At 43.8% G+C, this 69,974-nt stretch overlaps 4 protein-coding genes across 4 annotated transcripts; 2 read left to right on the forward strand and 2 right to left on the reverse strand.

Annotated features, from left to right (window-relative positions):
• The first annotated feature begins 9,315 nt into the window (after window positions 1-9,315).
• On the forward strand, window positions 9,316-10,504 carry PPP1R35 (protein phosphatase 1 regulatory subunit 35). Its single transcript, XM_054589306.1, has 4 exons — window positions 9,316-9,643; window positions 9,725-9,977; window positions 10,058-10,194; window positions 10,299-10,504. The coding sequence occupies exons 1-4, from the start codon at window positions 9,413-9,415 to the stop codon at window positions 10,470-10,472; spliced, it is 795 nt and encodes a 264-aa protein (XP_054445281.1). The 5' UTR covers window positions 9,316-9,412; the 3' UTR covers window positions 10,473-10,504.
• An 832-nt stretch (window positions 10,505-11,336) lies between these two features.
• On the reverse strand, window positions 11,337-16,455 carry MEPCE (methylphosphate capping enzyme). Its single transcript, XM_054589803.1, has 4 exons — window positions 13,669-16,455; window positions 12,363-12,581; window positions 12,049-12,175; window positions 11,337-11,932 (listed from the first exon to the last, which is right to left on the reverse strand). Exons 1-4 carry the CDS (start codon window positions 15,322-15,324, stop codon window positions 11,880-11,882), a joined length of 2,055 nt encoding a protein of 684 aa, XP_054445778.1. The 5' UTR covers window positions 15,325-16,455; the 3' UTR covers window positions 11,337-11,879.
• A 5,017-nt stretch (window positions 16,456-21,472) lies between these two features.
• Window positions 21,473-38,653, forward strand: ZCWPW1 (zinc finger CW-type and PWWP domain containing 1). The gene is made up of 16 exons (XM_054589307.1): window positions 21,473-21,583; window positions 22,347-22,600; window positions 23,053-23,131; window positions 24,019-24,109; window positions 24,370-24,527; window positions 24,742-24,864; window positions 30,788-30,904; window positions 31,623-31,743; window positions 32,363-32,438; window positions 33,061-33,165; window positions 34,085-34,168; window positions 34,798-34,879; window positions 35,290-35,378; window positions 37,139-37,199; window positions 37,658-37,792; window positions 38,346-38,653. The coding sequence occupies exons 1-16, from the start codon at window positions 21,559-21,561 to the stop codon at window positions 38,651-38,653; spliced, it is 1,908 nt and encodes a 635-aa protein (XP_054445282.1). The 5' UTR covers window positions 21,473-21,558.
• An 804-nt stretch (window positions 38,654-39,457) lies between these two features.
• On the reverse strand, window positions 39,458-58,350 carry LOC129083463 (paired immunoglobulin-like type 2 receptor alpha). The gene is made up of 7 exons (XM_054589308.1): window positions 58,261-58,350; window positions 56,792-57,181; window positions 45,024-45,221; window positions 41,477-41,507; window positions 40,313-40,362; window positions 40,042-40,073; window positions 39,458-39,872 (listed from the first exon to the last, which is right to left on the reverse strand). The coding sequence occupies exons 1-7, from the start codon at window positions 58,313-58,315 to the stop codon at window positions 39,750-39,752; spliced, it is 879 nt and encodes a 292-aa protein (XP_054445283.1). The 5' UTR covers window positions 58,316-58,350; the 3' UTR covers window positions 39,458-39,749.
• Window positions 58,351-69,974: the final 11,624 nt, after the last annotated feature.

Raw genomic sequence — 69,974 nt, forward strand, 5'->3', positions numbered from 1 at the left:
TCGCCAGTTACCAGCTGTAGTTCTCAAAATATGGGTCAGCATCATCTACATCACCTGGGAGCTTATTAGAAATGCAATTCCTCAGGTAATACCTACTGAATCTGAGGTGGAGCCCAGCGTTCTGTGTTTAATAAGCCCTTCAGGAGAGTCTGACACATGCTGGAGTTTGAGAACCACAGTTTTAGACCTCATTGAAAAAACATGTGGCTAACAGGATCTATAGCAACATACTGTAACTGGTGGGATTTAACAAAGTTATGTACATGAAGGACTTACTGCAGTGTTTGGATCTTCAGAGCAGGTGCTCAGTAGGTGTCTGTGGGATGAATGAAGGAATCCAAAACAAGTAATGGAATAGAGTGGTGGTTTTAATTCACTCAACAAATATTTACTGTGTGCTATGTCCTGCCTGGTTTTTTGTTTAAAATCCTCACCCAAGGGTATTTTTTCATTGCTTTTAGAGAAAAAGGAAGGGGCGGGTGGGGGAGAGAGAGAGGACATGCACATCAAACCCACAACCTGGGTATGTGCCCCGACTGGGAATCAAACCTGCAACACTGCAGTCTAGGGGAAGATGCTCCAACCAACCAAGCCACATCTGACAGGGCCTGCCTGAGGTGGTTTTAGTGGTGATTCATCACAGCCCTCTACGTTGCCAGTTCCCAATGGAGGGGGTATGCTGGTGGTCACAGTGTTGGGTGAGAAGTGCTCCCATTGAGGGATATTCATATGGGCTGGGGCAGCCCAAAGGTGGAAAGAAGGAAATACTGTTGCTTTAGATGTTTTCACACATGTGTTATCTTTTTTTTTTCTTTCTTTCTTAAATGTAGATTGATTTTACGTATTATCTTTTAAATCTATGAAAAAAGCACTAGAGTGTGGTCCTATTTCCTATATCTACTTGCTCTGTGACTTTGGGTAAATCACTTGGCCTCTTTGTATGTAGATATATTTCCTCATCTGCAGAATGGGACTAAGGCCATATGGGGTTTTGTTTCAAGCAGCTAGAACAAGGCCTAGCATATAGTATGTCCTGAAAGTTGTTAAATCCTTCCAGCAATTCTGTGATGTAGGCATTACATCCGTTTTTTGTTTGTTTGTTTTTTAAGTCTAGAAAGAGAGAAACATGTTAGAGATGTAGGCCAAGATTAGTTACTGTAATCTGGTTCAAATTGTACCGTGCTGAGCTCCCTGGCAGCCAGGCCACAGGATGAAATGTGATGGTTACTAGGAGAGTTGCTTAACTTACACGACAAAAGGAGATGACCCGGCTCCTTGGGGGACCCTAAGCAGGGCTACCCCTAGGCTGGCCTTCTCCGTGTGCCCGCTCTTCACTCCAGCTCCCAGCTTGTGGGTGTGGTGTTTGGCCTGTAGGAAGCAGAGTTGCTTCAGTGAAGGTGCACCTGAGTCACAAACCTGCTCAGATTCAATGGGAGGGAACATAGGCCCCACCTCTTAAAAGAAATATAAAAGAACTTTTGGTTAATTTTTAAAAATTACCAATTAATCAAATCCCAAACTATCGGAACTAAGGATAGTGTTTATAATCTGAAAAGAGTACTTTTCTCTCATTTGACAAAACCTTTTATTCTCTCTTTCTGTGGCAGACCTTGTGCTAGGCTCTGGGAACACAGTGTCCCCTTGCCGGCGCAGAAATGGCAGAGGTGCTGTGGGGAGAGGAAGGGTGGAGCACCACACAGAGGCAGACGCCTGGGCTCTGGCCCTGGCTCTGTACCTATCAGCTGGTGGCCCTGGGTCAGTTTTCTCATAAGTTTTAAGGTTCACTTTGCATTGAATACCCAGGTTCTAAGACAGGGTTCAGCCTGTGTCTGGGCACCTCTTGGGGCAGCCTGAGGAAGATGAGGAGAGTTTGGGCAAGACATAGGCTGAGATAAAGGGTTTGGGGGGCTGGCTCATGCCTTGGAAAAGGGTGGGTGGGGGTTTGTAGAGGTTGGAGACCACTACTCCAGTAGTTTTAGGGGGGAAGAGTCCTGTGGTCACACCCGAGCTACCCAGAGTCTCAGCAGCAGTGGACACCAGTAGGCTCTGGGCCAAGTTCCCTTCTTTGCCATCTTGGAACCCTCTTGCAGGCTCAGGACCAAGGTAGGACCTCAGAGCTTTGGTTCCCTCTCAGGTCTCCTTTTTAACCCTGACCCTGGTCCCTCATCAGGTTTCTTCCCAGCTGCTCAAGCTGGTTACTACTGTGAACCATAGCCCCAGCCTCTCGGTGTCCCTTAATAATGTCCCAGCCCCAAATATTTTGTCTCTGCCACCATGACCCCAGCTCTCCTCTTTGCCTAGAGAACCTCTCACCGCCACCTGGAACCTTTTTCTCTCTGTTTCCCATATATCCCAGCAGCTGCAGCCTTCTTTCTCCTCTCCTTCCCCTCCTCCCACACTGTATTTTCCTGCTGGCTGTTGGCATTTGGTGGATGGCCCTGGTGTTACTGCAAAGAGTCGAGTCCAAGGCACCCAAATCCTTCTCTTCCACTTGCCGCCCCCAGGCTGTGGACAGGCCTCACTGTCGGACTAGAAGTTTCCATGGAGTCACCCTTCACCGCAGAGATCCCGCCAACAACAGGACATCCTCCTGTGTGTCCACTCTCATAAAGTAACGGACTTCCTCCTTCCCATTTTTTGAGATCTTAGGCATTGACTCTCTGCCAGGCAGAGATCTGTCAGGACCTATATCCCAGGGTAAGGTCAGCAGCTTGCCACATGTTCCTCTGTGTAGTTAAATTCCCCTCATCTATGGCCCAGTCTTCCTGGCTTATGGCCTTATCTTTAATGGCTCGAACCTTACCCACTCTGTTCATGGCCTCGATCCCCTTTCTTACAGTTCCAGTGGTTTCTGACCAGCTTCTTCCCAGCCTCTTTTAGGCTCAAACCAACTGTCATCAACCTTCTATTCCCTGGGTTGTCATCAAGAACACCCTCTTGTCAGCAAGCTCAGGTCCTCAGTCCAATATTCCTCCTTTTGCCAAGCCTGGCTCCATTGAATTTTCTATACCCAACCCTGAAAATCTGTTTCTTTCTTTTCTTAGCTTCATCCAGTTTCCCCTTCTTTATTCTCCTCTTATCCACCTAGACTGTGGACAAATTCTGACCCTGTTCCCTACCCTCAACTCTCCTTCATCCCAGAATCTGGTCTCATCCCATACCCCTGGAGACTCACACTAAGACTCTCATCTTGGCCCTCCTGTTCTTTCCTGCTGCTGGAGGGGCAGTATTGGTATATTGGCCTGGAGCAGACCTGTGCATTCCTCTCTGACTCTCAGTTTGTTCCTTCTGCATTGAGAGAAAGGAGTGGTGGGCTAAGGCTCAAACTTCTGCTTCTTGGGTTACCATATGAACTCCCAGGATTATGTAGGATGAGGGAAAGTATGCTGTGTGTGGCTGGAGGGTGGGTCAAAGCCATTGAAGTGCAAGGTCAGCCACTCCCCTCCTCCCGTAATCCCTGCGTGACAGGGACAGAATGTGGAAGTGTCTCTGGGTTGATCCATAGGCAGCAGCCACTTTTGGAGTGGGAGACAGGAAGTGAGGGATCTCTGCAGGGCAACTTAGGTACATGCCCTGATCAGAAATCGAATCTGCAACCTTTTGGTGTAATGGAATGACCCTCCAACCGAGCCATCTGGCCAGGGCAGATATGCTTTTTAATTTAAGGTAAAATATGCCATGAGCTCATATAGATACTTCCTAATTAAATCAAGACTGGGGAGTTCGTATAAATCATTGATTTTAGATCTACATCTTTTTTCCTGTTGATAAATTGGTGGTGGTAGAGGGTTGTTGCCTCATTTATTTGACTTGTCTTGACCCTATTGGAGGGTGCCTTCCTGGATGGAGCCTTTGCTCTTCTCCTGTCCCCTCAGCCCTGACAGGTCTTCCCAGCTGCCCTCTGCAGCAGTCCCAGCCACACTGTGGGCCACTGCATTGGAGGCATCCCACTGCAACTCAATGGCATGGTTCCTGGAAGGACCCCTGACCCTGCCCTGCCTCCTGTCCCACCTAGCCCACCCAGAGCGCCTGGCTCAGCAGAAGCTTGGGGATAACCCTGAATGACCCCTTCCAGGACACACACTTGCCTTCTCCAAACCAGGATTCAGGTCTGGAATGCCCCTCCCAGAAGACTACAGGGAACACACTACCTGGTGAGGTCTAACCCATAAAGACAGAACCTAAGAGCCTAAAGTGTGACCTCTTCCTGAGGGTCTTCACTGTGCCTCTTTCCCTCTTCCTTCAGCATTCCCTTTCTCTCCTCACCCCCTTCTTCCCTGGATGCAGATGATGCAGAGGTGGGACCTCTCCAGCCTGGAGAGTGAAGGGAAGTGCTGGCTGATGAAGGTGGGCAGAGAGTACCTCACAGCAATCTCAGGTACTGGTAACTTTTCTGTTTTCCCCCTCCTTTGCTTAGAATAGAGGGAGTTCAGTTCCTGAATTATATTTACAATTTCTCTTCTCACTGCCTTCTTCTGGGTTCCTCCTTCCCACCTTTTAGTGTCCTTAGTCAGGGCATGGTTTAGTGGGGCATGTAATTGGAATCCATCTTTGCAGAAAAGAGTATGACTAGAACATGCTGCCTCAAGAAGGCTAAAGTTAAGAATAGAGAAGTCTTCTTCACTTATCAGTAACTTCTTAAAGGAGGAATTTTTATTTTCTTTAAGAGGAAAAGCAATTCTAGGCTCTCAGCCTGGTCCAGCCAAAAAAAATCCTGAAAAGAGTGGGGGCAGGACTGAGACCCCTCATTCCCTAACATTAGTATTGTTTCTTTAAAGTCATTGGGTTAACTTTTCACTTCCTGAAGAACTATGACATAAGCTGTCAAACAGAATGGTTTGTTTTTATCTCTATTTCTGGGCCTAAAAGGAGGTAGTGGCTAGATTTTAAGACTGGGGAATTAGGCTTATGGAATTCGTGGCTAGGGTTCCTGTATAGCCTTTGTAGCCATCAGCACAGTCAAGGCCTAGGGGGGCAGTTTCAAGTTTCAGCTCCAAGGTTTCCTGTGTGAAAAAGCTACCTCAGCTTCTTTAAAACAAACAAACCAACCAACCAACCTATAAATTAAAAAGCTTTTTATCATAGAAAGGTCCACATATATGAGGTCTGTCTTGTCTGGAAAAGTCCAACTGTTGTTAATATAATGAGAACAATTTGCATGACATCAGTGTAATCCGGCAGCCAAGGAGAGTGGACTGGAATGCACATGCATGAACAATGACAACTTCACTGTACTAGTCAGTGGGGGTGGTAGATGCTGTTGAGTGAGCATGTGTACTGTGTGGCTGTCGCATTCAAAATGACTGAGCAAGTAGAGCAATGAATCTTCATCAATTTTGTGTTAAGCTTGAACATTTCTCCTTGGAAACTATTCAGATGATTCAGAAGGCCACAGATATGGGCAACTGGTGATGGCAGCTTCATCACGACAATGTGCCCACTCATGCATCATATCTTGTGCAGAGTTTTTTGGTGACACATCAAATCACCGGGCGACTCAGTGCCCCTACAGTCCAGATTTGGCACCCTGTGACCTCTGGCTTTTCCCAAAACTAAAATTACCTTTGAAAGGAAAGAGATTTCAGACCATCAGTGGGATTCAGGAAAATACAATGGGGCAGGTGATGGCAGTTAGGAGAAACTGTGTGAAGTCCCAAGGTGCCTACTTTGAAGGGGACTGAGGCGTCATTGTCTTATGTACAATGTTTCTTGTATCTTCTTCAATAATGTCTCTATTTTTCATAGTACACGGCTGGATACTTTCTGGATAGACCTCATATATGCAAAAATAATGAAAATGTTATAATAAATCCCATGTACCTATTACCCAACTTCAATAATAATCCTCATTTGGCTAATCTGGTTTACTCTATACACTCACACTTATGCATTGCCCTTCTTCCCAACCTCAACCTCAATTAATTTTTTTAATTAAAAATTTTGAGATCATTGTAGAATTCACAAGGACTTACAAAAATTATACAAAAAGATCACTTACACACTTTCCCATTTTCCCCAGTGGTAATGCTTGTAATAGACTGAATGTTTGTGTCCTCCCAAAATTCATAGGTTGAAACCTAATCCCCAATGTGTTGGCATTTAGAGGTAGGGGCCCTTTGGAAAATGGTTGGGTAAATAGTGCCATTATAAAAAGAGACCCCCTATGGGGGAGGCAGGAAGAAATAAATGCCACTGCCTTCCTCAGTGAAGAGAGAGACCAACATGAGAGCTCTCTTGCCCCCTTCTACCATGTGAGGACATAGTCCTCCATGAACCAGGAAGTAGGTTCTCCCCAGACATTGAAGACTGCTGATGCCTTGATCTTGGGTTTCCCAGTTTTGTACTCATAAGTTCTGTACAAAATGTTATAACCTGTATAGGGTCTTGCATTCATGACAGTAAAGGAAATGAACAATTTCAACACCAAAGGATCCCTAGTGTTGCCTTTTTTATGACTACACTCACATCCCTCCTGCCACCTCTTCAACTTAGTCCCTAATATTTGGCAACCACTAAATCTGTCCTCCATTTCTAAGCTTCTGTCACTTCTAAAATGTTATGTAAATGAAACCACACAGCATGTAATCTTTGGTGACTGACTGCCCCCTCCCCCAGGTTTAATAACCTGGCAATTCATCCATCTTGTTGTTTGTTCCTTTTGATTACTAAGTAATATTCTATGATATAGAAGCATCATAGTTTAACTCTACCTGTTGAAGGACATTGGAGTTATTTCCACTTTTTGGTTATTATGAATAAAGATGCTATAAACATTTCTGTATAGGTTTTGAAATGCCTGTATGGAATTAGCTACCACAATCTAGGGACCCTGAGTATTTATTGAGTCCATCGTTGTTTCTAAGGGCTTTTCAGTGGACAGAACTAGAATGTGCATTTTTTAAAAAATCCTCATTTGAGGATATGTTTACTGATTTTTAGAGACAAAGGGAGAGTGAGAGAGAAACATCGATGTGAGAGAGAAACATCAATCAGTTGCCTCCAGTATGCACCCTGACTTGGGATTGGATCTGGAACATAGGTACATGTCCTCATCAGAAATCGAATCTGCAACCTTTTGGTGTAATGGAATGACCCTCCAACCGAGCCATCTGGCCAGGGCAGATATACTTTTTAATTTAAGGTAAAATATGCCATAAGCTCATATAGATACTTCCTAATTAAATCAAGACTATGGGGAGTTTGTATAAATCATTGATTTTAGATCTACATCTTTTTTCCTGTTGATAAAATCAACATAATTATTTTTCCCCCAGTTTTTTATTGTGGCAAAGTATGCATAACATAAAATTTATCATCTTAACCATCTTTAAGTGTACAGTTGTTATTAAATATATTTATAATGTGCAACTGTCACCACCATCCATCTCCATAACTCTTTTTATCTTGTAAAACTGAAACTCTATACCAGGGATTTTCAACCAGTGTGCCACAAGAATATTTAAAACATGTAATACCTGAATATTTAGTCAGAGGACCGGACGTTTTTTCCCTTAGACCGTCAAATAAAATGACAACAGCCAAGACAATGATAGCTGTCCAGTGTGAATAAATAAAAAATGCCTATTTTTGTCAGATTGGCAAAAATATAGTTGGGTGTGCCGCAGAATTTTAGTAATTAGTTTAAGTTTGTCACGAGGTGAAAAAAGTTAGAATCGGTGCTTTATACCCATTAACTTCCCATTTCTCCCTCCTCCTCCCCAGCTCTTGGTAACCAACCATTCTACTATATGTCTTCATGATTTTAAAGTAAAATACCTTCCTTATATCAGTGAGATCACAGTGTTGTTGTTTTTTTTTTTGACACTAAATGATATTCTATACTAGTTTCAGGTGTATAGCATAGTGATCAGACAACTATACAATTAACGAAATGATCTCACCGTAATTATGTTTTAGCCTACACATTTCATCTATTCCCAACAATATGTCTACTGAATACAATTTTAAGACTCTATGGCAGTTTTTTAAATGGCAGCTGATTTTGTCCTTAGGGTAGATCTTTGCATGTAGTTAAATTGGTGTGTTTTCAAGTCATTCAGAAGAGTTCCCTTCTCTGCATTTAGGTAACCAACTAGATATACATTTAGGTTCACTTGTTTCATTTCACTTTCAATGTTTAGGGACCGATTTTTTAAAATTAAGTTTTATCACACAATCATGTAAAACAGGTTTCTCCAGTCAAATGCACAAAACAGAGTATATTCAAAGTCTTGCCTCTTTTCCCTTCATTCTATTTTTTCCAAGTTACATAACCACTGAAAATTTTAAATGTTACACTTCCATTTAAAAAAAAAAGTACTTATTTACATTTGTACCTCCCCACTCCGTTTTACAAATGAAGAGTGGAGAGAATGAGCTTACTTTCTTGTTACTGACTTTGCCTCGTTTCACCACTGAGATCCTTGAAAACTTTTTAGTAAAATGAGGGCAACGCTATCCATTCTATCTGATCTTCCACAGCGTTTCTAGGGAAGACAAAGGATGTGAAAACTCTCAAATTAAAAAGTGGTACAAAAACATGCCTGCTGTATAATTAACCCATTTTTGGTAGAGCCTCGAGTCCTGAACCCAAATACAAACAGGCTCACAGAATTGAGAGGACCTGCCCAAGGAACATAGGGAATTAGTGAGAACCCCAGTCTTCTGGCTTGGAGTCCCGGGGTTGAATAAATCCACGAAGCCCTTCTTTTTAAAAAACTGTACGCAACACACAAATATCTATTTTTATAGAGACGAGTAGTTTAGGACACCCACGAAAAAGAAAATATCAAAAAGCCTCAAGGCTGAATGAGGCAGTTAACGCTCAGCAACCATGATCGCCCAGAATCCCATGGGTGAGCAGGAGGGTTCAGGAAGCTGGGGTCAGCGAGCCCTGCGCTCACCCAAACTGGGGAGTTCGGGTCCGAGCTCGGAGGCCACGGAAAACCTGGAGATGCTGTGAAAGCACGGAGCAGGGAGATCCAATGCAGTGAAGCTGGACAAATAAGTTAAAGCTGTCCCATTTGGAATCCCAACAGGGAGGACTGACACACTCAGGACTCCAGCAAAAGCCAGGTGAAGATTTTGACGGGAAAGGACACCATGTTGTAGATTTCAAAGGAGAAATGGTGCTGATGAGGATCCGTAGGGCTTCCAAAGGATTTAGCCCTAATATCCCGGCCTAGGGGTGGAGCCGAAGTTGCGGGAAGAAGCCTGCTGGGAAACGGGGAGGAGCAACGGAAATGACGCTTAGGAGCGCCACTAAGGCGGGATGGGGCTCCTCTCCTGCCCTTTTGGGCAGGGGCTAACGGTTTCCGGTAGCGTGTCTGGGAGGAGCTGGGGAAAGGGGGTGGTGAGCGCATGCCCTGTGACCCTGGGCCCCTAGCGACCGCTTTCTTGCGGCCAGTCCAAGATGATGAGCTGTGGGGAGTCAGGGATGAAATCGGTGAAAGGGGAAGAGGTTGTCGCAGCCCCGGGACCACCTCCAAAACCCCGCGCCCCAGAGCCCGGAGCCCCACTGCCCGAGCCCGGCTTGGACCTCAGCCTGAGCCCGCGGTCCGAGAGTCCGGAGCAGCCGAACTGCAGCCCGAGGCGGGGGAAGTGGCAGGCAAACCAGCGGGGAGGGGCCTGCAAGGGGCGGCAGGTGAGCTGGCGTTAGGGCCTGGCCGGCATCCCGCCAACGACCCTGCACCCTTTTCTTCACTGCCTTCCTCTCTGCTGGCAGGTCCGCTTCCGCTTAGCGCCACCCTCCCCAGTCCAGTCGGAGCCGCTGCCGGTCACCGCTGCACAGAGCGAGAAGCCCGTGGCGTCGCAGGACCTGGGTGCGCCCGCGCAGCATAGCAGCCTGGCTTTGAGCCTTGAGCTGCAGGCTGCGCGGGCCGCAGCCGCGGGCCAGTTCGATGCCGGAAAGGCCGTGGAGGAACAGCTGAGAAAGTCCTTCCAGACTCGCTGTGTCATGGAGGAGAGCGTAGCCGAGGGTGAGGGGGACAGACGGCCGGCCAGGCGCGGGAGTGGGGGTGAGAGGTGCGGCTCACCTCCGCTCCCCCTGCGGTCTCAGGGCTGAACGTGCCGCGCTCGAAGCGGCTTTTCCGGGACCTGGTGAGCCTGCAGGTGCCCGAGGAACAGGTTCTGAATGCTGCGCTGAGGGAGAAATTGGCGCTCCTGCCAATCCATGCTCGAGCCCCACCCCCAAAGGTGAGGGATTTGGTCTTGAATCCCCTTCCGTGTTTCCTCCCATTTTCTGCCGCGGGTTCTCCTCTCCCCGAGTGTAACCTTGCTTTGGACTCCAATCCCAACAGGAGCCACCTGGGCCAGGGCCAGACATGACTATGCTGTGCGACCCAGAAACATTATTTTATGAATCTCCACATCTGACCCTGGACAGTCTGCCCTCTCTCCGACTTCAACTCCGACCGCGCCCTTCAGAGGATACCTTCCTCATGTATCAGACACTGAGGCGATGGGAAGTGTAGACCTGGAGACTCACAGAATTGCTAGTTCATAAGTTTCAGAATAAAGTAGTTTTGCTAACAAATGGAACTTTTCTTGGACAGCTTAAGGTGGGGTCAAGCTGCAGGTTGGAAGCTGCCTGGAAGTTTTTTTGCCTCCCCCCACCCCTTTTTTTTTTGGTTAAGCTCAGTAATGACACGTATAAAACACTGGTCATTCAGATACCCTCCCTGTTATCTTCCTGACTTTAGTCACACCTACCACCTTTGTTTCTGGTAACACTATGCCTGTTTCTTTGTGCCACTTATTTCTGATCACTTTAACATATGGGTCTCAGCCCACGTTTCCTGACTTGGGGAAACCTTGTAAGTAGCTACCTTGTAAGACAGCTGCTAGCACCTAAATTACCCCTTTTACCTTCAAGAACTTTGCCCATCTTTACACATGACCAGAGTACACGTTATTGAATGTCCAAAGCTCCAGGGACACTCAACAAACTGCTTAAGAGCTACATGTTAAGTGGCCTATTAGTCTGGTTCCACAACACTAAAAAAGGAGGGTGCGAGTAGGCAGGTCCAAGAGCAGGGAGATGGTCTGATCCAAAGTGCCATTTTCTAGCTCCACTGTTACCTTCCAAAGTTAGCCTTCTGCCAAAACTTCCACAAAAAAGTTGTCAATGGGTTTTCATTGAGGTGTGTGTGGGAAACTTCAAATTTCACATCAAAATTTGCATTATACCCCTTTTTCTTGACTAGAGTTCTATACAGTTGTGTGTAGACCTGGCAATCCACAATCTTCCCAACCATTGAAAAACCTTGAAACTAGTTTGGGCAGAGAGGAAGCACAAGTGGGTACTGGGAGGCACCACCCCTTCCCAGCAGCTAAAAAGTGCCAGACAGGTCTGGGGGCCACTGCCCTAAACAAGTTTATTGTGCTGTTCTTACATTCCAAACCCAACCCTCTCTCCCAATGGGGGACAGCAGAGGGATATTCACAGTACCTGCGTGCCTCCCCACCAAGCTTCCCCCTTAGGCCTCAATCCATCTATCCGTAGTCCACTGAAACGTAGCTAGGGATAAGGGCTGAGGAGAATGAGAATCTCTCCTTGGAAGAACAGGAGGAAGAGGCTAGAGAACTTGGTAACTCCCACCTCCTGTGCCCTAGGAGAACAGAGGTCAGCAAACAGTCCATGCCATCCAGCCCCGTGGGCTGGGGGAAAGGAAGATGTGGGTAACTCCAGCACAGCTGGGCTTGCTGCCTAGGTACCAGAGGTATAGGGAGGAGGCTTGGGGCAGCAACATAGAATAAGCTTTCTGTGCAGATCCAAGAAAAGAAACTTTGGAGCCAGAAAGGAGAGACTGTGGGATACTTTTTTTCTCCCAGGTCCTTAGGAGCAGCAGGCAGCTTCTTGACACTCTTCAGGGGGCCACTTAGTGGCTGGGGGAACGGGCCTTGTGGAACAGATACACAGGACGCTGGAAGCCTGAGAGGAGAGTGCAATCAGGAGGGTTTGGCAGGACCTCAGGACTCCACAGGGTCTGTACCCTCCCTGCCAGGACCAGTCTCCCACCCTCCCCAAACAAAGTAAATCAGCCTTACCTTTGAAGGTGTTGTGGGGTGTGGCCACAAGCTCATAGCTGGAGAAGCCCACCTCTGGGGATGTCAGGTAGGAATTGAACTGCTCTGGCTTCAACTGGATTCGATAGTAGTTCTTGTAAGTTGTTTCCTAGGGAGAAGAGCAGGGGACGATTTCAGCTTGCTGCCTTCTCCCTTGATGGAGAATGATGCCCACCATGGGGAGAGGTGGGGTGTGTGTCTTTGCACCTTGTTCACAAAAATTCTGATTCCTTGAGAACTTTCTTGCTTTAACTAAAGAAAGGATACCCCCAATTTCCACTGAAACCCCAACTCACTGTGAGAGTCTTTCTTTTGCTGTAGGATGACCAGGGTTGGGGTTCCAGGACCAGGATACCTCCAGGGCGTAGGTGCCGGTAGATCCGGCGAAACATGCGCTTCAGTCCCTCATCTCCCCAGTTCAGATGCACCCACTTGGTGAGGCTGAGGCAAAGCACCACATCATACTCAGGTTTCTGGGCCTCCACCAGCTCATCTCGATCCAGCACATAGTTACCCTGACGGCAAGAATTGTGGATGAAGGTCAAGAGATGCATTAAAAGCAACGCCCCCCACCCCAAATTCATCCTGTAGCCTCACTTTAATCTTTAGATACAATCATCTGTGATACCCTTAGTCTCATTTTCTTGCTTGCTATTGGTAAACCAAACAAAAAGGAGCTTGGGTAGTTTAAAACTGAGCAAAGTATTCATGAGCTCTCCAAAGTTGGGGTGAAACTGCAGGCAAAGAATGCTGGAGTTCCTCCAAGACCCTGTCCATTGAGCTGAGTTGATTCAACCTTATGCAAAGGGACCTAATTGCTGGTTCCTTCTCAGGAGTCAGGGCTGGGAAGGTTTTGGGCTTATTTCTTCCTGAGAAGTGAAGAGCCCATCGCTTCAGAAACCTTTTCCAGATAAGCTCATTACCACCCTCTGGAAAGTCCATTTTTACAACACTAATGCAGGAGGCCAAACTGGAGTGTTTTATGAGGAGCTATGTGCAGTCAGAGGAGACTGCAGATGTTATCCTCCTCTCCTGCAAAGGACTCTGACTCTTCTCCATCCCACTATGTAGGGTCAATGTGGGGATGATCCAAGGCCAAATAACTTGGGTTCCTGACCACTGACACTCTTCAACCAACTCTGTATCTTAGGCAAAGTCCCTCTCAAAGGACAGAAACTGTAAATATTAGCCAAGACCCTAATTCTCTCCCTACCCCAAGACATTCCATGCCTGATACCAATCCCTCACAAACCTTCAGTCAGCTAGAGGACAAGTTTCCATCTGGACCAAATCCCCTAGAAAGTATCAGCAGTAGCCCCCAAAGAAAGGTGGACTGGTCTAGATTACAGCCCAGGCAGGGAGCAGGGCAAAGTGAGATCCCATTTTGGGTTTAGCAGTTATGAGAAAGAAGCCCCCTTTTCCACATTATAGGAGGGAAGAGACAACCAGGGGAATCAGTTGCAGATTCAGACCCTTCTCCTGAGGCTCTGGTTCTCCAAGTGAAGACCATGCACAGAAATGTCTCTGGCTCATAACCTTTCCCTGCCTCATTCTCTTTTAATCTCAACCTCATACTTGGCCCCTATCCCAAGACCCTCTTACCGTGACGAAGACAACATTGTTGGGGAAGACTGATGTGTCTGCTCCATCCAAGGGCACTTGGGGTGCAGCAATGGGACCCCGGCTGGCTGTTAGTGAGGCTGGGAAGCAGCTCCTCTTTCGGGTGGTTGTGGTCCCTTCCTCACTCTCTGCCCCTGGGTCCCCCTCCGAAGTCTGGGGTGGCAGACGCAGCTCCTCTGACAAGTAGTGTCGGATATTTTGGCGGGCCGAGTGGATGAGTCGGGGATCAATATCCAGGCCTACCATGCGGGATGGGCCCCACTTACAGGCAATGCTCAGGGTCAGATGGCCCACATTGCACCCCAGATCTAGGACGTCCCGATCCCGAAACCACTCAGGCTTCAATACCCGAAGGCGACCATCCTCACAGGAAGGATTCCGGTACCCATAGTACTTGGAGTAATTCCCATACTGGAACTTGCGCTGTTGCTTTTTGAAACCTGCTGCAGGTAGTGGGTGCAGATGGTGGCGACCTCCCCCACTTCCTCGGCCCTTTTCCTTCGTACCCTGGCCTCCACCCCTAGCCCCTGCCTCTGACTTGCTGGAAGTCCTGCGACGTTTTCGATGTCGTGAGGAGGAAGACGGGAGTGCAGAGGTAACTGAGGCAGCTGGAGGAGCTGAATGGGAGCCTGAGGGACCCTGTAGGGCAGATGGAAGGGGAGACACGACCTCATCCCTGCAGTTGATGGCTGTGTTGAGTTCATAGGGCTGAGGGGCATCCCGGTTCTGGCTCCTATGCCGCTGCTGCTGTGTGGTACCCTCCCCATGGAGTGAGGGAGTGAGGGGGGCTGTGGGCAGCACAGAGTGGCTATCATTCCCTCCAGTTGCCTGCTGCTGCTGGTGGTGCTGTCCCCGGTGTCTATGCCGCTTCCGACCAGTCTTGAGTGGTGAAGCAAGAACTACTTGGGCCTCATCAGTGCAAGTATTGAGACTGAGCGGGTCAGTTATATCTTTGGGGATGAGAATCTCCACTGGATCTCGCCCCTTGGCCGGAAGTGGGGATGACTTAGGGGTCTCTGCATTGAGTGCGCGGCTCACTTCCTCATCCAGAAGACTATTCAGGTTCAGTGGATCAAAGATATTACCCCCCAGGAGGAAGTTGGAAGGTAATACAGAGTCACAGTCCGAATTAACCCGCCTGCGCCTCTTAAAGGCCGGATGTTTGAAGCCTCCGCCTCCCCCTACGTTGCAGCTATTTCTCCTTTTGCCCCCACCTCCCCCAGGGGGCCGGTGGGGCTGATAGCCATTACGGGGTCGAGGCGGGGCAGGGGGGCCCAGTTCTGTCCCGCCCCCTCCCCGTCGCTCCTCCCCCACGTCCGGGGGAGCGGCTCGCCCGTGGTGATCCGACGGGCGGGCCTCCCCCTGCGCCTGTGGGCTGCCCCCTCGTTGCTGCTGCGACTGGCCGCCCCGAGGGGTGGATGTAGCCCCGGGGCTCTCCTTGCCGGACCCAGAAGCCTGGACCCCAGCTGAGTGCGCGCGCGGGCCCGGTCCGCGGTGCGTCCCGCCGCGGAGCTCCCCGGAGGCGGCCTCTCGGTGCAGTTGCACCGAGGGGCTGCCCCCTCCGCCTGACTCCTCTTTTAGCGGCGGCGGCGGGGCAGGGACCAAAAACGGTTCCTTCTCCGCCGCCATCTCTATCATTTCCTCCCCTTACTCCGTCCCAGTCGAGGGCTACAAGTGGGGACTAAGGGGATTAATCCCCCTTCTTAGACCCTGCTCCCTTCCCCCTTTCCGAGTGCGCGCGCAGCTCTGCTCTTCTCGCCTAGTCTCGCGCCCAAGCACCGCCCCCGAAGCGCGCCCCACTCGCCCGCGAGACCAAAACAAGATGCCCGCGACACCCGAACAACTCGAGGAAACAAACGCGCGTGCGCCGACCCCTTTCTCCTCTGCCACTACCGCTTTGCCGCGAGCGCGCACTACTGGAGCGCGTTCCTCTCGCCCCACAATTACGCATGCGCACTCTGCCACCACCCTGGTCGCGCGCGCATCCGAGTACGAACCAACTTAACGGCTCCGGGAGTTTAAATATAGCCCCCCTCAATCCTCCCCAAAAGCCCACAACCCCAAACTGACACCCTACTTCCCTTCGCAGCTATGTTCGTCCCTACTGAAATCCTTTGTCTCTGCCGCGCGAACCCACCCACCGTAGGCGGGGGACGGGGAGCTGGTGTGAAAAGGTCTCCTTGACACCCGACCCTTGTTCCTGAGGAATGAGTCTCAGCGGTCTCCGCCCGGCTCTAAACCCAACAACCTCTCTACCCCGCCTCCTTCCTCCCCCTAGCGGGAAGCGCCTGCGCACACCCTTTTGGGCTTGCGCGGGTAGGAGCAGCACGTGCTGGAGATGACGCCCCGCCCTCCGTCCTAGGGGCGGGAACTATTACGTCGCTTCCCCAGGTTTGGTACACGTAATGTGCGTCAGCGGACTCGGAGGGGCCTGGCTAAGGAACGAAGTAGTCCTCATGAATTATTCATTACGTGGTCTTTCGCCTTTGCCCACCTACTTAAGTTTTCGGAGGGGCGAAGGGATGAATATTAAAAGTAGAGTAAGGGAAGTAACATTGTGTACTGACCGTCTTCCAACTAACTATTCTCAGTAAAATACGATAGGTCATTTTAACTAACCACCCTCCCCCCGGAAAATAGTCTCTACTGAACTTAAAAAAAAATAAAACATCAGCACCAAAACAGCCAATGTGGTCCAACTTCCTCTTCCTCCGAAGTGGCTGAGTATTTCTCTCCGGCCTTCCCCTAAGTGCGATCACCTGGGGACACCACGCCCTTACCTCTGCCTCCACACTCAAAGCCCCGACACCAACGCCTCCGCACACCACCCGGCGCCTCCGCTCGAGCCCCTAGCCCGCGGACTGCGACCCTACATCAACCACCATTTCGCACGCAGGCCTTCCCGAACGCACGCTGCGGCTTCGCGCTGCCTTACAGAAAAAGAGAGTGGGTGGGGAAGAGGTTTAGGCCTGCTTGGGCCCCTGCCTCGGCCAATGAGGAGGAAGCAATTCGACGTCCTTTCTATTCGGTGCTAGGTGGCCCGTTCTCCCTGCCAACATAGCTTGGGGTGCGGGGCTTGTGGCTGAGAAGAGGGTGGTAGAGGCGAGAATGAGATTCGGGAAAGTCTCAAATAAAATATTAAAATAAAAGTGCGAAGGAGGCTAGAAGGAAGTATAGGAATCGGAACGAAAAGAAGGAAAAGACAGTTTGGGACAGAGAGAAAAGTTAGTGAGAACGACGCGGTTCTTTAATGATCAGGCGCTGCGGCTGTCGCCTAAAAAAAAAAAAAAAGCAAGCCCAACCAGGATTATGGGATTTGTAGTTTTACTGGGCATTCGATTGAAAGATGGCGGCAATCGCTCAGCTGCGCAAGCGCAAACGCATCTTCCAGCTGCGCATGTGCTGCATCACTGAGAGTTTGCCGCTGGAGGGAACTGTGGAGCTTGCGTGTGGCCTCGCGCCTTTTCTTGGTGGCGGGAAAATTCGGTCGAGGTTGAAGGGGCTTGCAGAATTGCAGCAATAGCTATCTCTCCTCTTCGCCTTTAGGTCCTCCTCGCTCCAGAAGGTAGCTAGCTCTTCTCCGGTTTCAGATGACGGTGTTAGGCGCGGCCATTCCCGGAACCTTTCCTTTGGGTTTTCCCTTCAGGGCGACAATCAACCCTTACCCCTGCTCTTTAGAACCTCTAACCTCAGTTTCATCACCAACCAACCAACCAACCAAGTAACCCCATACGTTCATACTGACGAGCAATGACGGTCCGAGCCAGAATGAGGATCCTGCTGCCTCAGCGGGAGGGGGCAACTGAGGGGAAATTCTGTCATGGTCGAGTTCTTGATGGGGAAGAGATGCTAAAAGGACACTTTTACTTTTTGAGGGGTGTCAAGGACTTTTGACTCTAATACCTCCGGTCTTAATTGTCCTTAAGAAAGATTTGGGGAGGGAAGATGGAGGAAAAATGAGGATCACCAAAAATTCTTAAAACCCCAAATTTTACAGGTGGAATTAAGTCGTTTTACCTTGGAATCCTGAGAGGGAAGATGGTGCAAGGGTCTGGAAGTTGATAGTGATGTGCTCTGTTAAGGGCAAACAAAAGAAAAAGGCTAGTTAGAGGGCGGCAATGGGCCCATGTGGAAGCATGTTTGGCAATAGCAAGAGTAGATAGCAAGAATGGCATCAGAGTCCCGAGTCTGTATTTTTGTGATAAATGGCTATATCTGTGTGCTTCCTTGCACTCTCTAAACCAAGAAGCTTTAGTTCACCATTAATTTACTTATAAGTTTCTGTAAAAGGTTTAGTTCAAGTGCAGTAGTTATGACAGTAATGTCCTGTCAGTCTAGTATAGGCAGTAGGGTAACTGGAATCTTCTTTTTCCTTCTGTCTTGTTACATGTTTTAAATCATGCTCACTGAACACAGTGGGGCGGGGGAGGGGGGAGAGGAAGGGCACAACTATTGCTAATCAGCATGAAAATAAACAGAGGTCTGCACGCCATTAGACATTAAAGCCAAAAGGAGATTCAACTTCAGCTTAAAGGAGATTTTAAATATAGTCTTTAAATACAGGTTTTTGAAGTTCACAGAGTCTGTGTTAGAGGACAATTCTGAAGAGTTTACTTCTATTCTCTTAGACCGAGGATTCCAGGAACAATATAGAGGGAAGAATTGGATAGTTAGGAGGGAGAAATTTGTGAACACATTCTAAATGGGGGGAGGAGGGAGGAGAACTAATACTTTTTGAAAAATATTGACAAGACTGAACTAAGTTATTTAAGCTAGACCAGTCCTCAAACATGTTATATTCTTTCATACTCTTAAAAATTCTAAAGGACTCCAGAGATTGGTTTATATCTATTTATACATTTTTGGTATGAATATATTAGAAATTATACTGAGTCTTTAATTTCTGACTGAAGGCAGAAATTAAATGGAGAAAAATTTAAACATTTATTAATATTAAAATAAGTCAATTACATGTTAACTTTTATGAAAAATGTACTTTCCTATATGAAAAGGAAGTTAGTATGAAGAACAGTGTTATTTTAAATTTTTGCAATATCTTCCATGTTTGGCTTAATAGAAGACAGGTGCATTTTCATCTGTTTCTGAATTCAATCTGTTATGAAACAAGCAATACCTTGTTTTATTGCACTTCCCTTTACTGTGTGTCACAGGTGTTGCCTTTTTTTTTTTTTTTTAACAAATTAAAGGCAAGACCTACCACCAGCAAAAAGATTATAGCTTGTTTTATTGTGCTACTCATTTTATTATGGTGGTTTAGAACCAAGCCTGCAGTATCTACAAGGCATGGTTGTATCTTGTTTTGGTTGAAGTATCAGAGAAAATCTAACCTAACACAGGTAAGTAGTCAGAAAGGGGAAGGGATTGCCAGGAGTCTTTGGATCACATTTTGAGAACTACTGAGCTAGCTGATTTTATCTTAAAACCAATGTGATGATTTTTAGTGTTTAAATGAAAAATTTTTTTTTTAATTTCTTGGAACACCTCATTCATCTTCCCTTGGTTCCCTTTATTTATTGTCTCTAAGTTCTTTTTCCTTCCTTATTTACCTCTCTTTTTTATTTTGGATGAATAACATCTGAATTATGGAGCTTTCTTTTACTTTCATAGGTGAATATTTAATCAATTTTTTTTCTCTCTTTTGTATTTAAGGTAAGAAAAGAGAAATTAAAACCTCAATTGTTATTCCTGGGTCAGAGCCCCCAGTCATTTAGTAGCTGGCCAGATGAAAGGTGGTGGTATTTTGTGTATTTATTAACTGCTTAAACGTTTTTCTCTCTCTGAACTAGATTTCAACATTTGTTATTGTGGAAGAATATATTTAGTCTGGAACAGAGGAGCAGATACTTGAGTTGTCAGTGGCTTTTTGTTTTTCCTTTCTCTATTGATCAGGTTAGAGATTTTTCTTTAAAAGTAAAGTTCTTTATCACACTACTACCCTAGATTAAGGGGAACTGGGATACATCACTGCTTGTAGATTTACTGTGGTTTATTAATGCAGTAATTATCCACAATTTTATCCAGTTGGTTGTGGCTCCAGTAACGCACTTTTGCCTAGAGAGGTCAGTATGCGTTTAGATAATGATTTGAACCTAAGTATTGGAAATTTTTGCATTTTTAAGTTGATCAAAATACTCTTTATTTAAAGAATTTAGAATTTAAAAAAAATCACCTTTGAAGTGATAATATGTGTATGTTATAAAATGCTAGAGATGCACAAGTGGGTACAATAAAAAGCTCCCTTCCACACAGTTCCATTCTCTAGTGGCACTTTTGTCCATTTCTTGTGTATTCTTCCAGAGATGGTTTATGGATGTACAAACAAAAAAGATGTATATTTTTAAAAATCAAATATCGTCATCTCAAGTACACTAATTTTCATTTCCCATTTAGTATAGCTCTTCTTGTAATTTAAATTACCTTCATACAGACTTCTCGTGGTTATTTTTTGGAATTCTGGAATTTGAAAGAAGACATATGCTTTTCATTTGCAGTCAAATTAATGTTCCTTTTGCAACCAATTTTATTCAGGATTCTAGCTTCCATTTAGGATTATCAAAAAGAAGGGTACCAATTTGCTCTAGTGTTTCTCCTCCCCAATTTCCCATTTGTCTTTTTCCTTGGAGCAAGTAAATTTTGGAGTTGGTGGTGATGAGTTATGACAGAAAAAGTGAGAAAATTTGCTCCTTAATATGAAGGAAAAGTAGTTATGGCAGAACAGTACATTGGAATTATCCATATTTATAGAATTAAGACAAGGAACAGAAAAGTACCAAAAAAATAATTAAAAAATACTTTACATTCAGCCATGCTGGGGCAAGTCAAGCCCCAACACCTTCTGAATTTATCTTAGGAACCAGAGAGAGGAACTCTACGCTCTGAACAACTGAGTATTTACTATAGCTTGGCCATTTGCAAGTGTTAAAATTTTCAGATCCTTTTCAGAGAATTGTATGTGAACCAAAAGATTCATTTTATGCTACTTTTGGGTCCCTTTATATGTAGGAGATGGCAGAGTTGGAAGATTGAATTTCAAGTCTAGGGCCTTCAAAGTACTTAAAACCAACAGCCAGAAATAAGATTATAGAGAAGAATAGATGTGGTATTAGTGGGATTTGAAAGCCAAAGACCTGGGTTCAACTTCGCTCAACCAAGTAAAGTTTTGGGCAAGCCACTTAACATCTCTTTGTGTGTTTTTTCACCTGTAAAAAGGGGAGGTGGCATTTTATGACCTGTAAATACTCTATCAGATTTACAATGTTTAATTATAACTGTTAGAAAAATAAAGAAAACTGGGTAGAGGATTATAAGTTTAGGCTGATAAAAGAAAAACCTCTGTAGAGGTAATATCAATAGTGGAAAGTGTAAATTGAAAAAATGTATAAATCATTAGAACATCACCCACAAGTTGTCTCAGCACTCTGCTGGCCCACAGATGTCTTATAACTACCTCTTCAGCACCTAAAGCACTAAGTGCTATTGCTAATCTTTAAAACAGTAACTCTAATTATCCCCTGGTACTGCTGAGGAGGCAGGGTGTAGTCAAGAAGGCACAAAATGTAATTCGGGGGTTGCAGGAAAAGAAATCCTGAACCCAGGAAGATGGAAGAGAAGAGATTTTAAAATCAAGTTTGATCAGAGTCATAGTAGTTAATCTTTCTTTTTCTCTCTCCTCCCTCCCTCCCTCCCACCCTCCCTTTTTCTTTCTCTTCCTTCCTTCCTTTCTTTCTTTTCTTTTTTTCTTTCCTTTTCTTTCCTTTTCTTTTCTTTTTTCTTTTCTTTTCTTTTCTTCCTTTCTTCCTTTCTTCCTTTTCTTTCAACAGAGGCACAGAGAGAGTGTAGCTTCTGAGCTGAATGATGACAACCTTGCATAAAGATGGTGAGTCAAGAGTGAGGGAGATTCCCTTTATATATTTCTCTCATTTTTTCCTTCTTTTCCAGCTCTTAGTCGTCTGGACCAAGCGGTTAAGTATCTCACCAAAGGGAAGCTCAACTCACGTATATTTTGTGATCACTCTGTATAAGTTACTATGTTTCTATATATTTTGAGTGAAATATATATCTTAGAAACATTGCTCAAGGAATGTATGAACTAGTAGGGAAAGAAAAGACATTGTAATATCTATAACATACATTTGAATGGGGTGAATGCTACCAGGCAGGTACAAAGTGTTATAGAAGCTCAGAAGAAAGAGATATTACTTATACCTGGAAGGATCACCACAGTTTTCATTGAATCATTCGTAGGTTTTGATTAGTTTTTTCATTTTTTCTTAATTTCCCATAAAATTTTGTCCAAAGTTAAAATAAGCAAATTAAAAAATTTTCACATTTGAATAATTCAGTTTCCTGTATGTTTGTATTTATCATATTTTTCACCTTTAAATTACTCAGTGGTTCCTAAGCCTGGAAGTACATCAGAATCATCTAGATAGTTTTGTAAAATTACAGATTCTCAGGCCTCACTTTAAAATATTTCATCAAAATCTCTGGGCAGGGAAGGTTTAGGTGGGTGAGGACAGGCCTAGAAATCTGAATCTGTTAAACTCCATATAATTCTGATATGGTCAGTCAATGGGCAGTGTTTGGCAGTCTCTGTGTTTTGCTTTATAAATTCCATTTGATGATTAAATTTCTTTCAGAACGTGGGAAAGGACCAAAAAAAACCTTTGCCCCACCTGCACAAAAATTGCATAGCCTGATGCCCTATAGCCTTAACTCACGCAAAGAGGAGACCCTGGGGATCAGTTCCCGAGAGATAGAGGCCAGGCCAAACCTGCTGAAGGCCAGGTTAGAGAAGAAAGAGAAGAAAGCAACCACAGAGGATGGTGCAAGCAGTGGCCAGGAGAAGAAGGTAAAAGCTCAAGACAACAAGCAAGCAGATAAAAAAGAAAAGGTATCAGTAATATTATTGGGCTCTGGTGGAACAGTTTCTTCTAGTCATCCGTCCTGGACAAAAAGAATCTTTTCATGTTCACAAAATTCATCTTGTAGTTTCAGTTTTTTATTCCTTTTTTGGGACTGCCATTTTTTTTTTTCTTTAAGAGGCCAAAAATGTTTTGATGAAAGCACTTAGCAGGAAATAATGGGTGGGTAGGTAGGGCCTGAGGTGGGATGGAGATGAAAGTAGAGGTGGACAAAAATTTAACTAACATTTTTCTTTTCTTTGATTCTTTTATTCCCAGGAGATCTGGGATAGAGTTTGTAGAGTCCTTATGTGTGATCATTGTTTTCATGCTCTCAACCTTATGAATTTACTGCCTCATGTAAAGGAGTCTTTTCTGACTGGCCAGAGAGGAGAACTGGGGAAAAAACAAACAGTTTTTCTTCCATACCCCGTCTCTGCAGGAAAAATCAAGTCTTACCAATGAAGAATTTGAGGAGATTGTCCAGATTGTGCTCCAGAAGTCCCTCCAACAATGCTTGGGTATGGCTTATAGTGAGAGAAAAATAGTTTCAGTTAGGTAGAAAAACTGTTACCTGAGGTATGTTGACAGCTTCACTCCTTCCCTCCATCTTTCTAAGTAAGAAAATATTAGGACTTTGAAATATTTTAAAAGACTTTATAGATAAGACTTTGAAATATTTTACAATACTTCATCTTCTATCAACAAGATTGTAGCTAAACCACCTTAGATAGGGGGCACACACTTCTAGAAAAGTAGATTACATTGACTTCAGAATGTAAATATAGTCTCTTCTAGATTTTTAAATGTAATTTAAATTCATATTTATAGGTTCAGAATCTACTTAGAAGTTATTTTTGCCAGGTTTGAAGAACTTAGTTTCTATCTACCTTTGTAAATTTTTTATTTCTCATATTGTTTCAACACATATTCAGGGATTTGACTTTTAGAACAAAGAACTCTATAGAATAGGCCCTGAGACCCTCTCTATAAAGTCATGAGCTAAGAAGAGTAGTTTGATATTTTCAGCTGTTTTTAGGTGTACTTCTATTTCTAGAGGAAAATTTGAAGAACAAATGATAAAAAACACATAAAATAAAAGTTAAAATAAGCAAATTAAAATTTTTCCTGGTTATCCTGGAATGAGGCAGATCAATCTGGAAATTCTTTCAGGAGGACATAGATTTATAGTTTTTCCTGAAAATTTAAAGACTTAAAATTTTATGATATAACAAAACTCCAAAAGTAGACTCTTCCAGGCAACAGGTAAAAAACATTTTAATGTAAGGTTACAGTTTTGAAATAATGGGGTGGTTATTTTCTTTGACTGCTTCTCTGCTTATAGTATTTTGGGGTTTTTTTTTGTGGGGAGGGGTGGTGGTGATAGAATCTAGCCTTGATTTTGCAGAAACTTCCTGTGTCCAGTCCATAAGATGTACCCAGTTAGACAAGGAACCAGGAAATGCTTTGTCTACTACTGATAATGATAATGCTGATAGGTAAGTTTATCCCTGTAAGGCAAGTTGATAACAATGTGGACTTAATATTTATAAATCGCCTATCTATCTAGCTGGTCATTTTTTATATCTTTGTAGATTTCTCTTAGCTTAGGAAAGATACCTGTTTGAATTGGGAAAATTAGGCAAGCAGATAGATAAAATGACCTCGGGGCCTTACAGAGCCTAGGATTCTTCTGTGCTCTTAATTATTATTCTTGGATTCTTTGACTTTTTCATAAAAAAGAAAATCTTATTTTCAGAGAGAGGGTAATGGTACCTCATATTCTAGAGATTTCAGCCTCTCAGGAAGATGGAATAATCCCTGAGATAAAGACATCTAAGCCAGGCCAGCCAGATCCTGCATCCTCTGAGAAGAAATTCAGTAAACTCTCCTTAAGCAAAAGAAATGAGAAAGCTCGTAAGTATAGTCAGATATACTTTGACATCTGGCTCAAGTATCATACTTAATCCATGAAATTAGGTAATCAGACAATGGGCAAGCTGAAAATTTCCAACCTAAGGCTTAAAACTGTCATGTTCTGATTCTTCTTCCTTCGTTCCTTCTTCCTGCTTTACTATCCATAAAAAATCTCTTCCTCATCTTTCTGCCCTACAATGTTTTATCTTCCCAGAAGATGAGAAAATGAAGAAAGCCCAAAGTGGACATGAGCACAGACAGAAAGACCAACCAAAGAAAGTGGTTCAGGGTCATCCTCAGACTAGGGACCAACAGAAAGGAGAGGAAAGTGGTTTTGGTGAGTTCAGCCATGGTTTTGAAAAACTACTTGGAGTTGAAAACTGGAGATGGAGGAGAGAGGCAAGAGTTAGAATGTTAGAGGGAATTCTGCAAACATTAAAATTAATTTCTCACAGATACTTATTGTAGGATATGCTGCTGAGGAAGAGAGAGAAAGGTTTAATTTATTCAATTATTCATTCATATAATCCATAGTTTTTGGGTGCCTACTATATACCAGGCATTTTAGGAGATCCTGGATAAGTGCAGAGGAAATGAATATAAGCCCCCCACAAGGGAGATAGGCTTATACGGAAGGCAAATAAGAAAGCTACAAGCTGGGAGTAGACCTGGAAAAGTTTCTAAGAAAACATACTGCTTGAGTGAGAACTTGAAGTATAGTTTAGTCAGATGAACCAAGGTGGAAATGGGGGTGGATCAGAGTGATAATTATTGTCAGAGTTATGGAGGAGAGCTAATGTTTGTAGCTTTTAGGTGTGCTATGGAGTGAGATGTTGCAGGGGTGAGGAAGATAAGGCTAGAGGCAAGCAAGGGCCAGGTCATAAAGGGCCTTACAAGTGAAGCTAAGGAATTTGGATTTTATTTTACAGGTAAAGAGGAATCATAAAAATTAAGTAGGGAAAACTTGATAAGATTTGCATTTTAGAAAGCTCACTTTGGCAGTAGCATGGAAGATGGATTCTTAGAAAGACTAGACTCAGAGAAATAGTAATCCAAGCAAGGAAGGTGGACAATAGCAGAGAAAAGGAAGAGACAAATTTGATCTTTAGGAGGAAGGATCAATATGCTATAGTTGCCAGTTATGAGAGCTAAGGAAGAGGGAGGCCTCAGCCTCTAGAATGATCCTGTTTTCTGGCATGAGTGACTGAGTGGCTAAAAAAAGTATGATCTAAAATGGAGAATATAGCCCTGACTGGTGTGGCTCAGTGGGTTGGGTGTTGTTTGGAGGACCAAAAGGTCATCAGTTCAATTCCTGGTCCTGGCACATACCTGGGTTGTGGGCCAGATTCCCACTTGGGGGTGTGCAAGAGGCAACTGATAGATGTTTCAATTGCACATTTATGTTTCTCTCCCTTCCTTTCTCCCTACCTTCCCCTCTCTCTAAAAACAAACAAACAAACAAATAAATAAATAAAATCTTTAAAATGGAGGATATAGAAGAAAGAGTAAGTTTAAGGTGATAAATTTAGCTTTGGACAGGTTAGGGGGTCTTTGATGAGATTTAGAGCTCAAGAAAGAGGTCTGTGTTGGAGGTAGAAATTTGGGAGTCATCTTCATCAGTAGAAATGAGTGAAATTTTTCCAAGAAGAAGGTGGGGAATGAAAAGGGAAGAACAATAAAAAATCCTTGGGGCAATATAATATTTAAGATTGAGCAGAAGAAGAGCTGCCCAGTGGAAAAACTAAGAACTAAGAAAATTAGAAAGGTAGAACCCATTTTGTGGCCTGAGAGACATGAGATGTATGAGAAGGAACTATGAGAGTGTGTTATCAGAGATGCCAGGGGAGGATAGAATTTCAAGAAAGGGAGTATTAAAAAAATAAAATAAAAATACATATATAAAGAAAGGGAGTTTTAGGCTTGTCAAATGCTACTTCAGAGACATCAAAGAGGATAAAGAGTTGAAAGTGCTAAAGGGATATCACAATTAGGAAGTCGTTAGGGTCTTGATTAGAACAATCATAAGGGTTGGTAAGGGTGAATGGCAGGTACAGTTCGTTGAAGAATAAATACTTTTTAAATTAGGTGTGAAAGCTAGAAGGGATAAAATGGTAAATAAGGGGGAACTGAGTGTAGAGTTGAGGTAAAGTTTTTCTTTTTTTAAACTTTCTTTGGAAAGAAATAGACTTGACTTGTGTGTTGTCAGCATATTTATGTGCTCAGGGAAAATTGTAGAGAAGAAGAAATTGAAGGGAATGAGAAGAGAACCAGAGAATTTATTCTTAATCAGAAAGGACAGTTTAGACTTTGAGATAGGATGGAGGGAAGATAAGGATGGATATAGATTTATTAATTATTTTAACAATAGTTATTAATGCATTATATTATATGCCAGGCATTGTGCTAGGTGCTGGAAATATAGTGGTGAACAAAATAGATAATCCCTGAATTTATAGAATTTACAGTTTTAGTGTGCCAGACAGATAATAAATATTTTATATGAAATAACCTTGGTAATATTGAGACCTCTTAGGATAAGAAGTAAAACATATCATATAATATATTAGTGCATATGTTTAAAATATTGAAAATAAGTACCGTGAACAATCTGGAGGAAAACAGGCTTGCACACACACATGCACACACACATACAAACAAACACACAAAACAACCTAAAGTGTAAGGAACAATGGAATAAACAATCAGCTAATGTCTAACATGTATATGCATATGTATATAATTCTAATTATGGAAGCATAATATGATTTGTGCATACTTGAAAGAAAACTCCAGCAAGACTTTGTAGGCATCAAACAAGGCAGTCCAGGGAAATAGACCATTTCTTCTGTTATTACGACATGGTAATGTAAAGAATTGGAGGTATTAGTCTAATCTGGGCCGTCAGGTAGTCTGGATGGTATTGATCCATCTCCTGAACCTCTCAGTATTAGAGAAAGGATTAGACTTTATACTGGAAGATGGAAATTTACTCCTTAGGCAGTGCTTATGAGTCAGATTGTGATTGTACTAAATGTGTAAGCCTTTTGTTATAAAAGAATTACCCTTCCTGTTTCTTACAGTTGCCAAGGGGAGAGGTGAGTCCTCCTAGAGCAGGAAGTTGAAAGGGGAGTATTTGATAAATGCAATCAATTTGCGTTAAGTACTATGACGTTAAAAAATGGAGTGTCATGAGAGGAAATAATGGAGACCTAATTAAAAATGGGTCAGTCAGGATTCCTTAGAATGCATTTCTAAGGAAATTACATTTAAGCTGAAACCCGAAGGAAAGGTAAGAGTAGGAGAAAGAGTTTTAGACAGGGTGAAGTTTGGCATATTCCAGGTACTAAAAGAAAGCTGGTATGATTGAAATTCAGAGAGCAAGGAGAAGCAAGGCAGGAAAGTGGCTCTGGATAAATGTAGAGGTAGATAATGATGAGATCAAAGACCATGTTACAAAGTCAGAATTTTTTCAAAAGTGCAGTAGGAAGACATTGGTGGGTTTTAACCAGGGGAGTGACATCATCAAATTAATGTTTTAAAAGGACCCAACTGGAGAATGAAATGGGGAGGTGGTGGGGGGCAAGAGTAGACAAGTTAAGAATTTAGTGCTAGGATTATATATTTTGGTGACTTAGATTGGGATGATGAAAGTGGAGACAGAGAAGCGGATGATTTTAAGATACATTTTAGAGGTAACATTGTCAAAATTTGGTAATGACTTGGATACGGGGTAGGGGTGTGAGAGAGGGGAGGGTATGTCAAAGATGATTGGTTTCTGATTTGAGCAGTACATGAAAGGAGGTGGGGAAAGGTGGAGGAAGAGCAAATATGTGGGATAAGATTAACTGTTTGGATTTGGGCCCATTAGGTTTGAGATCATTTTGAGGCATCTAAACAGGATTGTCAAAGAGCTCAGAACAGAGGCTGTTAGTAAACATCAGTGTGTTATTAGTAATGAAAATGTATTTCAAAGATATTGGAATGGAAGAGGTTGCCTCAGGAGAAAGCGTAACATGGGGAGCAAGCACACATAATCAGGCTTTGGAACCCCAACATTTAGAGATTGTGTGGAGAGCAAGGAGAACCCAATAAAGGAGACTGAGGAGGGAACTGCCAGAAAGATGGGGAGGAGGAACAGAAGAATGAGTGATCACAGAATCCAAGGAAACTAGTGTTTCAAGAAGGAGCAGTCAATTGACCTGATCTCATGCGTCTATGACATCAGTCCTCATTATCATAGAGCCATGGTGTGAGCCTCAAATACAATTTTCCAACACATCATCTTCCTCTCTTTCTGCATTGTTGGAAAGGGAACTTTAAAGAATTGTTTATTATTGTTATTGGAGATTTCATTCCAAGCCAAGTTCTATGTTATTAGGATGATTTTTTACCTCACTCATTTCTTCATGAATATTCATTATTTTGACAACCAACCATTTATTTTATTCATTTATTACTTTTATGACACCCAGCCCCTTCTCCCATTCTTTTTTTCTAGTCTTCCTAGGTCATCTCTGCAAACATCCAAAAATATTGGCAACTGTCTTTTCAGAAAAATATATCATTCTCAACTAGTACTTTGTTTTTCAAATTAAGTAATTGAGAAAATGACCCATAATATGCTTTTCTAAGGGATGATTTTGATGGGATGGGGGTTCAGGCATTTAAGGTAAAATTTGACAGCGGGAGAGTGAACTTGCTAGGGAAACGTATTGTGAACATATAGTGCACCTATGTGCCTGGTTATGTGATTTTTCTCAGGCAACACTCAGTTTAATGAATATATGCATAGGAAAAGTAGAGTGAATATCTAAGGAATCAAACCTGAGCAAGTTCAGAGTAAAGAAAAGAGATTTCTACTGGATTGAGGGGATGGAAGGAGCCAGTGGATCGGAGATCTAGATAAAGTGAAAGTTGCTGTAGGGGTTTTTGAGCAAGTGAAGTGCAAGGATGGGGAATTTTCCCCAGAGAGGGGTGTTTAGATAAGTGATTCAAGGGAGTATGTGGTCCCTGCAGATGACTGGGTGGGGCATGCAAGGGTAGGAGTAGGTTACTAAAGTGAAGTGAGTTACTGAGGTAGCTTGGAGGAAAAAGGTCAAGGAACTCAGAGATGGTGTGCTTTTTGAGTTACACTTGTTGAAACAGTGTCATCTGGAATGAGGGCAGGAGGCAGAGAGGAGAAGGCTGAACCAGATGTCAGCATCTTTCCAAGGGAGATGAGAAGGCAGGGTAGTTCCATGGCATGGACCTCAAGGGAAGGAGAGTTTTTATAGTAAGGAGTATGGTAATGGTCTGCTGGAAGTGGCAATAGGGAATAAGTATGATGCTAAACCAATTTTCTGGCCTGAGAGACATGAGATGTATGAGAAGGAACCAACTCTGTTTAGAGGGCCATGGGTGGGGTGAGGTTGGGTAGAGGCAATGTCAGTTCATCACCAGGTTTCAAAAAGGAGAGAGAGGTTCAGAGAAGAGGTTGAGGATATGTGGACTCTTGTTGCTGTTATCTGGAATTCCAAAACAAACAAACAAACAAACAAACAAACAAACAACCAAAGAAAACAAAAACACCACACATACAGTGGAAGGATTTGGGAGGGAAAGAGAAAAGGCTGTGTGGGACACCAGATCAATTTAGAAAATGTGGGAATAGAGAAAGGTGAGGATGAAAGTTTGGAAGGTAATGAATACAAGGAATGTTTTGCTTTTCATCAGTAGTTAGCTGACTGAGAAACAATGGATTTAGACCTCAGTCTTTTGGAGGGGGGTGAACTCAGGGTTGTTGGGCCCAAAGGCTGCAACTTGGTGATTTGGTGACAGGTAAATCCGTTGAGATTCAGACAGGAACTCTGGATGTTGTACACAAAAGATGATGGGTAGTCCTTTAAAAGAACTTTTGAGTACTGACATCCCAGTAGAGAACAAGGCACTAGCCAGAAGGATGAAATCCAAACTTTTTAAGAACTATCAATACAGGAAACACTCCTTTCTGCCCTGGGTGGAGGAAAGATGATAGCATGGTATAGTAAAAGATTGAAATGTGAGACCTTTGTTTTAAATTTAGCTCTGCCACAAATTTAGACTGATCTTCAGCAAGTCAGTTATATTCTTTAAGCCTTGGTTTTTCAATTTATAAGTCAAGGATTGGACTAGGTGATCTCTAAGGCTATGTGATTCTGGTGGGGACTATATTTATTTCAGTTGGATTAAAGAAGGAAGACCATATTTTTGAGTCTCTTATTTCAGTATTTTTCCTGTTACAGGTCAATGTCTAGTCTGGGTCCAATGTTCCTCCCCAAACTGTGAGAAATGGAGGCAGCTTCGTGGGAACATTGACCCCTCAGTCCTTCCAGATACTTGGTCCTGTGACCAGAATACAGGTAGAATAGATTGGAAATTTTTTTGGGGGGGTTTATTGTTCCACTCTGTCTTTCTCTGCACATATCCTTTAAATTAATTATGTTGTAGGTGTAGTTTCAATTCCAGTGGTTCTTGCAGCATTTGGGAGAGAGAAAAGGATCTGCCTGTCATATCAAGTTGAATTTGGCTTAATGGGCTAGAAAAAGACAACTTGAAGAGTTATGTTATGGGTAGGGGGCATGGAATCTTAATGTATGTTCTGAGCAAATTCCATCTTTTGCAACATTGGCCTGACCTTATCAATACTGATTAGATGATTGGTATTGGGTTGGTGGATAGGAAAGAATTTTGGATATATGGGGAAAAGCAGGTGAGATTTAGTGGCTTAGAATTTTTGAATGTTTGAAACTACTTCACATAGATTATGATGCTCTAGTTCAGCCCAATTATTTTATAGATGGGAAAAAAGAGTCTCATGGAAATTACCATCATGATGTTACATAGATGGAAGCAGGGCCAGGCAATGTGGGATATAGAAGTCTGGAATCTCTTTCTTTAGAGTATAAGGAGGCAGCACTCTTACTTCTGGCATGTCCTCCATGGGTCTTTGTTCTTCCTCCATGCCTGTCTCCTAGATGCCCTGTCCCACCTACTGCCTATATCAGCTTCTTCTTGTCCTACCTTCTGTCATCATCCAGGCTGTTTACTTCCCTTCAATCCTTTTTTTTTTTCTTCCAGACTTGGAGTATAATCGCTGTGATATCCCTGAGGAGACCTGGACAGGGTGTGAGAGTGAAGTGGCCTATGCCTCCTACATCCCAGGATCCATCATCTGGGCCAAGCAATATGGTTACCCCTGGTATGGCATACTCAGAGCATCCTTCATGAACTTGGGAGTGCTAGATTCAAATAGAGAGGGAAGCAAATGGAAAACATTTACAATGGAAATGCTACCTGTTTTAGAAAGAGCATGGGGTGGGGGAAAAGATGAAGTACCAAAGTTGGAGGCTTTGAAAGAGTGTGTTTTCTAGAGTTTCACAGTGGAGGTGATACCTCCCTGGAAAAAAAGGACCTGATAGTTCTACCCGGAGTGCGTAGAAAGAGGGGGGTGGCTCTACAGCATTTTTTTTTAAACACTGAGGTATTAGGGACAAAGTAAAGAGAACAAGAGAGGGTGGGATGAGTAATTTTTTCTTTGGAGATGTCCCTAGTGAGAAGACTTTGTTCTCAGAGTTACTGGAAGGCCTAAGGATAAGATGCTTTTACAAGGAGGATACTGAGCTTCTTTGTACATTGATGGAAGTCACTTCAGTCATTTGGTAGTGAACACTGGGAGGGATTGACAGGGGATTCTATCTTTGGGAATTTTTTTTTTCTTACAAAACATTGCCTCTTTCTATACATGTATATTGACGAGTTTGTGTTCTGTTCATCTAACCCCTTCTCTTCTGTCCCCTGTACCGACCTATCTTTCCCAGGTGGCCAGGCATGGTGGAATGTGACCCTGACCTGGGGGAATATTTTCTTTTTGCTTCTCATCTTGATTCCCTGCCGGTGAGTTTTCCTGATTTAAGTAGGTGGTAAGACTAAAGTAATGACCAAATTCATTCTAACAAATGTACAGAGTTAGAATCACAGGCATAGCCAGTAGACACGGGTAGAAACAGAACCTTAGCTAGAGTGACAGAAATAAATGTTCCCATACAAAAACAAGCTTGTGTCTAATTAAAGATGTATTAGGACATTTATTGTTTTGGTAAATATGCATTGGATAGGATTCCTGAGGTTGGAATAGAAGAACAACAAATTAGATTGGTCAGGTGGGTCAGGTTTAAGGGAGCAGATGAGGCCCAGCACCTCTTTCCTAGTGACTCTTCAGTTCTTCTCCTGCCTTTTCTGGCTAGCAGACCAAAGCAAGGAGAAAGACAAGAGGCTATAGCATAACAATTTTTTTAAAATACTTTATTTATTTATTTTTAGAGAGAGGGGAAGGGAGAGAGAGAGGGACAGAAACATCAATGTGTGCTTGCCCCTCATGTGCCCCCTATTGGGAACCTGGCCCACAACTCAGGCATGTGCCCTGACTGGGAATCAAACCAGTGACCCTTTGGTTTGCAGGCTGGCGCTCAATCCACTGAGCCACACCAGCCAGGGTCATAACCATTTTCTGTTTCAGTCTAAGTACCATGTGACATTTTTTGGAGAAATAGTCTCTCGTGCTTGGATCCCAGTCAACATGCTAAAGAACTTCCAGGAGCTGTCTCTGGAGCTAGCTGGAGTGGTGAGCAACCATTTGGGGTCAATTGTGGTACAGGGAACTTGAAAACTAAATCTTCCCCTTATTAAACCGATTTTCTCCCAGGGAGAGCTGTGTCAGGAGAAAGTCCTGTGTCTGACCAAGTATGCAAGGGTGAGGTTATTCATGAGGGACTCCTCTTACTGCCAGGATTGCAACAAGATAATGATTTTTCTTAGTCTCCTTCCCTGCCTTTGGATGGGAGGGTTTCCTGAAGACTCTGATTTCCTATAGTTTAGCCAAAGCAGGTGTGGCAGAAATGAGGGCACAGATGAACTTAGGGTTCTTAGTCTAGACACTATTGGCATTTTGAGTTAGATAATTACTTGTGGAGGGCTGTCCTCTGCAGTGTATGATGTTTAGCAGCATCTCTGGGCTCCACTGACATCTAATCAGTAGCAACTCCCACTTTGTGACAACCAAACAGTTGTCTCTAGGCATTGTCAAATGACTCCTGGAAGGCCAAAACCTCCCCTGGCTGAGAATGAGTGAATTAACTAAATAATAGTTCCTCCCTATAATTACTTTGGGTTTGACCAGCCTTACAAATGAGCAGAGGTCCAGCACCTCGGGAGCCTTAGGAAAATCAGGCAGTCAGTATTAAGCAGCTAGATCTAAAGAAACTTGTGAGAATCTTAAAAGTTTAATCATCTGAACTCCTTTAATCTTGTCTTTTCAAATTTCCATGGAGTTTACATTGGAGAAAACACCAAATTGTTGGTTGAAAATATTGCTAAGGATTAGTGAAGGGTTTTTGTTGGGGGCTAAGAGGGAATTGTGTCCCTGAGCTCAAAGGATTAATAAGATTATTATTTCAATACCAAGAACTAACAGTAAATGTAGCTAAAGATAATGTCTGGTGAATAGTAGTATGGTGGGTCACTTCTCTAATCTTCCATTTCAGAAGAAGTGCAGGAACAAGGACTGCAGCCAGAAGCTACGGGCGGCCATGATAATGGCTCAAGAGGCAGAACAGATCAGTATTCAGGTGGGAGGGCATTTAGACCACATATTAGCTTCTTTTTGGGACTTGAGACCCAAAGCAAACCATGCATTCTTTACTGCAGAAATCTGGTTTGTCCTTCCCCATTTCACTGTCTTACTCTTATAACTAGGTAGTCTTTTTTTCCTAGGCCAAATTCCCTTGATTCCTTAACTAATCCCTTCTTTTCCTTACCCTTCAACAAATGGGATATTTCCTCAGCCCAGACATAGTTTGTGGTAGGGGGTATCCTTCATTTCTATTTTAACTTCAAGTCTCAGATGTATGTATCCTAACTTATCTTTTATGCAGAGTCAGTTTTTACCCTCACATTCTGCATTTAGGGGTGGGGCAGAGAATGACAAACAGTGAATTTCCTCTTCCCAGTTATTTACTGAATTATAAACTGGAAAAGTGAAGGTAATATTATATAATATTACCTAATTATATATTATTTTACTATAATACTATAACAGTTAATCTCCACAAAAATTTGGGTAAATCTACTGTGAGATTTCAAGTGAAAATGGTATGGAATATGAATATACATTCTATAAGTAAAATCTTGAAATCAGAGGGCAACAGTAGTTACCCAGGGAGTAGTAGATGATGCTTTTTTTTCTTGGTTCCCTCAGGAGCGGGTTAAATTGTTTGGTTTCTGGAGCCGATACAATGGATCTACAAAGGACACAATGGATCATACTGGGGAAGGAAAAGGTAGAATATGTAGAAGGATGAGGGCTAAAGAAGGAGAGGAGGGATTCTTTCATGAGGCCAGCAACTGAAACTTTTCTTTATTTTCTTTCTAATGTCATTAGCCTAATTCTTGATTGTATAATAAGAGGCTTTCCATGAATACTATTGGCCCAGTGTCGGGGATGGATAGATGGATGGATGAGTGGAGAGAGGAATGGAGGAAAAAAGGGGGCAGGGAGGAAGGGTGCACACTGGATAGTGATGGGACTTTGAAAAGGGTTGAACCATGGTAATCTAGAGTTATCACAGAGAAAATACTGCTTGGACACGAAGGGCAGTTAGAAGACTTGTTCTCTGGGATCAGCTCTATTAACTCATCACCTGTTTTATTGAATAAATGATTTAGCTTTCCCTTCCTATTCCTGTTCTAGACTTAATGCTCTCTGGGGCTAAAGGTCCAGTTTCCTCCTTGGAGAAAGAGGAAGAGTCAGACTTGGAGAAGAAGAAGGAAGGGAAAAAAGTAAGACTGATTCTTAGGACTCCTTTTAGGAGGTTCCTCTAGGGCATCTGATTGGCATGGGCTTATTATTTACTAGAGAACTGACCTGTCCCTGCCTCAGGGTAGCCCTGACTGGCCTTATCTCATAAAGGTGTTAAGAAAAGGAGACTCTCCTGTTTCCTTGGGTATTCTCTCTAATATATAACATCTCTAGGAACTTATTTCTTTTAAAACTTTTATTGATTGATTGATTTGAGAGAGAGAGAGAAAAATTGATTTGCTGTTCCATGTATTTATGCATTCATTGGTTGATTCTTGTATGTGTCGTTACCAGGGACCGAACCTGCAATCCTGGTGTATTGGGACAACTCTCTAACCAACTGACCTACCTGGCCAGGGTTAGGATCTTATTTCTTGATTACCATCTCGATTTCTACTGTAGTTCTTTGGTTATTACTGGAGCAATTTCAGAGAATACCAGGTTGCCTCTCTTTATTCTCCCTTCCCACTGTGTGGACACTTAGGATATTCATTCACTTGTTTCCTTAGCCTCTTTTCAGGCACATGAAATATAGATTTCCTTTTCATATTTGAAGAGATTTTTAGAGTAGTGTTTAGGTTCACAGCAAAATTGAGAGAAAGGTAGAGAGAATTCCCATATATCCCTTTCCCAAACATACATAGCTTCCCCCATTATCAACATCCCCCAACAGAGTCGTGCATTTGCTATAATCAGTGAACCTACATTAACACATCATATTCACCCAAAGCCCATAATTTATACTGTGATTCACTCTTAGTGTTACACATTCTATAGGTTTAGATAAATGTATCAATGACATGTATCCATCATTATAGTATCATACAGAGTATGTTCACTGCCCTAAAAATCCTGTGTGCTCCACCTATTCAGCTCTCTCCCTGGTACCCCTCAACCTCTGACAACCACTGATCTTTTTATTGTCTCCATAGTTTTGCCTTCTCCAAAATGTCATATAGTTGGAATCATATAGCATGTAGCCTTTTCAGACTGCCTTCTTTCACTTAGAATAATGCATTTAATGTTCTTCCATGTCTTTTCAGGGCTTGATAGCTCATTTTTTTCTTTTCTGAATTATGTTCCCTTTTTGGTTGCACCACAGTTTATTTATCCATTCACCTACTGAAGGACATTTTGGTTGTTTCCAAGTTTGGGCAATTATGAATAAAGTTGCTATCAACATCGATGTACACGTTAAGTTTTCAACTCCTTTGGGTAAATACCAAGGAGCTTGATTGCTGGATCATATGCTACAAGTATGTTTAGTTTTGTAAGAAAACACCAAACTGTCTTCCAAAGTAGCTGATATATTTCGAATTCCCACCAGCAATTAATGAGAATTCCTGTTTCTTCACATCATTGCCAGCATTTGATGTTGGGTTTTGGGTTTGGGGCATTGTAATAGATGTATAGTACTATCTCATTGTTGTAATTTTCATTTACCTAATGATGTATGTTTAATGTGTTTTCATATGCTTATTTGCTACCTGTATACTTTCTTTGGTAAGGTCTCCATTAAGGTGTTTGGTATGTTTTTAATTGGGCTGTTTATTTTCTTATTGTTGTGTTTTATGGGTTCTTTATATTTTAGATAACAGTCCTTTATCAGATGTGCCTTTTGCAAATATTTTTTCCTCAGTCTGTGGCTTGTCTTCGCATCATTTCTACAGAATCCCACTCTATTAAAAACACAATTAGGTGACTTTATTTCTCTTTTCTTATTTTTCTGTCTCATTCTTAGGACCCAACTTTGCCCAGTCCCAAGCCAACCAAAACTCAGACAAAAAAACCCAAGGCAAGACGTAAGTAAGCCAGCTGGAAATGGGACATGTGCTACAGTTAAGGCAGGGCAGAAGCAAAGAGTGTAAGGGGCCTGCAGGTAGCTGGGAACCTACTGACTGTTTCAGCTGCAGAACCTGAGAAAACAGGCAGGACTCATGAGTGTCATTGGAGAAGCTGTAGCCTCCTGTAAATTGAATTATAAAATCTTAGGAATGAATGTTTTAAATTCTTAGCCAAGAAGGATGACTTTCTGGAGAAGGCGGGCTCTGAGGAGAACCATAAAAAGAAGATGATGAGGGTGGAGGAGAGAAGGGGGAAATATTTGGGGGGAAAATTTTGAGAGAATTTACTAGATTAAGATTAGAAGTAGATGCAGGGCAGAGACTAAAATGTGGGAACTACATGGACCCTTGACAAGCTGCTATTTAGAGAGAAGTAAACAAATGCTCCTCATGGTTGGGGGTTTGGTGTGATACAGGCATAGCAGATAGACGAGATGGGGCTCAGCAAAGGAAGTCGATGAATGGATCTCTGGGAGATGAACCTGCAGCTTCCCCTGTACCCATAAAAGGAAGGAAAGAAGTACACAGGAATTCAGATCCTGACCAGCCAGGTAAGGCTCTAGACTTGGGAAAAAGTTTGGGGAAATAGGGTTCATGTCTGCATCTCTCCTCCTGGATAATTTTAAAACAATTCTATAGACTTTCATTACTTCAAAAAGAACAAAAGTTAGGTCAAAAGGGCATCTCTCAGACTGTAGTATGCAGTACACACTATAGAAACATAATGGTTATGGATTTGACCAAGAACGATAAGGTGGCAGGAACTAACATTTATTGAGTATTGCTATGCACTGGCTAGATAAATACATCCATGCTAGTACCTTTTAATTTTTTCAATATCTCTATGAATGGACATTTGCCATTTGAACAATAAGGAGACTGAGGCTCAAAAAGTTTAAAATTTACTCGAGGCTCATGTGTCTAGCATATGGTCAATCCATGGCTTGAATCCAGGTCTTTCTGACTACAAAGCCCATTTCTTTCTATTAACAAAGGTAATCTTTTCCAGAGAGTTTTTGGAAATAGAAATTTAGAAGTTTGACTTATAAAAGGTAAGGACGGATGACTACATAAGACTCTTGGTTTTGTCACTTTTTCACATAGGTCCTAAGAAAAAATTTAAAGGTCCCCAAAGCAAGGTGTCAGCAACTGGCTTGTCTGAAGAAAAAGAGGTTAGAATGGTGCCAAAAGGCCTGACCCTGCCAACTCATCACAGGGCCTGGCCTGCCATGGGGAAGGAAGGGCCTGGGCCTCAGGAGCTACAGGAGGCTGGAAGCTTCCTCCCTGACGATGAAACCTCCAGTGACCTGGACCTTGAACAACTCATGGAAGATGTTGGAAAAAAGCCAGAGCCGAGGGTGGAGCTGCGGCATAGAGCTGACACAGAGGAGTTTACCTTCTTTGAGGAGTAGTTCTGTGTACTTAGGTTCTTTCCCCTCTTCCCTGGGAGCTTTTCAGAGGGTCTCAGAGAGTTGTTGAGAGTGGTCATTGCCTATAAGATTAATAATTGGCTAAAGTCAAAGTTGTATGGTTTATGTATTAATAAAATAGGTTACTGGCTTAATTGGTTTGGTTTGTCTCTAATCACATGCTTCATTTTGGCTTCTCTCCCTCCTCCTTCATGTCACTGTGGCACATCATTGCTGCTGGCAGAATTGCACAATATAGAAATCTGGGAAGGGAAGGCAAAGACACCTCATTCTGGGAGAAGGACATTGAGAAGGGTAGGTCTGTGTTCAAATATGGCTCCTCATTTACTTTAGGAAGAGCACTGTAACCATTCTGGTTCTTTTTTTATGTCTCAAATGAGCACATCCAATAACATATAGGGGTGTTGATCTTAAATTAGGTGATACATAACAAAATACATGCCAGTTATTATGGTAAGGAAAGTAGAATAGATTGGGCGAAGGCCTTGGGTTCTGGGCTGCCTACCAGTTTTTGGTAACTTACTATTTTGTGTCCAGGCCTGAGGCAATCACTGAACTGGAAGAGGGATCTTGGGTAGGTGCTATTATAGTTCATTTTTGGTGAGAATGACAGAAGTTGTTTGTGTTTAAATCAGGTGATGTATGTGAAGGCTTAAATGATGCCAGTTATTACCGTAAGAGAAGTAGAATGGTTAGACTGGGAAACAGAACTTGGATTCCAGGCTCTCTACCAGTGTTTGGAGACCTGTAGTCACTGAACAGAAGCACTAGAGGAGGACCTGGGGTATGTGCTGTTTATTATAGTTCATTTTTAGCAAGAAGGACAGAAGTTGAAGGTGACATCAGTTTTCTCTTTAGATGCATTCATTTTTTAAAAATATTTGTGGCCTGGTACTTTTCTTTTTGTGGACAAGGAACTGGAGCCGGTGGCTGTTTCTCTCAGGTCCTTGGTGGCCTTTGACCCCTGTTGACCTCTGAGTCATCTGTGTCTGGCGGGGATCATTATGGGAAGTATTATGGGAAGTGCTGACCCCTCTGAGCGGCTTACTCTAAGGAGGCCGTCATTCAGTCCCACTCCTTAGGCCTTTAGGGTAGAGTACACGGTCTCTTCCTGGGGGCTGTTGTGGGGAAGGCGGCGGGGAGGTGCTGACGGTGAGGTCGAGCCAGAGAGGACGAGGGAGGCATAGAGGATGCCATCAACCTGGTGAGAACAGAAAGAGAAGGGGCTAGAAGTGGAGGGGAGCTGACCCTGCCGTAGAGCGGTGACCCCTCACCCAAGAGCCCTGCCGACACCACAGTCCCTCTGCTCTTTCTAGCCGCCTTCTCCAAGCTTCCCGTAATTCTTTCAGCCTCTAGCCTGAGCTGCTTACCTTTGGGCCCAGCTTGGGGTCTTCATGTTGTTCTAGGAAAAAATCAAGATGTGCCAGGGTCAGGTGGCATGGTAGCCAAGATAGAGAAACGGGCGGAGGGCTTGGCAGTGAGATCATCAGCTGGTTGAGGACCAGGGTCACGTGGGAGGGGTGCGTGAGGCAGGAGGGAGTGGAAAATGCCAAGGGGCACGTGTTGGGGGTGGTGGTGGAGTGTGTGGGGAAGAAGAAAGGGCCGAGGTGGAGAGTGGGCAGTGACGGTGGTAGAACTGACCTTTCCTCCCAACGTTCTCATACTTCTCCTCAGTGTTATGGGAGGATCCCCTGTGTGGGAAGGAAAGGGTGGGAAACGTGTCAGAGGGTGAGCAGAGAAGAGTTAACGCCTGCATCTGGCCGGTTTTCCTGTGGGGGGCTCTGCGACCTGCTTGGACCGACTTGGAAGGTGCAGGCAATGGTTTGAGGCTCTCAGCAGGCGGCTGGCTGCCCGGAAGAGCAATGAAAGGCGATTTGTGCTGTAGCCCAGGAGCGAGCGGCCCCTGAGCGCCAACAGAAGGGGGATTGTTCTGGGGAAGCCACTTTTGTAGGAAGGGGACACAGGAGGGGAAATCGGAAGGGGGAGTTCCCGTCTCCTCGGCTGGCACTACCTCGGTTAAGACTGGAGAAGGAAAACCATGAAGCTCATCTCAGAGCCTCTGGGTGGGTGCTCAGGCCTCGGTCCCCAGGAGGAGACACCATCCTGGGAGGGAAGCCGAGCAAGGCAGCTGGCAGAAAGTCAGGGAGACAGAGAAAGGAGGGAGAGGGACTTAGGGAAAGGGAAGTGTGGAAATGGGAAGAAGGATGGAGAAAAGGAAACTGCTGGGAGGGTGAGGAGGACAGGACAGGAGGGAGCCCAGGCACAGGGAGGAGGCCAGGCTGGGAGCTCTGCAGGGCGGTGCTCTGAGAAAGGCAGATGGAGGCGACGATTCCTGCGGCCCCTTCGGGCACCTCAGCCGGGAAAAGGGAGACTGGACGATGAACACGAAAGTGGAAAAAGTGTGGAACAGGAAAATGCATTTGGGAAAGATGATGTTCTAGGTGAAAAGAAAACAGGATGAAAAGAAGGAAAAGCTCAGAATTGGCCATGAAAGGAGGAGAAAAGGAGATACCAGAGGAAGAGAAAAGGGAGGTATTCTGAGAAAGAATTAGAAAAACTGCCGGAACCTCTAGGTCTACTGTTCTTGACTTATTTTATTTTATTTTATTTTATTTTTTATTTTTGGTTTGTTCTTAGGAGCCAGAGCCTCAGGAAGCAACGAGCCTAGCCTGTTAGGGATGTATGAGGATGTTGATAGGAAAGTCAAGGATGAGAGCAGCTGTGAAAGGGTCTCTCTCGCTGTTCTCACAAAGACACTTCTTGTTTCCCAAATCAGTACCCCCCACTTACAGGACAAGCACTCACCTGTCTGGGGCTCTGGCTTTAGTCTGCAGACCTGTAGAGGGACCAACAGCGTGTCAGTGTCCCGTCCATGAACAGCATCTCCCCTCCTGCCTTTTCTGCTTTGTCCTACTCCGAGACCATCCTTGGAGAAACCAGGGCAGCAAAGCAGCTCTGCTGAAACCCATGTGGGAAGGGCCTGGGACTCAGAGCCAGCACCCAGCTGGCACGCTGAAGCCTCCCACACCTGTCCTGCTTCTGTCCTCAACACCAAATCAGGAGAGCTGTCTGCACCCTGTGCCCCCTTCACCCTGTCCTACCTTTCCGTCTGTTTCCTTCCCCTTTCCTTGAACTCCCTGCAATCCCCAAACCTGCTCCCTCCACTGCTGAGCCCTGGCCACCCTCCCCCTCCCTCCCCTCTCCTGTCACAGGCAGCATGGCTCCCTCCTGCCCTGGCCCACCAGCTTCTTGTCTTTCCTTCTGAGCGGTGGCTGTTTCTCTCTCCCACCTCATGAACCTCCAGGTCCTTCTCAAGCCTCTCTACAGCATTTCCCTAGCTCATGGCCCCTGGTTCACACACATCCTCTCCACCACCAACTGCCCTCCTGGGAGGCCTCACCATCTGCTGGGACAATCCTCCAACACAGCGGGCTCATCCATCCCCCCAACTCCAGTGAACTCCATTCCACTCAGCCATACCCTGGACTTTATTTTTTTAATTACTGGGAGTGAGAACTCTAAACTTACATGCTAGTATCATTTTTTTAAAAGATTTTTATTTATTTTTAGAGACAGGAGAAGGGAGAAGGGAAGAGAGAGAGGGAAACATTGATGTGTGAGAGACACATCAATTGACTGCCTCTCACACACCCGCAACCTGGCACCTGGCCCACAACCCAGGCATGTGCCTGATTGGGATTCGAACCCATGACCTGCGAGGCACAGGCTGCACTTAACCCACTGAGCTACACCAGCCAGGGCCATGCAAGTATCATATTTATACTACAACTTCCTTTCCTCCCAGTTCTCTTTTTTCACCTCCCCCATACTCATGCTTTGACCTCCCTGAGCTCTTGTCCCCCGATAATCCACTTTCCTTCAGGCTACCTGGAATGTCTGCGAGTCCTCCACTCTCCATTTGGGCCCTTTCCCCAGCTCCTTGACCTCCTGAGTTCCCTTGTCCTGCCACACCGAGCTGGTAAATCTTCAATCCTGGAGGCATCTCTGGCATGGAGGACTATTTGCTTATCCATTATCCATTCACCTCTTCTTTCTCAGTTACAGAACCTTGGTTTTATTTGGAGCAGCAGTGTGCTCCCCTACAGATAGATGTGGGACATATGACTAAATTCTTATCCATGAAGATATAGGGGGAAGTGTGGGTAGGACTTTTAGGAAGGCTCCTGGACTATAGTTCACTTTCTCTTCATCTCTGACCCTCATCCTTACTCTGTGGAGGACAGATAATTGGGGCATTTTTGTCCTTTCCTCCTTCCTCCTGTTTTCTTCTTGGATTCAGAAATAATGGCTGGGATCTTAGAAACTACCTTGGACCATGAGGCAACCTTCAGGAGAGTGAGTGGAAAGGTAGGAACCTAAGTACCTAAGGAGAGTGGCTTCTGCTATCTGCCTCCAGATCCTTTTATGTGAGGGGAAAAAAAAACCCTGTCTCACGTAAATCACTGTTACTAGTGGTCTCTCATGCTAACAGGTGAACACAAGTCCTAACCACTAAGTCCTAAAGGTATCTAAACTGCATGGTTAAATACTGCTGGGGAAAAACACAATCATGTGCAATGATACTTTCACAGATCTATGGCTTCTCATCTGAGTTAAATCCTTGACTACAATCTTTTGTTTCTTTGGTGACTACATCACATTTTCTCTTCATTTTTGGTCCTTATACTTACTTCCCTAAGAAGCCACCAGAAGGTGTTTTCTTTGTAGAATTTTTAAAAATCTCAATTTTTATGAAGTTGAATTCATCGATATTTTTATTCATTGCTTTACGGTTTTATGTCATACTTTGGGAGGTCCTCTCCATACAATGGTTCCAGCACTATGTATTGAATTACTCCTCTTTCCTTATTAATTAGAAATTTTACCTTTTAATTGACTAAATTTGGGTCTATTTTATCCTGCCTAGATGAGAGGTTTTTCTTTTCTTCCAATTACTTTATCTGTTATCTGTTTATCTATTATATGTTAGTATTGCATCACTTTAATTATTGTAGCTTAATAATTATGTGTTAATGCTCATCTAGTGCTTACTTTGTGCCAGGGTCTATTCTAAATGCATTGTTTAATATCATGGCAACCCTCAGGGTAATTACTATTATTATCCCTATTTTACTGGTGAGTAAGTTAAGGCACAGAGTAATAGTACCGCCAGAGTTGACCCAGCCAGGATCTGATTGTAGGCAGTGAGGTTTTATGTTCTTCACCTTTGTGCTTTAATATCTAATAGGGAAAATCTTGTTGCAAAATTTTTAAAGTAATTTCAAATCAAGTTTGATGCTGTCGGGGTATAAATAATTAATGCCTTTAACCCTATGCTCTCATTGAGCTGTTAACGCATATATCCAAATCTGACGGACATCTCCACTCAGATGCCACACAGGTATCTCAAACATAACACATCCAAACTGGAGGAATCATCTTTCTCCCACAAACACGGCCTTTGACCTCCTATGCTCCCTAATTCACTTGGTAGTTTCATTACGGCCTTGTTCGCCCAAGTTGTAAACATGAGATTTCTTCCTGCTCCCTCATCCCTACATCAATCCAGTCACCAAGTCCAACTGATTCCCTTTTGACCTTTTCCAGAATCTAGCTCTCTCTGTAGATCTATGTCTCTACAAGGCGAAATGAGGTTGTCACTTGGCTGCTTCATGTCCTCTTCTCCCATCTTCTACCTCCTTCATGGCACTGAGCTACTTACAGTTCCCAGAATGGTTTCCTTTGCTTGGAGGAACAGAAGTTTCTACAACCCCCTCACCACTTCCCTGGCTAATTCATTTTTTCACTCTTTGAGAATTTTTGCCACTGTCACTTCCTCTGGGAAGTCCTCCCTGATTCTTCTCCTTCCTCTCAAACTACCATAGCTCTTTCTGAGTGAGGCAATCAACCCTTGAGGCACCTCCTGCCCCCTCAGAGTTGTGTGAAAGCAGGGCTTCTGCTTTATCTATTTATATCTCCAGTCACAAGCCAGGCCTGGGAAAGGGGCACCCCACTAATGCTTGCTGAGCTAAGCCAACTTCCTGTCCCTCTCTTCTCTCCTCTTCATGAACTAAAAGGTGAGGACTGATGAGAAATGATAGTCAAGAAATAAATAAGAACTGAAAAACGATCAGACTTGTGGCGAGAAATTGGTTTGGAATGGTGGTTTCAAACTTGGTCACTCACAGACACCACTTGAGTAGACTGTTAACGATGCATATTCCCAAGTCCAACCTCACCCCAACGAGGATTTGTATTTTTAACAGGCACCTGTGGTCATTCGATGCAGGTGGATTCAGGGAAACACCTGGTTGGGAAGCTCGCGGAGAGAGTGGGATCTTTTACAACTTACCTTTGCTTCTCTTCCACCCGAGGTAGACCATCAGACCCAAACTTGCAATTATGAGCACAGCACTGGCCAGTGCCACCCCAACTATAGCTCCCGGAGTAAGGGGCCAAGTCCCTGAGGCCCTCTCTTCCCCCGAGACACTGACGCCGTTTGTGGTGGTGGCGATGGTGCTGGTGGCGCCCTCCGTGGGTTTCTCGGTGGCTGAGAAGACATGAGAAATAAGCAAACTCTCGCGTGAAGGACTGGCGGTATCTGGGTGAAACTGCCACATCCCGTTCCCTAGTTTGGGGAATATTGGGTGTGGGGAGCAACCCTCTGAAGCTCTCACAGCGGGAGGGGATTAACAAGATGAAATGCTGAAGGTTTAGAATATACATCACTCGTCACTTGGTTTAAACCCTGACTCTACCACCCACCAGTGCTGAGACCTCAGAGCCTCATCTCGTCACCTACAAATAGGAATAACTAGATCACAGGATTAAAAAAAAATTATTGTGTCAAAAGCCTTTTTTTGCCAAAAAAACATAAAATTTGCCATTTTAACCATATTTAAGTGTACAGTTCAGTGACATTAAGTACATCCACGCTGTTGTGCCACCATCACCGCCATGCATTTCTAGAGCTTTCTGATCTTCCCACACTGAAAGTCTGTCCCCATTAAACAATTCCCCATTATCCTCACGCAAGCCCTGGGAACCCACCGTTCTGCCTTCTGTCTCTATGAATTTGGTACTCTAGATACCTCATATAAGTGGAATCAAATAGTATTTGTCATTTTACAGGATTGTTTTAATAAGTGAGAAAACATCTGTAAAGCACTTAGTATATATTTGAAGCACTTAGCATAAAGATGTTTTTAAAGTTACTTTGATATATGTTGAACTTTAGTTCCTACCAAACGGATTGTACTTTTTAGATGTTTAATACACCATTGAAAAATAACATAATACTAAACCACAGAAAAAATTCTAATTCTAATAAAATCTTTAGATTACCAGAGACCAAATTCTCTGTCCACTCTTGTTAGAAATTTATAATAAAGGTATAAATACCACCTCTCAACTAAGATAGGCTCTTTTAAATTCTTAGTCAAAGAAATATACAGGGTCCGGCACAAATAATGCCCCTTTTTTATTACAAAAATCACAAGCATGTACTTCTGTAGCATAACATCACACCCAAGCACACCGCATGGCCTGAAATGGTGAAATGTTGAAATTGCTGTCCATCTCGTGCAAGACATTCACATACCCTACCAACCACACTCAAGCAAGCCCTACTTCTGCCAGACCCTGTATATAATAAGATGCTTAGAAAATAAAAACCGGAGCACCTGAAACCTGTATAATTTTGTGAACCAGTATCACCCCAATAAATTCAATAAAAAGGAAAGCATAATTTAAAAAAAAGGCAGCACAATACATATTTTTAAAAATCTTCTGGAATATGACTAAAGCTGCACTCTAAACTAAATTTATAGTATTGAATGCTTTCACTCTTTAGAATGGGAAGAAATTTTTAAATGAATGAAATTTTTAAAGAAAAAAATAACCAAAAACAGAGAAGAGGCAGCCCTAAGGAAACTCATAGTTTAAAAGTAATGAAAACCTATGAGGGAATAAATTTATGAGGAAACAGAACAGCAAAAGGTATAATAAATCCAGGAAGTGGTTATTTAGGGAAAAAACAAGAAAACAGACAAGCCTCTTACAAACCCAGCAACAAAAGAGTTTAAGTTGTTAATGAGTGTATCCTCACTTATAGGTTGATAAATTAAAAATAAAAACCTCTGTGAAATGGATGATTTTCTGAAACAATTTTTTTTAATGGGTTTAATAAGTAGTAAAGTTTAACTGATGGGTAGACAAAGAAGTGAGAACACTATTAAGGAACTACTTTTCACAAAGATTGTAAGCTTGTTGGTTTTATGGGTAAAACCACTCATTCTTGTAAAAATTTAAGGAACAGATAATTCCTAGACAGAAGTTTCCAGAACATAGAAAAATATGGAAAACTGCAATTCTAAATATTACATAAAATAACCCTTATGTTAATATCCACCCATAATTTTTAAAAAAGTGAATATTAAAACAAAAGGCTGTTTTTTTTAAACTGGCCTGAGTAGGGGAAAATACCCAGTATTGACACAATGGGAGTGTAAATTGACACAGCTTTTGGCGATGCATTTAGGAATATGTATCAAAGTGTAAAATACCCACAAATGCCCTTAGACCCAGTGATTTCAGTACTAGGAATTTGTCCTATGGAAGTGCTGGCGCAAGTATTGAAAGGCCTCTGTTTAAGGGTGTTCTTTGCAGCATTGTTGTGATGTGGTGACAACCTAAGTGTCTTTAAATAGAAAACTGATTAAGTAAATTATGATACAGTGCTACAGTGGGATAGATACCATGCAGGTATTTACACTCAATATTATTTTATATTAGTTCCAGGTGTGCAGCATAGTGGTTAGACAGTCATATACTTTATAAAGTAGCACCATACATAGTTATTAGAATATTATTAACTATATTTCCTGTGCTATACTTTATATCCCTGTGACTATTTTGTGACTTCCAATTTGCACTTCTTAATCCCATCACCTTTTTCACCCAGTGGTGAAAATCTTTTAATCCATTGAGTTTATTCTTACATCTATCTGTCCCGTTTCCCAACACCATTTATTGAATAGACTGTCTTTACTCCATTGTATTTTCTTGTCCCTTTTGTCATATATTAGTTGACCATATAGCTGTGGGTTTACTTCTAGGGTCTCTATGCTGTTCCACTGATATGTCTGTTCTTATACTAGTATCATGCTATTTTGGTTATCATGATATCAGGTAGCATGATACGAACAACTTTTTTCTTCTTTCTCAAGATTGCTATTCCTATCTGGGGATCTTTTGGGTTTCCATATTAATTTTTTGATTATTAGTTCTAGTTCTGTGAAATACACTCTTGGTATTTTGACAGGCAATCCTTTCACAATAAATGCAAATCAAATCATCATGCTGTATACTTTAAACTTATAGAGTGATACATGTTAATTAATTCTCAGTAAAACTGAAAAAAAAAAACCCCAAGTTAGCATTCTAAGAAGGACTTGTGATTAACATTAAAAATATTTGACCCTGCCTGCTAGTCAAGATGGTGGCATAGATAAACATGGTACTTCCCTCTTCCCACAACCACATCATAACTACAACTTAACTACAGAACAACCATTATTCAGAACTACCAGAAATCTGGCTGAATGGAAGTCTTACAGGCAGGAAATTAAAGAAGCAGCCACATTGAGGCTGGCATGCGGGGCAGAGGCTTGGAATGGGCTGGTCCCACACTTGTGTGTGGCAGATAAAAATTGGGAGGTATATCTCAGCTATGGAGGTCCCTCCTGAGGAGTGAGGGATCCAAGTCCCATGCCAGGTCCTCCGGCCAGGGTTCCAGTGCCAGGAAGAGAAGTCCTCTTCACTTTAGATGGGAAAACCAGTAATGATTGAGGCTGAGGGAGACAGAGGACTTCTTGAGTCCCAGGCAATTCCTCTGACAGGGACTGCACACGAAATTACTTGGACTCACTCCCTCGGAGCTCCATCACTGGGGCAGTAGCTTGAAAGACAACAAAGACATATGGGGAGGAATTGAATTGTCTGGAATCAGGACAAGAGCTGGGAGGCTACTTTCTCACAAGGCAGAAGTGCTGACAGAGACCAATGTTCCTTTTATGAGACCTCACCACATGGACCCAGCCGGTGGGTGCCTTATCTGAGATTCCATCATATCTGAGATTCCTGATGATTCTCTGATGCACCACCCCACCCAATTTTGGGGCTCACCCAAGCTGTTTCAAGTGGCTTTTCCATATGAATGTCCTGTCTTGTCTCATGTTTCAAATTCCCCTAAAATTTCTCAAACAAGCAGTATCTGGTCTCAGTGTGCCCCATACCTCTTGTACTAGCAGCAGCTGCCCTTGGTACAGCACTAGTATCAGCCAGCCTTGGTTTGTAGCTTGGCCTTGCCTGAAAATATCGAGGCCTAGCACAAGTAGCAGCCATTTGCAGATTGCTTTGTAGCTCATGCTGGGTGGCCACCGGCAAGACACAAGCAATGGCTGGCCTTGGCCTGTACCTCCTGGGAGGCCCCAGAGCCAGTGCACCCAGCGGACAACTTCAAACCAGGCTGAAGCCCTACCTAACCACCTCCACAAGCTATGCACTCACGAGGTAGATTCAATAAGCACCAGCGCCCTGCTGAAGTAAGTCCAGCTCTGTGGAGTGGGCCCCTGCACAGCTGATCCTCCATAGTGGTCAGTGGGCACAACCAGTCATTGCAGATGACTGACCTGGAGGTAAATCCCTCTCATTTATGTGCCAACAGCAATCAAGGCTCAACTACAAGAAAAGTGTGTACACAACCCACACAGGGGGTGCACCCTGAGTGCCAGTTCAGGTGATTGGGGAGGCTGTGCCACCGGACCCTATAGAACACCTACTACATTAGGACACTCTACCAAGCCCCAGAGACATAGCAGCTCTTCCTCATACATAGAAACAAACCCAAGGAGGCTGCCAAAATGAGAAAACAAAGACACGTGTTCCAAATGAAAGAGAAGAACAAAACTAGAGAAAAAAGAACTAAACGAAATGGAGATAAATAATCTGGTTGTGTTATTGTAGAGAGTCAGTTAGAGTGCTGGGGACTCTCCTCTGCTGGCTAAGATGGAGACAGGGGGAGGTTCTTACTCTGAACATGCGAAAAGCTAGAAACATGAGTGGATAGGACTGAGCATGCCAACAGCTAGCAAGATTATTGGATAGAAAAAAGCCCTCCCCTCCCTAATCCCTAGCAGAATTGTGGGCTTGAGCAGGAAGAGGAGATGGTCTTTGAGATGAGAGTTCATCATTCTCCCATGTTGTGCAGCACCTGAATAAAACTTCTTTTCTTTTGCACCGGCATCTGCCTCATAAGTTTGGCTTTTATTGTGGCAGGCAGCTGTACCTCTGTTTTGTTTGGTTATAGATGTAGAATTCAAAATATTGGTTATAAGAATGCTCAATGAACTTAGTGATAACTCCAACAGTATAAAAAAGAACCAGTCAGAAATGAAGGATACATTAACTGAAATGAAGAATAATTGACAGGGAATGAACAGTACAGTACATGAAGCCAAGAATCAAATCAGAGATTGGGAATGTAAGGAAAAAAAAAAACACCCAGTCAGGACATCACAAAGAAAGAAGAATTAAAAAAAAAATTAGGATAATGTAAGGAGCATTTGGGGCAACTTCAGTGTACCAACATTTGCATCACAGGGATGGTGGAAGGAGAAGAGAGAGAGCAAGAAATTAAAAACATATCTGAAAAAATAATGACAGAAACTTTCCTTAACTTGGCGAAAGACATACAAGTCCAGGAATCAGAGAATTCCAAACAAGATGAACCCAAAGAAGCCTACACCAAGACACATCATAAGTAAAATGCCAAAGGTTAAAGACAAAGAGAGAATCTTAAAAGCAACAAGAGAAAAGCAGTTACTTACAAGGGCACTCCCATAAGACTGTCAGCTGATTTCTCAACAAAAAATATGCAGACCAGAAGGGATTGGCAAAAATATTCAAATTGATGAAAAGCATGTTTTTCATGTGTCTATGGGCTTTCTGATTAGAGCATTTAATCCATTTAAATTTAAAGTTATTATTGATAAGTCCTTATTCATTTTTCCCTTTGTGCTTGTGTTCTTCTCCCACTCTTTTTCTTCATCTTTTCAAAGCAGTCCCTTTAAACTTTTTTTGGTGGAGGTGTATTCTTTTAGCCTTCTTTTGTCTGGGAAACTCCTTATTTCCCCTTCCATTTTCATTGAGAGCCTCGCTGGGTAGAGCAGTCTTGGTTGCAGACCTTTTCATTACTTGGAATATTTCTTGCCATTCTTTTCTGGCTTGTAGTGTTTCTGTTGAGAAGTCAGCTGCTAGCCATAGCAGGGCTCCCTTGTATGTTATTACTTGTTTCTCCCTTGCTGCCTTTAAGATTCTCTCTCTGTCTGTGATATTTGCCATTTTAATGATGATGTGCCTTGGAGTGGGCCTCATTGGGTTCCTCTTGAATGGGACCCTCTGTGCTTCAGGGACTTGTGTGACTTTTTGTCTCCTCCAATTAGGGAAGTTTTCCATCATCACTTTTTAAAACAGGTTTTCTATCCCTTGCTCTTCTTCTTCTCCTTCTGGTATACCTATTATATGGATATTATTATATTTCATGTTGTCCTATATTTCCCTTAATACCTCTTCATTATTTTTGAGTCTTTTTTCATTTTCTTGCTCTTTTTGGGAGCTTTTTTCTACCTTGTCCTCCAACTGGCTGATTCTATCTTTTGCTTCATCTAGCCTGCTTTTGATTCCTTCTACTGTGTTCTTCAATTCAGAAATTGTATTCTTCATTTCCTCTTGCCTCTTATTGATAGTTTCTATGTCCATTTTCATGCTGATATAGTTCACAGTAAGTTTCTTGTAGTTTCCCTAAGTCAATATCTGATGGTTTACTTGCCTCTATTTAACTTAGTACTCTTTCTGGGGATTCCTCCTTTCCTTTTGATTGGGGGTTGTTTCTTTGTCTTCCCATTATTTGTGAGACTCTTCTTTTTTGCTTCTGCTTCTTAAATTGATCTGTTTTGACTTCCTGACTTTGTGGAGTGACCTTCTATGGTAGGAGACCTGTGAGATTCAGTCGTGCTGTCTCCTTGATTTCCTGAACTTGGTGCTCTTTGGATGCTTTGTATGCCATTTATATTGGCTCTCTGCAAGTAATTGGTTTTTATTGTTGTTTCATCATTCTTCGGTGGGCCCTTCCCTCCAGCTGGTTGACTGAGGGTTACTCTGCCCACCATGTGTTATGTGTTTTTGGGCAGGTCCTGCCAGAACACAATCACAAAGCCCAGGAAATAAACCCGCATCCGCAAAAATAACCCCCCTGCAATCCCACTACAACAGCAAATAAACCAGTATTAATAAGTCTGTAAAGAGTTTCAGACTATTATAAGAAAGGGGAGAAATAAACTATTAGTATAAAACCTAATGACTTAATATGCACAAATTTGATAGACCTAAAATGAATGTTAAAAAGCTGTGTGGTAAAGAAAATATCACAAATCATGGAGAAGACCACAGAGGATTTGATCTCAGTAGCCTCTAGTGTTTACCGCTGTTTTTTCTTTCTGGATCCGCCTCTGGTGATGTCACATGTTGACCCCGTCTGACTTTCGGCAATGTGTTCGAGACTTCCAGAGATATACTGTTTGTGGCCGTCTCTTTCAGTTGTTATTCTAGTCACTCTGCACTTAGCAGTCAGGCTTAGGCACCACGGGATCGGACAGAATTACTCCTGGGGTCGGGGCTATTGTTTTCTTTCAGGCTGCTCAGAGGGGAGTGGTCTGCCTGAGCAAGATGGCTGCTGCCATGTGGGGGATGACTCAGCATCAGGATCCTGAGGCTACTCCCTCAGTTCTCTCCCCAAAACCGCTGTCCCCAGTCTCTCCTCAGGTGTTTTTTGCCCGCTCTGCCCCTTCCTTTGGCAGATCCCAGGGTAAGTGACTGCAAATAAAAATTTATGCATTGGCCCTTAAAACAGCTCTTTGCATCTCCAGCTGCCCATCTCCGACAGAGAGCAACTCTGCCACTTTTCACAGCTGGCTGTTATCTGTGTACTTTTGGGGCTCTAGTACTGTAGGCTGGGGATACCTGCTTATAGATTAGACCCCACTCTTCTCAGGGAGATCCAACTGGCTGTTTCAATATCCTTTTGGTGCTGCTGCCCGTGGGCGCCCCGCACACCTTCTCAAGTCTCCACTGCACTCCTTACCAGTCAGGTGGTGCTAAAGCCGATTCTTCTGTTTGTCCGAGGTTATCTCTATGGGCCTTCTGTATATCCTCTGAAGTGTCTGTTCAGGTCCTTTACCCATTTTTAAATTGGATTGTTTGTCTTCCTGGTATAGAATTGTGTGAGTTCTTTATACATTTTGGAGATCAAACCTTTGTCCAAGGTATCATTGGCAAATATGTTTCCCCATACAATTGGTTTACTTTCCATTTTGTTGATGTTTTCTTTAGTTGTGCAGAAGCTTTTTAGTTTGATGTAGTCCCATTTGTTTATTTTTTCCTCTATATCGCTTGTCCTAAGGGGTGTATCAGTGAAAATATTGCTGTGTGGGATATCTGAAATTTCCTGCCTATGTTCTCTCTAGGACTTTTATGGTGTCACGACTTCTATTTAAGTCTTATGCATCTTGAGTTTATTTTGGCGTGTGGTGCAAGTTGGTAGTCATCACTAGCCATTTGAGAGATGCAGATTAAAACCACAATGAGATATCACTTAACACTCCTCAAGAATGGCCATCATTAATAAATCAACAAACAACAAATGCTGGTGAGGTTCTGGAGAAAAGGGATCCCTAGTACCCTGTTGGTGGGAATGCAGACTGGTGCAGCCACTGTGGAAAACAGTATGGCATTTCCTCAAAAAACTAAAAATGGAACTGACTTTGGATGCAGTGATGCCACTGTTGCAATTATACCCTAAGAATCCTGAATCACCACTTCAAAAGAACCTATGCACCCCAATGTTCACAGCAGCATTATTTACAATAGCCAAGTGCTGGAAAACAGCCTAAGTGCCCATCAGTAAATGAACGGATCAAAAAATTGTGGTACATTGACACAATGGAATACTATGCAGCAACAAAAAAGGAGTTCATACCTTTTATGACAGCATGGATGCAACTGGAGAGTATTATGCTGAGTGAAATAAGCCAGACAGTGAAACAAATACCATATGATCTCACCCATAAGTGGAACCTAATCAACAAAATGAACAAATGAGCAAAAATAGAACCAGAGACAGGGAAATAAAGAACAAACTGGCAGTGACCAGAGGGGAGGAGGGAGGGAGATAACGGGGGAAAGAAGGGGAAGGGACAAGCCAAGGAACATGAATAGAGGACTCATGGGCACAGACAATGGGGGGATTTACTGTGGAAGTGAGGGGTGGGACGGGGCAGGGGAGAGCAATGAGGAAAAAGGCAGAAAAACTGTACCTGAACAACAACAACGAAAAGTTTTTAAAATCTATAGTATTTAGAAGATATCTCTTTAAATTAGTAAAAGCGTAAAGTGTGATTGCATTAAATTGATATTTGTTTCATAATAAAAAAAGTGATAAAAAGCAAGGACCTGCAACCAAGATTACTCTACTTGGCAAAACTATCATTTCGAATCAAAGGACAGATAAAGAACTTCACCAAAGGAGGTCATCACCACCAAACAAGTATTATATGAAATGTTGAAGGGTTTTCCTTAAGAAGAAGATACGAAATATGAACAATAAAATGGAAATAAATACATATCTATCAAAATTGAATCTATAAAACAAAATAAATGAACAAGCAGAACAGAAACAGACTCACAGATACAAAGAACATTTTGATGGTTGCCAGGTGGGAAAAGGGTTGGTAGGATGGGGGAAAAAGCTGAAGGAATTAAAAAGTACAAATTGGTTATTACAGAATAGTCATGGGGATATAAAATACAGCATAGGGTATATAGTCAATTATATTCTAATAACTCTGTATGGTGTCAGGTGGGTGTGAGATTTAGCTGGATGGTCATTTAGTAAGTTGTGTATGTCTAATCACTGGGTACACACCTGAAACTAGTATAATAATGTATGTCAACTGTAATTGAAAAATTAAAAAAATGATTAAAAAATAAATTTAAAAAATTTGACCCTGTCAAAAAACAAATAGTGAAGCCAAATGGAGAGGCCAGAAATGCATACCATACTACAAAAGAACTTAGAAACCAGACCTATGAATCAAGAAAGAAGAGAAAAAAAATGTCAATAAATCAAAAAATAAGATTGGGACAATTGAGTAACTTCTTGGTATAAAGATCAATTTAATTATTTGCCTCACATCATATACCAAATAAATTCTCACTACATTAAAGAGTTTTGTTGTAAATAGTAACCATACAAAAGTTAGAAGAAAGTAAAATATTTTCAACCCATAGTGGGATATGGGATTTTGGGCTTAGAAATGAAAGAAAAAAAAATTATAAAGGATAATGTTCTTAGATTTGGCATAAAAAAAATAAAAAAAAAAAAAAAAAAAAAAAAAAAAAAATTCTATGTGCCCAGGGATGGAACGTGAAACCCAAGCATGTGCCCTCATCAGAAATCAAACCAGTAACCTTTCGCTTTGTGATACAACGCCCAACTAACTGAGCCACACCGGTCAGGGCAGTGTGCTATCTTAACATTATGGTACTTGGGTTAAAAACATTTCTTTTAATTACTTTCTTGTGTTATTTTAAGCATGGATATCATATTAATTGTGAGAACTGAAAAATTAATTTACTGATAAAAAACTTAAACTAAACGTGACTCAGAGAAATGAAAAAAGGAAGTTAGGAAAGGAAGAGGAAGGATCTAAAAAGAAATCAAACTGCTTAAAAATGGCCATTTAAGGAGACATGCGGAGGTGCAAGAAGTATAAATCCAAAGTGGTTTGCTTAGTTCAGGTTGTGAACCACTTTATAATTGATCCCAAACCAGCTCTGTGGTAAAGACATAGCAGTAGTTTATCCAGGCTGGGAGGAGTGATTCACCACTGCCATAGTTTAGAGTTGGTGGCGTAAGTGGTTATAAAAAGCAAATCTGCTTACACTGCACCCCTTTATGCTGGGTCTGGGAGAGAGCCCCTCCCCCACTGCCCTGGAGACACATACGCTCAGGTTCAAGTTCCCATGCCCCAGGGAGCAATTCAGGAAGACCTATTGATGCAAAACACCCCATAGTAAGTTCAAAATAGGTCAAAACTACAAGATGATCAAGTCAGTAGGTGACACTGAGTGGCTAATGGTTGGTTGAGAGAGGACCGTGAGGTTAAACTGGGTTCAAATTCCATCTGTACTGTGACTGTGACTTTGTGCATCTAACAGTCTTGGTTTGCTCATCTGGAGCAGAAAGATGATAGTGGTACCTACTGTTATTGAGGGGTGCGGGTTAACTAGGGAGATGCATACCAAAGTATTCAGTTGGGATGTGGTGCACAGGAAGTGGGAGCTGCCCTTATTGCTGCCCTCTAATGACCGGGGCAGAGGCAAAGGGGGACGACACAAGGGTTTGTGTGGGGGAGGTGGGGATGTGGGGTGTTGCTGTGAGACACAAAAAAGGGTAAAAAAGGTGGAGATGGGGAAGGAGGGGAAAGAGATGGGACTGGGGCAGGAGCATTGAGGGCTGTGTTCTGGGGAGCAGAGTGGGAAAAGGAAGCAGGGAGCTTGGAAAAACAGGTGATGGGGTGTGACCAGGGGCCGGGGCAGGGGCATCCTCGGGCCCTCTTTGGGTATCTCTGGTGTGTGCCAGGCTGAGCTCACGGCTGTGGGCAGACACAGATGTGGGGCCAGCTGGGGCTCCACACACAGGCACCGGACCCTGTAGAAGCGAAGTTCACCTGGAGGATATGGGGCGAGGGCAGGGGGCAGGGCTGGAGCCCCAGCCTGTAGCAAGAAAGGGGGTTGAGGGCTGGATCTGGAGGGGGGCAGTGAGGGGGAAGGGCAAGGAAGGCAGCCCAAGTTTGGGGGACATTATGGTAAAAAGGTAGGGTTGTCAGAGGCCTGGGAAGGAGTCAAGGGCAGGGAGAGGAGTTTGAGAGAAGGGTCAGGAAGAGAGGTGCCTGGACCAGTCCTGGGGCAGGAGGACACTGTGGCTGGGGCAGCGGGACTCACCTCTGGTGATGGTGAGTTGGGTCCCCTCGATGGACTGCCACACTTTCTCGTTTTCTGTCTGTGTGGACAAATGAACTCGACAGAAGTACTTCAACTCGTCTTCCCTCCGCAAGTTAGAGATCTGGAGGGAGCCATTCCTCTGGCCCTTCGTCCAGTGCAGGGAGAGGCGGCCCTTGTAATCCTTATGGGTGAAAGGTGGGGTTGTGTTGTAGATGAACTGCCCATGGAACTCTCCCCGTCTCCAGGATATTCTCACACTAGGAACCTTGGTAAACTTCCAGCCGTAACAAAAGGAGAATGGGATGTGGATGGAGCCACCCTCGGGGGCTGAGAGGTGTATTGGCTGGATCATTTTATAAGGATCGCCTGAGGTGCATTTTGCTGAGCCACCTGAAAGGGGGACAAAGAAGGAGAGATTTTGAGGCCACTCGAAAGGACAAAAACCCTCTTCCCTACTGTAACAGGGTGCAGCTAGGCCCCCCGAAAGGGGATTTGTAATGGGGTCCAGAAATTGGGGTGTCCAAGAAAAATATAAGATACTCTCATCACCCCCCCCCCCCACCTTGGGCTTCTGCAGGGGATGGGAGATCGAGAGTCATTCTGCATGTCACAATGGAAGGATAGCTTCAGTCCTCATACGCAACGATGGTTATCTTGCATATCAACAAGGCTAGCCAGGAAAGTGTGCAAGAGTTTAACCCAAGATGTAGCTGGGCTAGCAGCCCCCCAGTTACCGTGCCTGTGAAAGTTGGAGATGGGGTTTGGGGGGTAGGATTCCCGCCAGGGTTGGCACCCAGACCTGCAGCCATGCTGGAGGCTTTTGACCATGCGATTTTAGGAAGCAGGAAACCAAGATGTAGCAGCCATGCAGGCGGCTCCCCCAGGTACAGCGCATGTGCACGAGAGCTTGGAGATTGTTCGCTCCATGCCGTGGGGGAACAACACGAAGACCATGCAGGGAGGAAAGGGACAAAGGACTCTTGCTAGTGGGCCATGAGAAGGTGCCACGTGGCTTTGGATTAAGAACCAGAAACCGCAGCCACATGGCTGATGGTGTTGGGAACCGCGAGAGGCCTGCCTAGCCGAGCTCTGGGCTTCTGTTTTCTGAAGGACGATTTGCTGCTGTGTAATTCTTTCCAAGCGTCAGCAAGAAGAACCAGGTCTCTCCTGTCAACACTACCTCAGACTGCCTGGCACATTCACCCATGGGCACAAGTGTGACAGATAGTATGGCTGGCCTCTGGCTGTGTCCCCCCCTTTGCACACCTGGGGAAGAAAGGAGGGTGAGGAGTGTGGGGGACCCAGCACTGTGGGACCAGCCCAGCCCAGCCCATTGTTTGTTGTGAGTGGGAGGTCTGGTTGCTGCCCCAGCAGACCCCTTCTCCAGACGGCTGGCCACAGACTCTCCGGGGGCTCCCCCTCCCCGCCCCCGTGACCCTGGGCAGAGCCACGTGGTCCTGGCCACTCACCAGCCTGCAGAGATGCTGGCAGCAGCAGCAGGGGCAGCAGCAGGGGCAGACACATCGCCTTGCTCTTCTCCAGGGGGCGAGTAGACAAGCAGAGCCTCTAGGCCAGAGGGGAGGCCCAAGACGGGAGGCTGCCTCCGTGTAGTCTGCCAGCTGGGAGGGACGGGATCAGGCTCCTTCAGAGGGCTGAGGGAGGGGGGAGCCCTCCCCCAAACACCCCTGCCCCAGAGTGACAAGCACTTCCTTTCTCAGTCTGGCTTCTTCTTTTCCTATATTGCAAAAGGGCCTTCCTTGGGGTCAGTGAGAGAGAGCCAAGATATAGGTCCCCCAGTCCCTATCTCCATGCTGAGGGTGTGGTCCTGTCCTTGGCTACCTGGAGCCTCCCCTCCCTCCTCAACTGCCTGTCTCTGCTGGGACTTCCTCATCTTCTAGGAGCCAGTCTCCATCTCTCTGTCTCTCTCTCTCCTGTTCTCTGGTTCTCTGGGTGCCTCTCAGCCTCTGTTTCTCTCTCTCATCCCAGGGGCAGTGGTGGCAGCAGGACCAGCTCAGGCCCTTCCGAGAGAGGAAAAGGCACCGTGAGTCTTTGCCCAAGTACAGCCCCTTCGAGCAGGAGGGAGAGACGCTGATGGAGACGCCCTCAGCTCCCAGCCCCAGCCGCTGCCACAGCCGCAGGCGCCTCCAGCTTACCCTTGGCCTCTCGCCATCCCCTGTAGGCCCCAGGCAGAATCAAGATCCACGGGCCCCATTCTGTTCCCTCTGTGCATCTCACTCCCTCCCTGAAGTTAAGAGGTGAGGGTGGTCTTACACTTCCATCTCCCCAGAGAGTGGGCTGTCTGGAGGCCATGCCCTAACGCAGAGAGTTCAAATCTGGGTCTGCAGGGCCCTCTGTCTTCCCCACATCACTTTTGAGGTGACCAAGACTCAGAGAACGTGTGCCCCAAGTCCATGACTCTCAAGTGATGGGTCGGGACTTGAATTCCAGTCTTTTTTCTGTTTAAAATATTTTATTTATTTATTTTTAGACAGAGGGGAAGGGAGGGAGAAAGAGAGGGAGAGAAACATCAATGCGTGGTGGCTTCTCATGCGCCCCTTACTGGGACCTGGCCCACAACTCAGGTGTGTGCCCTGACTGGGAATTGAACCAATGACCCTTTGGTTCACAGGCCAGCACTCAGTACACTGAGCCACACCAGCCAGGGCCTTTTTTTCTTCTTTTTAATCCTCACCTGAGGCCACCTTTTCATTGCATTTAGAGAGGGAGGAATGGAGAGAGAGAAACATCGATCCAAGAAACATTGATTGGTTGCTACCCACATATACCTGGACAGGAGATTGAACCCGAAACCCAGGCATGTGCCCTGACTGAGAATCGAGCTCACAATCTTTTGGATATGGGATGATGCTCCAACCATCAGAGCCATAATGCCAAGGCTCAAACTTCAGTCTTGCTGAGTCCAGGAGCCTTCTGTCCCTTCTAGATGCTTTCACATGGTTGTACCACAGGATCTTTGGGCTTGGGCATCAGAGTGCAGAGCTCTGGAGGGTGAGCCCCAGGAGTCCATATTTTTATAATGTTCCTTAGTGATTCCATCCACAGCTGTGAGAGCCCTGGCCAATCCAGAGCGGTCCCTGGACAGAGGGGGTTAAGGCTTAGAGCAGTGATGAGCCAGCCCAGGGACAGTCCTGGGACCATCTGTAATGGAAGGCACTGCCAGCCTGTGACTGGTGGGGAACAGGGTGTGAGATTGGGGGACTGGGACCCTTGGTGACTCACAGGTGGCTCCACCTATCCCCTCCCCAGAAAGAGGTTGGCATCGACTTACTGAGTAGACCACATGGGTGGGTGGACATGATGTCGTTACAGGAAGTGTCCTTGGTCTTCTGGAGGTGGAAGGAGCAGACTGACTTCCTTTTTTATCAGTTGCTTCCTCAATCCTAACAGTTTTCTTCCACACTTCTCCCAAGTACAGGCAGGCAGCCCCCGCCTACCTCTGTGTCTGCTTTTATTACCCTCCTCCCAGGTCTGAGAAAAGAGGTTTCAGATTCTCACGGAGTCTCTTTATCTGAGTCAAGCAATAAACATCCATTGTCTAATTTTCAGCTTTACAGCATTCTGTGCTGGGTGTATTCTTATCTCCATTTTACCCATGGCGAAGTTGAGGTCACAGAGCGTTAACATCATTTAGTCTTCTGGGTTGTGAGAGATACTTGTGAATTGATAACAGCTGGAAATGTAGGCAGAAGAGAGTACAGGAGACCCACTGGCTTCTCGGCAGGACCTCCAGAGGCGGCCCGCCTTCTCTGTGGGGTGACACCTGGGTTCCATTCTTGCCTTGCCCAACTAGCTATGGGACAGGGCTGGACAGTCTCCTCGTTGCCAGGCTGCCTGAAGATGGGGACCCCGCCAGGGCTGTCACTGCTCATTGCATTGGGCAGCACAGGGCTTTTATAGCATAGACTCTCCGCAACTTCTGTAGAGAACCCTCTGTGCAGGTGCCTTCAGGCCACGCGGGTTCCGTGTACAGCCTCCCTCGACACAAGTTGCACATTTCATGTCACGTTCAGTTCCCGGGGCCCAGTTGGATCCCCTTGAGGCTAGGAATTGTGAGACATGATTTCTGTTTATAGGTGGCACGTGGTCTTCTGATTTGTTCATCCTTTCTTCCCCCCAAAAGGATGAGAGGACCTGGGAGTCAGCCTCAAGCTGTGGCTCCACTCACAGAGGGGGCTTCTGGGAGGAGGAGGGCCTGGTGTTTTGTGACGCAAAGGTGGGCAGAGCTTCAATACAACAAGCGGCCACGGGGAAGGCACAGAAGCAGTGTCATAAGGAGCAGGACAGAGTGAGCCATGGACCACATTTGAGGCCCACTGCCTTAGATCTTCCCCAAGTTTTCCTGAGTTTCCATTCTCCCATCTTCACTGGCCGTGCCCATCAGTGCTCTTCCCTTTGCCCTTCCATGGCACCTCGCCCTTCTCTTTCCCCACAAGATCAGGAATAAGGCAAAGACATCTGCTTTCACTACCTCCGTTCATTGTGCTGGAGGTTCCATCCCTTGCAATAGAAAAGAAAAGGAAATAAAAGTGTTCTAACTGTACTTTCTTAGATCCTGTATTTATGTTTTGCATCTAGTCATCACTGAGCCAAATACACTAACTACATTTCCTTCCTTCCTTCCTTCCTTCCTTCCTTCCTTCCTTCCTTCCTTCCTTCCTTCCTTCCTCCGAGGGTATGCTTATTGATTTTTAGAGAGAGGAAGGGAGGGAGAGAGAGAGAGAGAAGAAAACAAATATCTATGTGAGAGAGATCAATTGGCTGCCTCTTGTACATGTCCTGAACAGGGACCTAACCCACAACCTAGGCATGTGCCCTCAGTGGGACTTGAACCTATTACTTTTTGGTTTACAGGATGATGCTCCTACCAACTGACCAGCCAGGGCTATGTTTTCATATATATATATATATATATATATATTGAGAGAGAGAGAGAGAAACATTGATTTGTTGTTCCACTTCTTTGTTTATTCATTGGTTGATTCTTGTATGTGGCCTAACGAGGGATCAAACTCATAAACTTGGTGTAGCAAGACCATGCTCTACCTCGGGGGCCCTGAAGCCCCATGCCACGGACGGGTACCAATCAGTGGCCTGTTAGGAACCAGGCTGCACAGCAGGAGGTGAGCAGCGAGCCAGCAAGTGAAACTTCAGCTGTATTTGCAGCTGCTCCCCATCACTCATATTACAGCCTGAGCTCTGCCTCCTGTCTGATGCGCCATGGCATTAGATTCTCATAGGAGCGCTGACCCTACTGTGAACTGCACCTGCAAGGGGTCTAAGCTGCGTGCTTCTTATGACAATCTAATGCCTGATGATCTGAGGTGGAGCTGAGGTGGTGATGTTAGTGCTGGGGAGCAGCTGCAAATACAGGCTATCGTCAGCAGAGAGGTTGGGCCACACAGAGACCATAATAAACCAATTGCTTGCGGACTCCTATCAAAACCCTGTCAGTGAGTGGCAAGTGGCAAGTGACAATTAAACTGCATCTGGTGTCAGGCTTTATACTGGCAAGTGAGTTGATGTATTTCAATTGTACAACTGCATCTGGTGGCAGGCTTTAAGTCAGAATCTGACACTTATTTTGGTCTGCGTGTGCTCTGACCATTATTTTATTTACCACTTCCATCCTCACGTCTTTCCTGTACTGTACACTTGTCTTAGCCACAGTTTTGGTAAGTCCATAAGCTAGCCATAGCCAAAATGAGTAAAAAACACTCATTGCCGGAGAGCTGCTTTGAAAAAGGGGGAAGACCCAATAACGAGACAGCAGAGGCCTATAAGCCTGCTAACAATAGGAAAGCTACATTGAAAAGAAAATACCAAGGGTCCTACTTAAATTACGGGTTCATTGCAACAGGTGATTCACATTCTCCAAGCCCATTTTGTATAGTAGGTTGGCAACTGGTTATCCAATGAAGCCGTGAAACCTTCAAAACTGCTTCACCACATGGAGACCAAGCACCCTGCATTAAAAGACAAGGCTTTGGGGTTTTTGAAAAGAAAAAAATGTGAACATGAAGAACAGAAGCAGTTGTGAAGGCCACCACTTACTTCATGAAATGTATCTGCAAAGAGAGCATCATTCTTTCTGGCTAAGCGTATTGTTAAAGCTAAGAAGCCCTTTGCTATTGCTGTAAGAGTTGATCATGCCTGCTGCTAAGGACATTTGTCCTGAATTTTTAGGAGAGGCTGCAGGTGGCCCATGTTCCCCTTTGGGTAGCACCAAATAACTAGACAAATTGATGAAGTAGCAGAGGACATGGAGGCACAATTATTAGAAAAAATTAGTGAGTCCCCAAGGTACGCAATCCAGGTTGATGAGTCTACTGATGTTGACAACAAGGCAACAATGCTTGTTTTTGTGCAATATATTTTTCAGGAGGATGTGCATGAGGATACGTTATATGCACTTTTGTTACCAACTAACATCTCAGCTGCAGAACTATTCAAGTCTCTGAATGATGACATATCAGGAAAGCTGAATCAGTCATTTTGTGTCGGTACATGCACAGGTGGAGTGGCTGCCATGGCTGGATGGCTTTCTGGTTTCACTACTCAGGTCAAAGAGGTTGCTTTGAAATGTGACTCTATGCACTGTGCCGTCCATAGAGAAATGCTGGCTAGCAAAAAAAAAAAGAAAAAAAAGTCACCTGACTTTAACAACATTTTACAGGATGTGATTAAAATTATCAACCACATCAAAGTACATGCCGTTAATTCACATCTGTTCACGCAGCTCTGTGAGGAGATGGACTCAATGCACACACATCTTCTCTTATACATGAAGTGAGATGGCTGTATAAAGGTACATCACTGGCCAGAGTTTTTGAGTTATGAGATTTTTTTGTTAGAAAAACAGTCACCACTGGCAGCACATTTCAGTGACACAGAATGGGTTGCAAAACTTGCTCACTTATGTGACATACTCAACCTACTCAACAAACTCAATCTGTCACTTCAGGGGAGAGTGACACTGTGTTCAAGTTGGCAGATAAAGTGGCCGCATCCAAAGCCAAACTGGAATTATGCGGGTGATGAGTGAACATTGGGATTTTTGCCACGTGTCAAACATTAGCAGAGATATTGAAAGAGACTGAGCCAGGGCCTCCTTTTCCCCTGGCTGGTGCATGATCACCTGTCTCAACTTTCAGAAGAGCCTGAGCATTACTTCCCAACCACAAAAGACCTCTGAACATGGAAGGAATGGATCCGTGACCCATTTGTAAATAAGCCAGGGGAATCGGCTTTGTCTGTGCTAGAAGAGGATCAACTGCTTGAGATCGCAAATGATGGTGGCCTTAAAAGTATGTTTGAGATAACTTCAAACCTCCATACGTTCTGGATTCAAGTCAAGGCAGAATATCCTGAGATTGCCACCGAAGTACTGGAAAGCCTGCTTCCACATCCAACATCCTATCTATAGTGACAGCAACCAAGATGAGATTATGGGGTAGACCGGACATAACACTCCAGGTGTCACTGTCTCCATCGCCCTCAGATGGGACTGTCTAGTTGCAGGAAAACAAGTTCAGGGCTCCCACTGATTCTGCATTATGGTGAGCTGTATAGTTATTTCATTATATAGTACACTGTAATAATAATAGAAATAAAATGCCCAATAAATGTAACGTGCTGAAATCATCCCCCCGCCCCTGTCCGTGGAAAAATCGTCTTCCATGAAACCAGCCCTTGGTGCCAAAAAGGTTGGGGGCAGCTGCTCTGACTTACTGAGCTGTGCAGCCAGGGCTCTGACTACGAGTTCTGTTTGGAAAAAGTCCAGCCAGTGTTAATATAACGAGAACAGTTTGAGCAACGTTGATGTAACCTGGCAGCCAAGGAGAGTGGATTGGAATGCACATGTGTGAACAATGACAACTTCACTGTAGTAGTCAGTGGCGGTGGTAGATGTCGTTGAGTGAGCATGTGTATTGTGTGGCCATTGCATTCAAAATGACTGAGTAGAGCAATGAATTTGCATCATATTTTTCATTTGGCTTGAACATTTCTCCGCGGAAACTATTTGGATGATTCAGAAGGTCACGGCCATGGGCAACTGGTGATTGGCAGCTTCATCACAACCATGCACCCACTCGTGCATCACATCGCATGCAGAGTTTTTTGATGAAACATCAAATCACCCAGGTGACTCAGCCCTCCTACAATCCATTGGGTACCCTGCAACTTCTGGGTTTTTCCCAAAACTAAAATCACCTTTGAAAGGGAATAGATTTCAGCCTGTTGATGAGTTTCAGGAAAATAGGATGGGGCAGCTGATGGTGACTGGGAGAAGTGTGTGAGGTCCCAAGGTGCCTGCTTTGAAGGGAACTGAGGTGTCTTTGTCCTATGTACAATGTTTCATGTACCTTGTTTCTTCTTCAATAAATGCCTCTATTTTTCATGTAACATGGCTGGATACGTTCTGGACAGAACTTGTATATTTTCTCATTTTCTGTATGCTGATGCTCTGCCCTTTGCAGCTTCCCTGACTAGGGGAGACTGCCCCTCCCATGGCTAGCCGATTCCTACAGGTCCCTAAGGTTCTTCTGCATGTATGCCTCTCATAAGCAAATTCACCAGTCTGCGGCTCATACTCTAAATCACCTCTTTTATCTAACTCTCACACATCGAGCCTCTATTTCCCTTACCCTAACTGAACCCTGAGCCAGGTGCCAGGCAATTAGGAACAGCACCAATAGCCCAAAGTCCACCAGAATTAGTCGAACTAGCCGATCCTACAGTGACTCCCTTGTCCTGCCCTGGTTTTCCTGCAGAAAACACAGCAAAGGCTGTGGCCTATGCTTTCCCCTTGTCCTTGGGTCTGTCTCCTGACTGACACTGGTGCCCATGCACAGAGTGGCCTGCCCCTGCCCTTGGGAAATGTCAGTAATGAAAGCTTTCTTTCCATCGCATTAGCCTGAGTTGCCATTCAGTTACCTTTATAAATTAAAACGCTGGGAGTACAATAGTTAAGACAAAAGTCATCCAGGTTGGAAAGGAAGAGGTAAAAACTGTCCTTATTCACTGATGACCTGATTGTTTGTGCAAAAGGTCCAATGGGATTTACAAAAAAGCCACTACAACTATAAGTGAGTTAAGCAAGATTGCAGGATACAAGATCAATATACAAACATCAGTTTTATTTCCGTATCCTAACAAAGAATTGGAAACTGAATCGACAACAATACAATTTACAATGGCATAAACATACAGAATACTTAGGAATAAGTACGACAGAAGATCATATTTCAGTGTGCAAGATCTGAACACTGAAAACATTGCGGAGGGGAATTAAAGAAGATTAATAAATGGAACAGACTAACATAAATACCAGTGTGAAGTCATTGAATGTGGAATTGAGAAGAAATGTGCAATAGTCACAATATAGTATTCCCACCATGCAGATGCGACAGCATAAATCATCTCAAGTGCGTAGGTAATACTAAAATATTGTAACATATGTAGGAGGAGCTGAGTTTCCTTCATTTTTGATATAATTTATTTATTTGTAATTTCATATTTTTCTTCATTAAAATTTCTCGATTGTGGTAAAATACATATAACATAAGAATTTCCATTTTGACTATATTTAAGTGTACAGTTCACTGGCATTAAATACCTTCACATTGTGTGTATATTATTTAGTTTTTAATAATAGCTGTGTTTGACAATAGGCTCATCACATTCCCCGTAATGCCATAATCAGCTCCACATGCCCCATCTGTGGGGTCCCCTGAGTGGTCCTCAGATAGCCCAGCAAAGTTGTGTGCATTTCACAGAATTCACATTTAAGATGAACTATGATTGACAACTGAATCATTTTTCCTTTCTATTCTTTCTTTTTTCCTTTTCTAAAAAAAACTGTTTCAGTAATTTTTACTCTCAAAGGCCGAGTGTGTGTTAACAATGGCAAATAATGAATGGGCAAGTATCTCAGCCAAGGTTCTGAGCACAGGCTGCAGTTCATCTCAGCCCGCAGACCTTCATGTCATTGCACGTCACTGGCCCGTGGTATTTGCTTTTGATTTAAAACAACAGAAATGTATTCTCTCACAGTTCTGGAGGACAGAATTCCAAAACCAAGGTGTGGGCAGGGTCGTCCTCCTTTTGTAGGCTCTAGGAAAGGACCCTTCCTCGCCCCTTCTGGCTCCTGGTGGCCCCAGCATCCTCAGGTTCCTTGGCTGGTAGAGGCATCACCCCATCTCCACCTCCCACGCCTCCTGTGCAAGACTGGGCATCACTATGTTCCCGGTTCACAAATGTGGATCATTGGCTGGGAGTGGTTCCCTGAGGGTGGATAAATATTGTGATGGAAACAGTTAACGCTGAACCGCAGATAGAGCACAAGCCTGTACGGGCGAGTGAGACCCCAGACAGAGTTGACATCTGCTGAGACTAGCGAGGGAGGGTGATGTCTCCACACAAGGGACCGAATGGGGAGGAGCTTCTTGGTTAGAGTGGGATCTGATATCTTGGAGTCAGCACACCTGCAGTCCTTGTCCCCAATACATATTCCATACTCAGCCTTTATTAAACTGTACTCTCTGTGGATCATCAGTAATTTGGTACAAACCAAAGCAGTGTTCCTTGGTGCCCATTGGTGAACTTTGTCTCTAAGAGTGGAGGAGATGATGCCAGAATCAGCTAGACATTAACAGAACTGTGCTTCCTTCAGCAAAATGAGACATGTGCTCCTCTTGGGCCTTGCATCACATTGCCAAGGCGTGCTGGACATGACGCCTTGCTCTCCACCCTCACCCTGAACATTTGTCTCCCCTGCTGTTACCCAAAGGCTGACGGACTGAGGTATCATTGTGCTTAGACAGTGGTAGCAGCAGGGAGATCCTGAATAGAGAGAGGGAGGGAGGACAGGAATGCCAAGGGTGTGTCTCCAGGCCCCCCTGCCTCGGCTGCCCCGCAGGGGTGTGGTCAGTTTACTGCGGATGGGCCTCCTTCCTTGTGGACAGTGGGCTTGTTCCTACCAACTGTGCGACATGGGTCAGGTGCCCACAAGACTCATGTCAAAGTATTCAAACATTATCAATTAAGTAATTTTCAGTAAAAAATTACTAAAAACATATTTTGTAGTAGTCATTGTCTAATAAAAAAGAGATGCTGCCTCTCTCTCTCTCCTGAGGGGTATATGTCATAATACAAAATTGAGAAATACATGTTTATACCCATGAAAGTTAGTAAAACAAAAATGCCTGTATTTAATTATTATTGCACGAGCCTGGATGTTCTCTCTGTTAATGGGCTGGTGATGTTTGCAGGACTCTTAAATAGATACAATATTCTTAAATTATTACATACTTGTTATGTAAAATTTACCCTTTTACCTTCTCTGGCAAAATCACTAAATAAGCTGTTGTAATAAAAATTTTCATATAATTTATTTTCTATTGACAGTAAGAACAAATTAGACAAGCTTTTCTGGTTCACTGTAGTTCTGAGGTAGTTTTATTTTATTAATTCTTATTTGGAGAAACTTCTTTCTGCTAAGGCAGAAACTGGAATTGTGAATACAGTTGTTGAAGCAATACTTACATTTGGAAATGTAATGCATTTTATGCAACATATTCACTTGTGGTGGGTCACATATCAGGACTTATTGCAGAAAATATTATAAAATGTTTTAATTTCATGATCTATATTATCATTTATATCATGATTTTAACCACTTTTTAAAACAACATTCGTAACATGCTTCATGCATGATATGTCAAACCCATATATAACACACATGCATGTATAATATATACACATATGCATATATGTAGATACATGGTAAGAATTGCTTAAAGTGCTGCAGTGCCGTGTGCAGCTGTTATGTAGCGCATGCTGCTTTGTACCTGGAACCATAAATTGGAACATGAAGAGAAGAAAGTGGATGCTGACACAACTAGGAGACAATTATTTGTTTGCCAAACTCTACTGCATTCCAGTTATCTGAGGGAAACATTTAACAAGTTCACTAATTTGTCTTTTGTGTAACATCTCTGAGAAAGGTTTATAATCAATCAAAGAAATTGTATCTAATATTTTTTTTCACCCTTGCGCCTTAGGTCTATCCACTGTAGCAAACAAACCCCAATGCCCATGGTTTGGAAGTTCTGTCCTGGATTGTATAACATTTCAGTGTGGATGTTCTTGGCCCAGGGCTTCTTTGGCTTCTCACCTCCAATCAGTAATTCAGGGACCCAGGCTTCTTCTGTCTTGTAGCTTCATCTCCTTTAGATCCTTCGGGTCCTCTCTTTCCCCTTGGCAAATGGGGAGACAGCATGGAAGATTGCAGAGAGGGATTACATCACTTCCTCTCACACTGCACTGGCCAGAAATCAGTTATATGACACCACCTATCTGTAAGAGAGGCTGGGAAGTGTATTTAGATGTGGGACCAGGATCACAGTGAAGCAAGTGAGGCATTCATCTCAGGCTGAAGACATAAGGGGAAGTAGAGAAACTCAGTAGATTTTAAAGTATTATTGAGGAGTTTGCCTTTTTTTCTTATTGTTGTTCAATTACAGTTGTTCCATTTTTTCCTCCATTGCTTTCCCTTGCCCCCCTACCCCATGCTCCCATAGTCAATCCCCACCCTGTTGTCACACTCATGGGTCATTTTTACCTGTTTATTGACTAGACTCTTTCCCTTCTTTCTCCTACTATCTGCCTTTCTCCTCCCCTCTGGTCACTGTCAGTTTGTTCTTTATTTCCGTATCCCTGGCTCTATTTTGCTCATTTGTTTATTTTGTTGTTTAGGTTCCACTTACAGGTGAGATCATATGGTATTTTTCTTTTGCTACCTCGCTTATTTCACTTAGCATAATATGCTCCATTTCCATCCATGCTTTTGCAAAGGGTACTAGCTCCTTCTTTCTTTCGGCTGTGTAGTATTTCATTGTGTAAATGTGCCAGTTTTCTGATCCACTCATTTACGGATGGATGTGTAGGTTGTCTCTAGCACTTGGCTGCTGTAAATAATGCTGCTATGAACATCGAGATGCATAGGTTGTTTTGAATTGCTGTTTCAGGATTCTTAGGTATAATCCCAGTAGTGGAATCACTGAATCAAAAGACAGTTCCATTTTTAATTTTTTGAGGAAATTCCATACTATTTTCCACAGTGGCTGCACTAGTCTGCATTCCCACCAACAGTGCACTAGGG

This window comes from Pteronotus mesoamericanus, unplaced genomic scaffold, assembly GCF_021234165.1.
Source record: "Pteronotus mesoamericanus isolate MK-2021 breed Mesoamerican mustached bat unplaced genomic scaffold, CSHL_Meso_final scaffold_167, whole genome shotgun sequence".
NCBI classification, from domain to species: Eukaryota; Metazoa; Chordata; class Mammalia; order Chiroptera; family Mormoopidae; genus Pteronotus; species Pteronotus mesoamericanus.

Excerpts from the sequence above, each read along its gene's own strand:
- ZCWPW1 (XM_054589307.1), top strand. The coding sequence starts at position 21,559 with ATGATGACAACCTTGCATAAAGATG. Across the intron at positions 33,166-34,084 it reads CTCTGGAGCTAGCTGGAGTG|AAGAAGTGCAGGAACAAGGA; the intron begins GTGAGCAACCAT and ends CTTCCATTTCAG. Across the intron at positions 34,880-35,289 it reads TCATACTGGGGAAGGAAAAG|ACTTAATGCTCTCTGGGGCT; the intron begins GTAGAATATGTA and ends TTCCTGTTCTAG.
- PPP1R35 (XM_054589306.1), top strand. The coding sequence starts at position 9,413 with ATGATGAGCTGTGGGGAGTCAGGGATGAAATCGGTGAAAGGGGAAGAG. Across the intron at positions 9,644-9,724 it reads GGGCCTGCAAGGGGCGGCAG|GTCCGCTTCCGCTTAGCGCC; the intron begins GTGAGCTGGCGT and ends CTCTGCTGGCAG. Across the intron at positions 9,978-10,057 it reads GGAGGAGAGCGTAGCCGAGG|GGCTGAACGTGCCGCGCTCG; the intron begins GTGAGGGGGACA and ends CTGCGGTCTCAG.
- LOC129083463 (XM_054589308.1), bottom strand. The coding sequence starts at position 58,315 with ATGTGTCTGCCCCTGCTGCTGCCCCTGCTGCTGCTGCCAGCATCTCTG. Across the intron at positions 45,222-56,791 it reads CCAACTCACCATCACCAGAG|CCACCGAGAAACCCACGGAG; the intron begins GTGAGTCCCGCT and ends ATGTCTTCTCAG. Across the intron at positions 41,508-45,023 it reads CGGGTGGAAGAGAAGCAAAG|GTCTGCAGACTAAAGCCAGA; the intron begins GTAAGTTGTAAA and ends GTCCCTCTACAG.
- MEPCE (XM_054589803.1), bottom strand. The coding sequence starts at position 15,324 with ATGATAGAGATGGCGGCGGAGAAGGAACCGTTTTTGGTCCCTGCCCCG. Across the intron at positions 12,176-12,362 it reads GCAAAAGAAAGACTCTCACA|GAAACAACTTACAAGAACTA; the intron begins GTGAGTTGGGGT and ends TCTTCTCCCTAG. Across the intron at positions 11,933-12,048 it reads ACCCCACAACACCTTCAAAG|GCTTCCAGCGTCCTGTGTAT; the intron begins GTAAGGCTGATT and ends CTCTCCTCTCAG.